Source organism: Alexandromys fortis, unplaced genomic scaffold (assembly GCF_014885135.2).
Source record: "Alexandromys fortis isolate MF-2015 unplaced genomic scaffold, M_Fortis_MF-2015_v1.1 scaffold_31, whole genome shotgun sequence".
Taxonomy (NCBI): Eukaryota; Metazoa; Chordata; class Mammalia; order Rodentia; family Cricetidae; genus Alexandromys; species Alexandromys fortis.
The window spans coordinates 12,101,728-12,170,721 of NW_026067974.1; the positions used below are offsets into that span (position 1 = coordinate 12,101,728).

General features: G+C 51.3%; 4 protein-coding genes and 1 long non-coding RNA gene across 6 annotated transcripts; 1 reads left to right on the top strand and 4 right to left on the bottom strand.

Moving 5' to 3' along the window:
• Nucleotides 1-8,327: 8,327 nt before the first annotated feature.
• Nucleotides 8,328-12,605, bottom strand: LOC126510268 (keratin, type I cytoskeletal 14). The gene is made up of 8 exons (XM_050156770.1): nt 12,003-12,605; nt 10,745-10,827; nt 10,071-10,227; nt 9,753-9,914; nt 9,544-9,669; nt 9,228-9,448; nt 9,069-9,136; nt 8,328-8,575 (listed from the first exon to the last, which is right to left on the bottom strand). Exons 1-8 carry the CDS (start codon nt 12,531-12,533, stop codon nt 8,478-8,480), a joined length of 1,446 nt encoding a protein of 481 aa, XP_050012727.1. The 5' UTR covers nt 12,534-12,605; the 3' UTR covers nt 8,328-8,477.
• A 20,752-nt stretch (nt 12,606-33,357) lies between these two features.
• On the bottom strand, nt 33,358-36,185 carry Krt16 (keratin 16). Its single transcript, XM_050156867.1, has 8 exons — nt 35,507-36,185; nt 34,967-35,049; nt 34,722-34,878; nt 34,474-34,635; nt 34,259-34,384; nt 33,745-33,965; nt 33,591-33,655; nt 33,358-33,449 (listed from the first exon to the last, which is right to left on the bottom strand). The coding sequence occupies exons 1-8, from the start codon at nt 36,035-36,037 to the stop codon at nt 33,358-33,360; spliced, it is 1,437 nt and encodes a 478-aa protein (XP_050012824.1). The 5' UTR covers nt 36,038-36,185.
• A 6,864-nt stretch (nt 36,186-43,049) lies between these two features.
• Krt17 (keratin 17) lies at nt 43,050-48,043 on the bottom strand. 2 transcript variants are annotated; one of them, XM_050156773.1, is made up of 9 exons: nt 47,719-47,791; nt 47,565-47,674; nt 46,523-46,605; nt 46,005-46,161; nt 45,233-45,394; nt 44,551-44,676; nt 44,216-44,436; nt 44,103-44,125; nt 43,050-43,292 (listed from the first exon to the last, which is right to left on the bottom strand). In XM_050156773.1, the coding sequence occupies exons 1-9, from the start codon at nt 47,789-47,791 to the stop codon at nt 43,198-43,200; spliced, it is 1,050 nt and encodes a 349-aa protein (XP_050012730.1). In that variant the 3' UTR covers nt 43,050-43,197. The 2 variants fall into 2 exon arrangements, with proteins under 2 accessions (XP_050012730.1, XP_050012729.1); XM_050156772.1 differs by having other exon boundaries at nt 47,565-48,043.
• A 1,940-nt stretch (nt 48,044-49,983) lies between these two features.
• On the bottom strand, nt 49,984-56,814 carry LOC126510271 (keratin, type I cytoskeletal 42). The gene is made up of 8 exons (XM_050156774.1): nt 56,353-56,814; nt 54,307-54,389; nt 54,042-54,198; nt 52,562-52,723; nt 51,897-52,022; nt 51,456-51,676; nt 50,254-50,303; nt 49,984-50,128 (listed from the first exon to the last, which is right to left on the bottom strand). Exons 1-8 carry the CDS (start codon nt 56,812-56,814, stop codon nt 50,031-50,033), a joined length of 1,359 nt encoding a protein of 452 aa, XP_050012731.1. The 3' UTR covers nt 49,984-50,030.
• A 7,476-nt stretch (nt 56,815-64,290) lies between these two features.
• LOC126510224 (uncharacterized) lies at nt 64,291-68,090 on the top strand. Its single transcript, XR_007594341.1, has 3 exons — nt 64,291-64,330; nt 65,789-65,928; nt 67,742-68,090. It is a non-coding gene; the product is annotated as an uncharacterized lncRNA (long non-coding RNA).
• Nucleotides 68,091-68,994: the final 904 nt, after the last annotated feature.

Consider the following 68,994-nt stretch of genomic DNA (forward strand, 5'->3'; position numbering starts at 1 on the left):
GAGAGAGAGAGAGAGAGAGAGAGAGAGAGAGAGAGACGCATTTGTGTACACATGTGTATCTACAAATATGGAAGCCAGAGTTGTCACTTCCCACCTTATTTTTGGAGGCAGGGTCTCTCACTAACCCTGGAGCTCACTGATTCATCAAAACCACCAAGCCACAGGGATCCTTCTCTCTCTGCCTCCCCAGTACTGGTATTGCAGTGCACTGTGTGGGATTACAGTGCTCTGCCCAGCTTTCTACGTAGATACTGGCAATCAAACTTGGGTCTTGTCCTTGCATGACAAGCACCTTGCCCCTGAACCTTCTCCCTAGCCTCTGAACTGCTGCTTTTGAAGAGCCCTACAGTGAGTGTAGACTTGCCCTTGTCTGGGTGCCTGCCTTACTCTCAGTCCGGGGGTGGCAGGATACCAGGCTGTGACTCTCTCTTACTCCTGATAGAACCTCATGCTTATTCTGGTCACCCGTGCCAAAAGAGATTGCAAAGGGCTATGGGTCCTGCTGCCAGATCACTGGGGCACAGTCCAGACCCTGCTCCCTGGCTTGCTTTCTCATGCTGAGCCTCTGTTCTCTCCTCCAAAACATGATTTGCCCATCCCAGGAGAGGAGGCATGAGAAAGGCTCAAGAAAGACCAGACTGCTTCTGATCATTCAACCCCTTCAGTCCCTACACTGCTGCCCTCCCTCGGCCCTGAGAGGTCATTTCAAACAGCCCTTCTTGCTCCTCTCTTGCCCCTTGACCTTTTTTAAAATCTTTAAATCAATGTGTGTGTTCTGATGGGGGAGGTGCACCTGCCGTAGCACACAAGATGGACGATGACCATGGAGTGGGTTCTCCTTCACACTCACTCCGGTCCTGAGGTTCAAGCTCAGCCCTCCAGGTTTGTGCAACAAGTGCCTTTGACTCCGAGCCATCTTGTCAGACCCCTCGGCCTCTTGAGCTGCCCCTGAGATGACCCTTCTAACATGTGTCTCCTCTGATTTCTCTGCACTCTTAGGACAAGATCCGTGCTCCTGGTATTCAAGGCCAGTCCCCAGTCTTTGAATCATTGTCCTATTTCTCCCCTATGTGATGCTACCTGAATGACCCTCAAACTCCTGCAGTTCCTTTCCCACTGAAATATTCTTTCATAGCTTCTCTAGTCAGCAAACCTGTGTGCCTCCTCTTCAAAGAAGCCTCCCTAAGCAAACTTGTGTGCCTCCTCTTCCAGGAAGTCTCCCTGAACAAATCAGTGTGCCTCCTCTTCCAGGAAGCTTCCTTAAGCAAACCTGTGTGCCTCCTCCTCCTGAGCTCTCCCCCTCTGCCCCTCTGAATTCCCCCTTAGTTCATCCTTTGTCCAGTTCTGGGCTTCCACCTTGCATCTTAGTCCCTCTACCACTAGCTGCACCGCCCCACTGCAGCAAGAATTCCTCCCCTCCCTGACCTCAGCAGGGGCTTCTCTAAGCCTGTACCTGCTCATCTTGCACATTACCCAGTGCCCAGACCCCATGCCTGGTCAAAGTGGATCCCAATAAAAACAGGATGAAAGAGAAAGAACGGTCATTTTAGATGGATGCCCAGGGCTGGAAGAAAACTGAAAACAGGAAGAAAGCTCACGAGGGTCGACAAGGGCCTGAAGCCTTGGAGGTGTGGCTGAGGGGTTCAAGGCTCTTCCCTGCAAGGGTCTGGAAGAGGGTCTCCGGGTGGTAGGAATGTAAAGAGTAGCATTTGAGAGATGCTTCTGGGCAGAGCAGTCCGGGCACTGGGGCAGTAGAATTGCAAGTTGGAGACCCGCCTGGTATACATAGCAAGATCCTGTCACGACAACAGCAAAACGCTGATCACATGATAAGAAGAGCATTTCCTTTTCTATCTGCCATCTCCTGATTCTCAAAGAAAGAAATCGTCATCAGCACTATGGTCCCCTTAGCAGCCTCCACACCTGTCAATCATCCTGGCCAATCAAACCAAAGCCTACCTTGGCTGAGAACCTGAAGGCAGCATCAGCATCAAGTTAAACATGCCTGCCTCCTTGCCTTCTGTGAACTACAACTGATACTCACTTTCCTCTTTTTCTGTAGTAATATAGAATTTCCTCCACAAATATGCTTGTTGAAAGGAAAAGTGAGCTAGTTTACCATGATGAATGAAATAATATTTAAATAAATGGTACAGAATGGGGTTGTTTGTTTGTTTGCTTGCTTGCTTGTTTTTATGTGTTCTGTTTGTTTGGTTTGGTTTTTGTTTTGTTTTTTACTTTATTTATTTTTTTTGAAACAGGGTTTCTCTGTAGCCTTTGGAGCCTCTCCTAGAACTGCTCTTGTAGACCAGGCTGACCTCAAACTCACAGAGATCTACCTGCCTCTGCCTCCTGAGTGCTGGGATTAAAGGTGTGCATCACCACTACCCAGCATAGAATATGTTAACTAAAACAGGCAAGTGGGTAAACTTGAATGTTCATAGCATTTTTTTTTGCAAGTTTAACATACAAGAAACTCTTAGACCGAGGCTAGAGTCTGATCACTATCCCTACTTCTAGATGGTTCTAAACCTCTGCCACACTCCTGCCAGGCTCCCCTGGAAACACCCAAGACCTGTCCTCAATGCCATCCGAGGCCCAGACCCCCTCCTTTCTCCCAGCTTTGCCACAGGCACACTGACATCACCAGTCTCAGAACTTCAGCTGGTGGAAGACAGGTTGGGCCAAGTTGGGGTAGGCAGCTTCAGAGAGAACAGCCCTTCTGTGACTCTAGACTTAGCAATTGCATTCTGTTAGGTTTGGTTTGGCTTGGCTCGGTTTTGTTGTAGGGTCTAATATTGTAGTGACCTTGAGTTCATGATTCTCATGCTTCAGACTCTGAAGTTCTGGGAATACTGGCATCTACTTGCTTTACCCTGATGGTTACATCTATCTGGACCATCCTCTGCCTGAATCCAGGACTCCCCAAGCATCCCCTCCCATCTGAGTTTCCACAGCACCTGGATCATCTCCGTATGTGGTTCCAATGTCTCTACCCCTGAGATGGAGTCCTCCCCACTGAGCCTCCTGGGACAGCAGAGTGAGACAAGTCTGGGCCATCATCAGTCTCATTCTCCCTTGTGGCCTCGACCTCAGTGTCCCCATGCGAAGTCCTTTCTTGCTGAGTTTCCAGGAACACACATACATTGCAAGATGGAGGGATCCCAGTATGAAAACCCAGTTGTCCCTGTGTGTATGCATTCTCTCCCCTTCACCCTCCTCCCCTCATCCTCTCTCCTTCCTATTCTCCCTCCTCCCACTGCCTACCCCCATCTACCTCCTCCCCACATCCTCCTTTCTTCCCATCCTTTCTCCTTCCTGTTTTCCTTCCCCTCACATCTGGATCTGCTTCCAACCCAAAGAGGAGCCAACCATGCTGGGTAACTCCTGTGAACCAGACATACATTGGTACTACAGTTTTGTACCATCTGCCTGGCATGGGAAAGGTTGTCCCAAGGATGAGGAAGTTAACCATCCTGGACCGAGCGAGAGACCTCTTCCTGGCTGTGCAACATGACTTTCTTTTACCCTCTCGGGGCTCAGGGTCTGCCCTCTGGATCCTACTTCCCACTCCTCCTGGCAATGAACAAGGACTAGATCTCATGTAGCTCAGGATACCCTACTCCAGGTGGCCATTAAAAAAAAAGTCTGTCTCTATAATTCATGTCCAAACTGCAGCTAATATTGGAAAATTCAAACACATCTTGGGACATTGTCCTGACAGTTGAATGGCTCTAAGTATGCTTTTTTTTTTCTTGCTCCTAGACCATCTGGATAACCTGCATTCAACCCTCTTGCTTACAATTTGCCCATCCCTTTAGTCAATTGGGCCCCACACCAGGCTCCCAAATACAGTTCCTGCCCTCAGAGCACAGATGGAGCTGAATAAAAGGACTTTGAAGACCAAAGAGACAGAGAAAGGAACCCTAAATGGATTCTACCTGCGGGTCTCAGGGAAGCAGGTCCCTCCTAAGGGTATGGGGACTTAAGAGGAGACAAGGCCACCCTGGCTCTGGCTATAGACGCTTCCTGCTTGCCTGTATCCAGCCACCCAGACCTTCTGGTCCCACTTGCTCCCCACCACCGTGTGTCCCTGAGCTCAGGTGGGGCCAGAAGGACCTGAGTCATCATGAGGCTGGATGCTGGCTGAAGGAACATAAGCGTGACTCATGGCTGCTGTCCTGGCTCACAGGCCCACCCCTCCATGAACCACCTATGCATGTGGGCACTTGGGATGATACACAGCTGGAGGTGCCTGCATGTATCTGTCAACAAAGATTCGTTTTTGCTGAATAGTCACCTGCCATCATCACCCCACCTACTCAGACCCCGCCAGACTGAGGAGTCTAAACCTGGAGTCTTCCACCTATTTAAGGAACATTGCTTCCCCTCACCCCTAAATCAGCTTCCCCGTGGTAAGTTTTGGGTGTGTCTTTCCTTGAGCACCTACCAGGTTCTACACATTGCACTAAGAGCTGAGGATAAAATGATGAAGAAGCCCCCATCAGTAAGGCACCTGCCCCACAAGCACAAGAACCTGAGTTCAAATCCCAGGGAAAAAAAACTACGTTTGGCAGTGTACATCTGTCTCTCCAGTGTTGGGGATGCAAAGGCAAGGGGATTCCTGGCCAAACGGGCTAGACGCGAGAGAGACATTGTCTTTAAAAGTGAGTGGGGGGCCACTGAGGAAGAAGCCCAACCTTGGCCTCTGGCCTACACATCTATACACATGCAGGTGCACCCTCACACACATGTGTACATACATGTGAATACATATACCACACACACACACACACCAGTTATAAGCAAACTTTATCTCCTTGAGCAGCCATAAGACAAAGCAGACTCCCCCAGTAAATATAAAACTCACAGGTGAAGCAAATGTTATTGGTAGCCAACTGGGAAGCATACAGTAAAGCCTGCCGCATGGTCAGAGGAATCAGGGGCAGTCATCCGAGAGTAGCCTGAGTGAGGGGTAAACAGAGACCAAACAAGAAGAAGAGATGAAAGTCACCCTGAGAGAGGGACAAAATGCCCTAGTGTGGTAAAGTGATCGCAACTCAGCGTGGCCAAAGGGCATAAGCTTCGTCAAGGAAAGGATTTTGGAAGAGGAAACTGATCACAACTTCATGTGAGGCTTAGATGAGCTACTGGGATGGGCCCAACACACCTAAGATGTTATCCTGACTCCCAGTGACAATGGGCATACTTCTGGACCATCTGGATGACTTGGGTCTCGATCATCAGGTCATCCTTTTGGTCTACCGGGTCACCACTTCAGATCAAGAGCCTGCGTCAAGTAGGTGTTACTGAGGACAGATAGTCCCTCTCTCAAGGAACCAGGAGGCTGGATGTAGACGGGTTCAAACTATATGGCTTGGAGCCGGGTGATCTCCCTTAGAAGAGAGGATAGGAGAGATGATCTCCATCTACCTAGCAAAGCCCCATTCTGTGTTCAGAGTAGGCGGAGAAAGTAGCTCCTCCCAAATTACGTTAAAGGGGCGTGGCACTACAGCCCATATCCGGCTAGCCTGGACTCTGAGAAGCAACTTTCTTGCTTCCACTAGGCGGTGCTATCGAGTCACTTTTCTGGTCGGCTTCACTGGTGGCAACAGAGCCCAGGTCTCCAGTGGGTGCTGGAGCCTTTTAGCCCTGTGAGTAAGAGCTAGTCACCAGTAGAAATCAGTTGTCAGCTCTACTGAATGTGGTGGTGGAAATCGGGAGAGGAGGGTGTCCTTGTGAGACCCCGGAACTGCTGTGATGCCTGCCCACTGCTTAACCATCCCCCAATTCCCAATCTGAGCTTGTATTGCTTATAGCCAAGTGGCCTCAAGCAAGTCTGCCTTTTCCCTGTGTTCCTTCCGAACATCAGTGGCTGCGATCCAAACAAGGACAAAGGCTTTCACACCACACGGTAGAACCTAAAGAACTCATACATCCATATTCCTGTAAAGCGGGTTCCTTCGGAGGATAAACTCAAATATCACAGGGAGGGTAATGACTAGAGACCCACAAGCCATCCATAGCATTCTGGGCTTCCATCTCCATTAGTGAATGTGTGTGTGTGTGTGTGTGTGTGTGTGTGTGTGTGTTTTGTTCTCTGCCCAGCCCACATGACCCTTCAAGGGTGAACCACCCCCTCTATTCTGTGTCACACTTGACAGGAAACTCATTATCCTGACGGGCGTCCTGATATCTGGGGCTCAACATCCATTTAGATCTCATGAAGCCCCTTTCCACGTGGTTCCCACCATCCAAGGGCCTGAGAACAGTCCTTTCCCCATCTCTGAAACAGCTCTCTCACCTTTCCTCCTCCCTAAGGTACCAATCCTGTAGCTCCAGGAAGCACACTTTCAGATGAGACACAACCCAGCTCAGCCCTTGCAGGGATCCAAGACAGACCAAAAGTTATCAGAAGCTTCAGTCACAGGCCAATCGCGACTTGCCTGGTATTGTAGGTAAGGACAACAGACGCCAACAACACTTCATTCCTTTTTTTAATAGTGCCTCCTCTTGAACTACCACGGGCAGAACACTATACACCATGCTCAGCTCATTGGCTCCATGAAAACATTTAATTCATTAGCACTGTGTAGTGAAGGTTTTTGTTCTCCATCTTATGGAAAAGGAACGCAGATTCAGTATCCTGACCTGATTCTCCCAGGCTGGTGAAGATGGGAACCCAGGATTCAAGCATAGGATTATCAAGTCTAAGGTTTTCCCTCCCTCATCCATGATGTCTTTTGTCACCCCCACCCCCGCGTTCAACTCTAACCAGCCAGATGAACAAGCTATTGAAATGGATGTAGAGCTGGTGACTCTTTCCCTAGCCAGGAGCAGTGAGCGCTCCCCACCCCTGGCATCTCTGTCACGTACCCAGATGATGCTCCTCCCTCTCCTACTCCTCAGTCTGCCATAAAATAAAGCAAAAGTTGCTCATCCACCAAGGGGAGGCGCCTCACCATGAAGCCGTGTCTGGTCTTACACTCACAGTGGTCCTTTTGGATGCCCCTTCCTGTGCCGGGTTACATGTGTGACCCATCAGATTCAAGTCAGCTGGAGCTTAAAGTGTACCTTACTCCTTAGATTTGTATATCAACCACAAGATACAGGGTCCATCATTCTTATTGTACAGTGAGGAAACTGAGAGCCAGGCTCCCCAAAGTCACTAATCCAGAGCAGGGCTAAGGTTAGAAGCCAGCTGGCCTATTCTGGAAGCCTCTGGAAATGCCCTTGTCATGAGTAGTACCCAGCACACTAACACAGCTGTGTCTTGAGCCCACGCACTCTAGGCACTGTGCTGAACAATGTTTTACCGGTTGTGGTATCATCATCCCCATTTTACAGACATAGAAACTGAGGCTTGGAGAGGGTCATCAATTTCCTCTAAATCAGTAGTTCTCAACCTGTGAGTCAAGACTTCTATGGGGGTTAACTGACCCTTCCACAAGAGTCACATATCAGATATCTGCAATTCATAACAGTAGCAAAATTTTAATTATGAGAATAACTTTATGGTTGGGGGGTCACCTTCACCATAAGGAACTACCTGAAAGAGTCACAGCATTAGGAAGGCTGAGAAGCACTTCTCTAAATTAAATAAGAATAGACTCAATTCTAGACAGTCTCAGATCAGGGAGCTAAGACCACCAACAAAGCATGAGTCCTTATCTTGGATTCGGAGTTTTAGGGGACTAGCGAACATCTTAGTATTGCACACAAAAATGTCTACTTATTTGGAGATAGGATATACAAAGAAAAGTTGTAGGTTACAATACAGAGTTATTTTAAAGGGTCACAAAATCATTAAGAATCCTTAACCTAAGGCCAGTAAGATGACTCGGCAAGGGAGAAGTACTATACAAGCCTGAGTTCAATCCCCGAACCCACCATGGAAGGAGAGAGTCAGCTCCACAAAGTTGTCCTCCAGCCTCCTCAAACACGTACTACACTGTGCACCTGCCCTCGCACACATACCGTGACCACACAGTGATGATGGTGACAATAATAAGCTTATCGTTTTATTGTAAAGACCCTTCACCTAGTACTCTGCCTGGCATCTAAAAGGCACTCCACGTCTGGTAAATGCATGGACAACTGAATGAATGGGGAAATACGCCTCTGCCCTAAGAGATCCCATGACCTGGCACACACAGCCATCTAGAGCTTCTGATGGTGAGAGCCAACCTGGGACCTGAGCCAAGCCCGCCCCCAGGGCCCTTTCTCCCAGTCCCAGAGGCCAGAGCCAGGTGCTCGCCTGAGCTCCAAGGCAACGCTTCCCACATTTCGCCCACCCCCACTTCTGACAATGACCAGGGAGACAGTGATTGTGCAACTCAGAGAAAGCAACTTTATTGATTGCCAGCAGGGACGCGGGTCAAGTAAAGGGTGAAGTGCGTGGGGACAGTAGAGAGGCTCTTTCAGCAGTATCTGCGTCCACACAGGGGCCTCCTACGCCTGAGCTGTGCCTAGCAGCCTTAGTTCTTGGTGCGCAGGACCTGCTCGTGGCTGGAGACCACCTTGCCATCATGCACATCCATGACCTTGGTGCGGATCTGGCGGTTGGTGGAGGTCACTGGGGGATGCGAGAGAGAAGGCGTTAGTGGAGGTGGGCAGGAGTGTTCTGAAATGAAGCCAAGAAGCTGAGGAGTGAACTGTCTCCTGATGCCCTCTGTCCTGATTGCCACCTCACACACTGCTGCTAGGGCACCTTGTTGTCATGGGCAGTCTGTGTCCTCAGACTGGAGCACTCAACTGGTGCTGTTCAACTAAACCCAAACGCATTAGAAGGTCCAACTAAACCCAAATGCATGAGATGGGCTATGTAGGGCGCTGTCCATGGTGCTGATTTCCATTTCTGCCGTCTACCCAGACACCCATTCGAGGAACAAGTTGAAGGTCACCAGTCCTCGCCCTGAAATAGCTGTTTCTATCTGAAGAGACTCCTAGGAGATACTGAGTAAGAACACTTAGCTTAACCCCCAAGAAGGTCTTAATCTAGGTCCTAGATCTGCTGGAAGATCTGAAGGTATTTGAGAGCTCAGGCATGACGGGAAGGAGAGTCTTACCGTCTCTGGAGGACTGAGAACCAGAGGAGAACTGGGAGGATGAGGAGAACTGGGTGGATGAGGAGAGGCTGCAAAGACAGAATAGGGCAGGGCATTAGACATACGGGGGACATTTGTGAAGAGAAGGGGCATGGACTAGAGGGTTTACCAGAGACTCACTGGGCATCCTCGCCCTCCAGCAGGCGACGGTAAGTGGCGATCTCCTGCTCCAGGCGTGTCTTCACATCCAGCAGGATCTTGTACTCCTGATTCTGCTGCTCCATCTCACAGCGCAGCTGGGCCAGCTGCTCCTCCACGCTGCCGATCATTTCCTGAATCTGGGACAGTTGCATGCAGTAGCGGCCTTTGGTCTCCTCCAGGTTATTCTCCAGGGATGCTTTCTGTGAAAGAGAGAAATAGGGTGGTCGATCATTGAGAATGGCCATTCCCCTTCAGGAAGTCCAAGGCCAACCCATGCATGCAGCTGCATCCCTACCATGCTGAGCTGGGACTGCAGCTCGATTTCCAGGTTCTGCATGGTGCGTCGGAGCTCAGAGATCTCGCTCTTGCCACTCTGCACCAGCTCGCTGTTGGTGGCCACCTCACGGTTCAGCTCCTCTGTCTGTGAAAAAGAGAACACCGTTCACACCAGAAAATCCTGGAAGGCATATGGTCTATACACCTTCCTCTCCAAATGGCACCCACCTTGGTGAAGAACCATTCCTCGGCATCCTTTCGGTTCTTCTCCGCCATCTTCTCGTACTGGTCACGCATCTCATTCAGGATGCGGCTCAGGTCCACACCGGGTGCTGCGTCCATCTCCACGTTGACGTCTCCACCCACCTGGCCTCTCATGGAGGCCATCTCCTGCAGAGGCAGAAAAGATCCCATAGTCAGAAGCCTCACAACTGACAGGGCTTTCTAACGAGAGGTGGTCCTGGCCTGAACACTGCTTCCCCATCTGCCATTCTATTGCTTCTCTCCATTCACCCTTTTAAGCTGGCTTTTCTGTTTGGCTCTCACCTCCTCATGGTTCTTCTTCAGGTAGGCCAGCTCCTCCTTGAGGCTCTCAATCTGCATCTCCAGGTCAGCTCTGGCCAGGGTCAGCTCATCCAGCACCCGGCGCAGGCCGTTGATGTCGGCCTCCACACTCATGCGCAGGTTCAGCTCTGTCTCATACCTAGAATGATCCGAGAGAAAAGGAATGAGCTATCCATCCCAGCCACACTGAAAGCTTTGTTCTCTTCCTGTGGGTATTATTCCCAGGGTTGGCACCCAGGGCTGTTGTGGAGAGCCAGTATTAGACACAGTGCCCATTGATTGCTTAGTTCTGAACATTCCTAGGGTCCAGGGAATAAAAATCGCCAGGAGGCATTCATCTGAAAGAGGCACTTCCAGCTGCAGTCAATAAAATCCAAGGCCTCCAAATATGACAGCCTACTGCATTTTAAGGGCAGGTGAAGGGGGTGTGGATCTCCTCTCCCTAAAATGATAGTTCTTACACCTGGCTGTGGATCAGAATCACCTAGGTTACAAATAACTGAACTCCCAGGGTGGAGCCCAACAGTCTTGTATTTTTACAAGCACCCCAAGGGGTTCTTTCTCCTGGCACAATTCAACGCTGGAAGAAAGCACGGCTCCAAAATGCCCCACCCTACAGACACTGGAAGCTCTGAGCCACCACACTAAAAACTCACTTGGTGCGGAAGTCATCAGCGGCCAGCCGGGCATTGTCGATCTGCAGGAGGACATTGGCATTGTCCACAGTGGCTGCAAGGATCTGTAGAATGGAAAGGCCATGGGTCAATTGTTAAACAGATGTAGGCAGATGTCACTGCAGCCTGTGCTGGTCCTCTCTCTTGCTCTTGCTTGAGTTCTGTTCTTCTCACCCCATGAGTTTTTCTTCACCACAGCAGCCTGAGAGACAGCCCCGCATAGTCATTTTCAACCCAGGACTTCAACTCCTGGTCAACAGACTCAAAAGCTGGAAAGTTCAGGTCTTATTGCTATCACTCGCCTGTAAAACCTAAGATGGGTCTTGGCGTTCCAAAGCCCCCCTAGGGCTGACTACACACCCTCCATCTTCCAAAGCCTCCTCTCCATACAGAGCAGCCCTATCAGCCTTCTGCACACACACACACACACACACACACACACACACACATTTCTTTCTAAGCCCAAGGAGCATGAACCTCAGGTGGGACTTTCCCAAGAGACAAAACCCAACTTGCCCAGGGGATTAGAAAAAAAAGGAAACCAGAGAAGAAAAGAAGACAGATGGATCCATAAGCCTGGCCGGGGTTCCTGCCAGAGACTTGTCTAATTTCCGGAATTTAAGTGAGACACTAGAGCCAAGTTTAACAGGAAGGGGAAGAAGGGTTCTGAAGCACAACCCCACCAGGATCTCTCTGCTTCCAGGGTAAATATATGGGTCACGATTAGCTGTGGCTGTGGGTTTTCTATGTCTGCCTGGCTATAGAGAAAGACCGACCAGCTGGTGTTCATGGGTGGCGGCAACCTCAGCCCAGACTAACGAGCTAATGAGTGGTTTGGGTGTCTAGCTTGGTGGGACCCTTTACAGCCTCCCTCCTCCCCTCTGCTGGAGAGATAACTGCCTTCTACTATAGAAGGCGGGTCCCTGGCGCTCTAGTCTCTGCTCTGCCCCTCCTCTGTGTGATCTTTAGCAAGTCACAGCCCTCTCAATGTTCCAACTTCTTCCTCTGCAAAATGTTAAGGGCTAGAACCATTGGTCTCATGGGAGCTAAAAATGGGAGCTTAGAAAAATGTGGGAAAAGGCAGGAAGGGACACCATCTTCTCACTGACCACACTAATGGGGATGTTCAGGACCTCAGAGCGGGATCTGGGACTGGAAGCTGTCCTGTCTAGGAGTCTAAAGATGATCTGAAGCATTGGAGGAAACTTGAATGGCAAGTGCTACTGCCCAGTTGACCCACCTTGCTCTTCAGGTCCTCGATGGTCTTGAAGAAGGGGCTGTAGTCTTTGATCTCAGCAGGCCGCTGCCTCTGGTACCAGTCACGGATCTTCACCTCCAGGTCAGTGTTGGCCTCCTCCAGGGCACGCACCTTGTCCAGGTAGCTGGCCAGACGGTCATTGAGGTTCTGCATGGTCACTTTCTCACTGCCCACCAGGAGACCATCACCACCGCCAAAACCACCACCAAGGCCACCACCAAAGCCACCACCGAAGCCACCACCAAAGCCACCACCCAAGCCACCACCAAAGCCACTACCAAGGCCTCCCCCAAAGCTGCTGCTGCTGCTGAAGCCCCCACCATAGCTGCTTCCCATGCCACAGGCTCCCCCAGAGGAGAAGCGAGAGGAGCTGACTGTCAGGCCACCATAGGTGCTGGGAGCCCGGCAGGATCCTCCAGTTAGGACAGAGGAGATGCGGCTAGAGCCACCACCAATGCCACAGGAGCCCTTCATGGAGCTGGAGGAGGTGAACTGGCGGCTGCAGGTGGTCATGTTGTCGAGGAAGGTGAGAGAGTGAGCAAGTCAGCGAGTAGAGAGAGGAGAATGCTGCTCAGGTACGTTAGAAAAGGATGACAGGGCTTTATAGTCATGAGTAGGGGGCGGGCCTGGCGTTTTCCATTCCCCTTGGCTTTCATCACTCACGGGCCAGCGCCAACTCCCCATCAGATTCCCTCCTCTCCTCCGCCTCATCATGTCTGTCATATTTTACTGGAAACTCATTGTTTGAAGTGTTTTGGGCTTTCTCGTCCCGCCAGGCATGATTCATCAGGGGAGGGGTGGGCCTGCAGGCTATACTTTCCCATGAGGCCCTGGGAGTCACAGCACTCAGGAACCCACACTCTGGGCTCAGCTAGGATGACAGAGTAGGACCTTACCACACGATAAACCTGCTGACCTGTCAGTTCCCATTAAATGGGGTGGGGTCCTTTACTACACGTGGAGGAAGCCCACCACAGCAGGAAGTGGGGATTTAGCTGCAGGTACTCCAGCATGGCCACCCTCAGCACTGCCTGCTAAGGACAAGTCATCCTTAAGAGGTTCTCACAGCCTCAGCCATCCAGGTGGCTCAGACTCAAGACAGTTCCCCTCAGTCCCGGGTACAGACCCTAATATCCACCGCACACCTGCACAAAGAACTGTGACATTAGCTATTCAGTCACCAAAGGTCTCACAGACACAGCAAAGACATTGAGAAAGAGCCCGGACACGATGCTTCTCGGAGCCTCAGTTTACTCTTCTGAAAAATGGAAGCAAAAGACACCCACCCACTGCTTCTACTACAGACAGCTCTAGAAGTCCAACGGGACAATGATGTTGAAGACTTTTGTCACCTTTGTGTGGCATGGAGTCTGGCCGGAGGGTTAGAGCGTATTTTGGTCTCAAAGTATGTGAGGCTACATACATGCCTGGGAGAAGCCAAACTTTTTTTTTTGTTTCCAGCCCCAGATATCCCCTCAGATGCCAGGATAGCTGAGGTGGGAGACAGACAAGCGACTCAGTCGCCCGCACTTGCTCCCCCATGGAGTTCACCCAAGATGTGTATCAAGGAGGAATTCAGGCACCTGGAAATGAGGCCGGACTGAGCCAAAGGCATGGCCAAAGTGGACATGAGGGTTCCCTGACTCCTGAGTTGCTGAGGGCCAGCAGACAACAGCTAGTTCTGCTTCAGAGGTTTGTATATCCAGCTTCAGTTATCCCATATTGAACATGCTTGAGAAACTCCCAGAACACCCACTTCCTGCCCCCACACCCTCCTGCCAGCCCCTCAGTCCCATGGACCCCAGCAGGCATGTTGGGAGGAATGTGGTCGTGTCTGGGACTGCCTGGCATGTCCTATCTTCCCAGACAGGCCCCAACAGCCCCTGCTGAGGCTCTTAGACTCGTGTTAGTATCATCTACTCCCAGTAGGGAAGCAGCGCCTCAGACAGCCAACCCCACCTGACCCTGCCCGCCACCAAAGCAGAAGTCAACACCCTCCCCACCACAGGGCTTAAGAGCTCAGGAGACAATGCTAAGGTAGGCTATTGAGGCTGAGGGCTCCCCCAAATCTGCCTCTCTAAGGACTAGCGAGGATATGAGTAACCTGCGGCCCCACCCGGCTCCACCTACCCCTGACAGACACTTCTAATCTCCTTCCAGAGAATATTCTCCACAAGCCTGACCCAGCCCTTCCATTTCCCCAGCATGAGGCAGAGGGGATTTGGACTGAGGAACAGATACTTCTACTAGAATCTGTTGCTGTCGAGTGGGGTAAGAGGTAGAGGGTCTCCTTCCTAGAGAAAAAGGCAGAATTAAGGGAGATCCATGAAGAAGAGCTGGGTGCGGAGTCCAACCCCAGCTTCTTTAGTGACCTAACACCCTCGACCAAGAAAAGCCCTGTGTCCCCTGTCAGTTGGTGGGACCCCAAGGAGCCTCCCTCCCAGTGCTCCTCTGCCCCCACCCTACCTCTCCCCCTCCTCTTCTCCCTCTGCCCCTCTACTCCTCCAGTTCCTCCTCCTCTGATCTTCATCTTTACCCTGCACTTCCTCCCCTCCCACCCTGCTCCTCCATCTTCTACAAGGGGAACGCAAACATAAAGATGCATGGGAATAAATGTCGGATAAACACACACAGTCTAAGGGAAGACCCTTGCTAGGCCTCCCCCCACCCCTGCACCGACTCTGGTCCCCCAGGCAAAATGCACCAAGGTCCACAGACACAGACCCCACAGCCAAGGAGCTGACTAAGGCCCAGCCAGCTGGGGAATAGGAAGGTGACAGCACTCTCCTATCCCCATGGTGCTGATGGTACCATTTTCAGGACATGCATTCTCTGAGGCATCAGAGGTTATGAGTCGGAAGGGGTATCAGATAGGCGGCACCTCTGCCTCCTGAGACCTGGCGGACCCCTACCTCCTAGAAGCATGTTCTGTGTGAGCACCATATCTGCCCCTCCCTCCAGTCTGCCCCGGGGAACAGGGAAGAAAGGAGGGGCCTGGACAGTCAGCACTATGTGGTTAGTGAGTCTCCTATACTTCCCTGAGGTGGGGAGACCCATGCCAATCTAAACAGGTGAAAGGACTGGGCCAGGCAACCCCCACACTGCCTCATTGTGTGCTGAGGCCAGGGTGGAGCTAAGGGGTTGCATCTTCAGGGAGGAGGAGTCGGGGCTGAGGAGAGAGGCATAAGCCTTGCCCCAGGAGCCCACAGTATAGTGAGAGAGATACGGGAAGGGACTGTCCCTGACCTTGGAAGTCTTTGGCCTGTGAGAAAGAGAAAAGGCCTTTCAAGGTGCAAGCCTGAAAGAACTAAGGACTGCCTGCCTCTCACGAGTGCCTGTCCCAAGTCCTCACAGATTCAGCAGCTTCAACAATGCAAGCCTATTCCCCCAGGTCTGGAAGCCAAGGAACCCCAGAGAAGATGGAGAGGCCACACTACCACTATGATCTAGGGAAGGATCCTTCCAGTCAGCCCTCCACCAGCTTCTGGCTTCTCCGGGAGTCCCTGGGTTTGTGGCAAACAAAACTCCAGTCTCTCCTTTTTTCTCCCCACAGCCTTACTGCACACCTGATGATCTTGATCTGTCTCTTACAGTGTGCTTATTGGATCCAGCGCCCCCCCGTCCAGTGTGACGTCATCTCAGTCCTTACCTCATCTGTCCCTCAGAGATCCTACTTTGGAAGTAGCCTTGACTTTGGAAGGACACTACGTAAACCCTCTCCACCGTGTTAGCAGACTGGGTGCTGGGAGCCAGCTGAGGAGGAGGCAGGGGAAACTTGGGGAGATAATTATGATAAGAGGTGGGTGGAGCCAGTCTGGAGGTTTCTGGAGAAAGCAGCTTTGTTAGTGTTCGTTAGAGTGCTGGGGCCAGGCCAGCAGGGAGACCAGGCTTCTCAGCACTCCTAGAGGCTTCCACTACCCGCCCCCCACCCTTCAGCCCTCAGAGCAGTTTTTATTTTGGTTTTGGTTTTGCTTTTATTTTTAACTTTGTTTTTGAGTTGGCTTTTTTTTGTTGTTTATTCACCGTTGTTTTTCTTTTGTTTTTGCTTTGTTTGAGACACTCGCTACGTAGTCCAGGTTGACTCCAAATTTGTCGTTTCTGTCTCTGCTTCTTACCTGCCAGTACTGGGATTATAATCCTTTGTCACCATGCCTGGCTATTTTTAATTTTTCATGGTAAAATAATTTTAGATTCTTAAGAAGTTTTCAAAAAGAAGAAAAATTGGTCAGGCTTGGTGGTGCATTGCCTGTAGTTCTAATTCCTGGGAGGTGGAGGCAAGGGATTCATCCTCAAGGTCAGCCACACGGCAAGTTTGAGGCCAGCCTGGGTTACATAAGACTCTGTCTCTTTAACAACAACAATAATAATAAATTTTAAAATTGCAAAAAAAAAAAAAAAAAAAAAAAGAATCCAGAGAATGCCTTCGTGCCCTTCAGCCAGTTTCCCTGAGTGTGAACACACATCACATGAGCACGGTACAGTTTTCACAAACGATGTGATTAGTCAACCGCAGATGTTCCTGGAATTCTGCTGGACTTTCCGACAGCGCTCCCGCTCTGCTCCAGACCATAGTGGTGGATTTCATGCTACACTCACTCGTGCGGTCCCCTGAGCTTCCTTGGGTCCAGGGCAGCTCTTCTACCTCCCCTGTCTTCTGTGACCTTGACACCTTTGAGCGGTATTGAATGGCTCTCTAGTAAAATAGCTCTGTTCCAGTTTCCCTGCTTTCTCACGAACTAGACAGTTGCATTTGCCAAGAAACCCTCACAAATGATGCTACATCCTTTCAAGCATCGTATTAGGTCAGAGGACAATAGGTAGACACATTGTTGGGTCTTGTTGCCACCGAGTTGATGGTATACACGGGCTAAGACAGCCCTGGGTTAGAATTCTCCACCTGGAAAAAATCTCTATTTTGCCCTAATATACACTGGGAAGGAAAGACCTGGAGGCTACACATAGGTCTGATTTCCCCTTCATCTTTGGCCCGATAGCGTGTGGTTCCGTCACTGGAGGGAAAGAACTACTATCACCCGTCTGACTTGCTCTGGACTCCCTAAAGAGCTGTAGCTCCAGGAGAGGCCTGGGGGAGGACAAGGGTCCACACTTAGAGAAAAGATTCTTTGGCTCCCTGGTCTACTTCACGTCAGACTGAGTGTCCTGGACCCATCTCACTGCCCAGTCTAGAACATTCCCATTCTGGCTTCCTTTAGAGAAATGCTACATGTTTCTCTTTAGTCGTGTGGAAGGTGGGGCAGGGAGGGGCGGTACAGAGGCATCGGCATTGGTCAGTATTGGGGATTTTGTTTGACTGCTTGATTGCTTGCTTGTGACAGGTCCTAACTATGTAACCAGGCTGGCTTAGAAGTCACAGTGATCCTCCAGTCTCAATTTTTCCTTTGCTCTGGGATTATAGATATGCCCTCATGCTAGTCCAAACATTTCCCTCACTCTGTTTTCTTGAGTCTTTTCTTGGCCCCTTCCAGCCCTATGGGAAAGAAATAGACAGTAAGGTCCTCCCCAGGCACGGGTGGGAAACGCAATCCCAGTCCCAAGGCTGGACTTCCCTAATTTTCCTCATAAAAGGATCTTTCTTCTCTTCCAAACCCCTAAGCCCCACCATCTCCCTCCCTGCCAAGCCTCAGAGAGAGGTCTCCTAGTACTCGGGCTATGATATGCAGGGCAGCTGGGACCCAAACAGCCTCTACTGCAGAAGACGGGGATGACTAAAACGTGTGGTCCTGAGCAGGGATGTAGGCAGGGAGCCAATCAGAAGGCAAGGATGTAGACAGGGAGCCAAACAGAAGCCTAGCGTACTCCACAAAGCCTAGAATTCACTTTTTCTCTAGAGAGCTCTGCCATGTGACTTGTTGCTGGTCCCCCAGGCCAGCCTGGCCATCTGAGTCATGTGTCCTTGTAAGAGTTTGGCCTGACTCAGTAAATGGGTTAAGCCAAGTAAGTTAGCACCTGAAGTCTGACCAGGTTGCCTAACTATGCTGCAAAGCCTATGAGACAGAGAATGAGTCCCACACTACGAATGAAGATTGAAGAGTAGGGAACTTCTCAACTTCTGCAGCAAGGGAGCTGCTTCATAAGGTCCAACCGCTGCTTAGCCTGGATTCAAGCCTCATTTGTCAGGGACAGGTTTCCTTCTGCTAGGAGGTCCCCAAGAGACACAAGCTCAACCTAGGCTCTAGACCAACCTCTTAAGTTTACAGATAGGAATGTAAGGCTGAGGGCTAAAGGGACATGTCCAAAGACACACAGAAGATCCCACTTCAAACGTGAAGACATTTAACAACACCACCAGGGTCTGGGAGAGGTAGGGTAAGAATAAAAACAGGGTGCCCTGTCTGCGCCGCCGGATCATATCCTGGTTAAGAACATGGGTGGTCAGTTACTAGGTCTGGTTACCAACCAGCCCCTGGGTCCCAACCCAGGGAACATACAGCTTTCGCTCTCCAGCCCAACACCCCTGATGTTCCACGGTGAGCCAAGCCTCCAACAGGCCAGGCTCATCACAAGCACCTACATCCCCGTCCACCTCACAGCCTCTGCCTTAATTTCTACACCTCCTCTCTCCTTTTCCAAATCCCTCACACTCCTTAGGACCGAACCTTTGCTCCACATGGCTTTAAGATATGTGTTCTACTAGACACTGAAGCATTGAGCAGATGACCAATAAAGGGCAGAAGGAGAGAGGCATGGAGGGTGGGGTACCAAGGAGGAAGAGAGAAAACACAGTGTAGAAAGGTGGATAGATAAGACAGATGATAACTAAGTGGATGGATGGATGGATGGATGGATGGATGGATGGATGGATGGATGGATGGAGGTGGGCAGATGGTTGCATAAATGGAAGGAAGCAAAAATGGAAGGGTGAGATGGGGGATCCAGGTGATTGGCTCGGTGTTATAATGCTTACGTAGTATGTGTAAGGCTCTGGATTTGAACAGGTGAGGAAGAGAGCACAAGAATGTGTAAACAAATAAAGCTAGGATGGAGGAACGCGGGGGGGGGGNGAGGTAGGGGTGGACGGACGGACAGACAGGCTGGCAGGAGATACATGAATGGCGGATTAGCAGGTGAGTGAAGGAAGGGCAGCTGCCCAGCCCAGGGCAGAGGAAGTGAAGGTCTTCACTGATGCTTGAGGACCAGTGGGATACCAAACCAGCAGAGGACATGAAGAACGACATCCCATTTGCTCAGGGAAGCACCTGGGCAGAGAAGAAGAAACAAGAAACCCATCCAGAGGGCAGGAAACCCTGATTGCTCTTTGGGCTGATGAGGGAGGGGGACTTGATTGGGAGAGGGGGAGGGAAATGGGAGACGGCGGTGGGGAAGAGACAGAAATCTTAAATAAATAAATAAATAAATAAATAAATAAATAAATAAGAAACCCATCCAATGGAAACTACAAGCAGCTAAGCCTGGCTGCATCTCTCAGCTCAGAGCTGGACCCGCCTGATGACACCGACAGCAGAGACTGGGGATGAAGGAGGCCATGAGGCTCTCAGACTCCATCCTGACAGCACTGGGACTCTTTGGGGGCTCTCAGAAGTGGTGCATTGGGCTGTTGACAAAGGCCGCCATGTTTCTCATGGAACATACGTGGAGGGACAGACAGAAAGGAAAGTGTAAAGAAGGCTTGCTGTAATCCAGACAAGGAATGGTGTTGGCTCAGATCTCTCCACTCCGAGAGGGCTCACCCTGTCAGTTCAGGTCACCTGGCATTTCGCCAGCCTCGGCCTTGCCATTGTCTCTGTGACCTAAGTCCTCCTAAGGTTCACTCCCATGCCCCAGAGAGCTGCAAAGTGCTTCACTGGGTAGATACTCGGCAAGCTAATTCACTGTGCTTACTCTGGTCTGATGGGGGAGCCCCATTCTTTGCCATTGATGCTGACTCTCGGTGGAGAATGAACGAGCTTTATTCCCCAGGCTGAAGGGAGGCCAGAGTCGAGAGGCTGCCAGGCGGGGTAGGTGGCACACAGAAGGCTTCTTGAAAAGAGAACTTTGACTCAGGATCGAAAAGCAGGAAGAACTCAGGAGGGTGGAACAGGGAGGGCATTTCCAGCCAGGGGTGGGGCTGTGGGAAATTCAGCAGCACAAGCTGAATTGCTAGAGAGTCAGCACCAGGGTTAGAATGGCTGTGTCAGGAGTCCTGAGCCACCAGGACTGAGAGGCAGAAACCATCCCAGTAGGTTCTACCTCAAGGGAGGGAAGAAAAAGAGTCTTTTCCACCAAGCGGGGATTTGAGAGCAGATCCAACATCTTGCGATCTATCTGCTCCCCAAGACTGAGGGAGGTTGCTTGTGATTGTGGGAGGAGTAGAGTTTCTACAGTCAGAAAGACTGGGGTTCAAGGCTGGGTACTGATGGTCAGTTTCAGGGAGGCCCAAAGCAAGGTATCTGAATCCTTGAATTTTAATAAAGTCGGTTGTGTGTCAGAAAAATATTTAACAGTCAGTTACCCAGGAAAGACAGGGGTCTAAACTTTGATCATACGTTTATTGTAAATTATGTGAACAGAAGAGGTGGGTGGATGCTATTGCTGTTTTTCCACCAGCTCATGTGTCATGCCTTCCGCAACTCCTGCAGCTTAGGATTGTGGTTACCAAACGTAATTCTGACCTGAGTGCCGGTTGACGTCTATTGACAAGAATCTGAGTGAGCAGAGGTGGCTCAGAGCTTGAGAGCCCTGGCTGCTCTCCTAAAAGACACAGGTTCGATTCCCAGCATTCATGTGGCAGATCACAAGCAGACGGAACTCCGGTCCCAGGGAGTCCGATGCCCTTCCTGACCTCTGCAGGCAGCAAGCGTATATGTGGTACACAGACCTACGTGCAGAAAAACACACATGCACATATAAAGAAAAAGACCCTAAATGACTTCTGAAAAGTTTGAATACAAAAAAAAAAAGTTTCTGGTGTTTTATTGTTTCCAATTTAGTGGCAACAGACACGGCAAACTTCTAAGATCAGTTTTCAATAAGCCAGGCATGATGGCTCATGACCATACCCCTAGCACTTGGGAGGTAGAAGCATAGCGATTAGGAATTAAAAGTTATCCTCAGCTATATAGTGAGTTCCAATTCAGTCTGGGCTGCATGAGACCTCTAAAACAACAAAATGGGGCCGGGTGGTGGTAGAACACACCTTTAATCCCAGCACTTGGGAGGCAGAGGCAGACTGATCTCTGTGAATTCGAGGTCAACCTGGTCTATGAGAGCTAGTTCCAGGACAGCTAGGGCTGCTCACAGAGAAACCCTGTCTCGGGGTGGGGGGTGGGGGGAAACAGAACAATAACTAGAGCCCCAATGTGTACTATTTGTTGTTTTCGCCGTGTAAATATGTCCACTATGGATAATTTGAAGTAACCTAGGTAAAGTTGGCAGAGATGTACAGTAGCATGCTATTATATAACATGCCTGCTATACAGATAAAATAGTTCTAAGTACTCTTTGGAGCACAGATATTAGTCAAATAAGAAGTTAAATGTTTCAAGAGTTTTCTACCTTTGTTTTAGTATATTTTACTTAAATTACGTTTACCTAATTTAATTGTTAGTACTGACCACATTTAACAATCGGTTCCCAAAATTCCTCAAGACTTAACCCTGGCTCTGAAGAGTAGGTATAAGCAGGCTCCAGTATGCCAAGGAGCTATAAACAGACTAGGAGGGAAACAAATCACAAACAAAACAACTCTGGCCCTGAGGAAGGATGGGAAGGTACAGGTGAAGGCAGGGAGAAGAGCTGGTGGCCTTAGTAATAAGATAAGATAATGTAGGTGAAAGGAAATAGCTGTCACCCAGCCTTCACCAGATGCACCAAGCACCGTCGGCCCCCAGGGAGACCCGTGGGAGATGGGGGCTCCTCCCTTACACTTCTGTATTAGCTGGTCTTTCTCAAAGGGCTCTGACCCTTGTGTTCTATTAGCTGTTGTCTCTGCCATTGTGCACTGATGATTCCTCTGCTGTCACACCCATGGTGCATCTGTCCTTCAGCTGTCCTAGTGTGGGTGACAGCTTGGTGTCCTAAGACTTTGTTTACATCTTTACTTAACCCATAAAGAAAATGAGATAGTGGTACTGATCATATCGATAGGGCTAGAGGTGGAGGTGAGGGTGGAGAGGGTAGTGGTGATGGTAGTGATGGTGGTGATGGTGGTGATGGTGGTGATGGTAGTGATGGTGAGGTGATGGTGTGGGGTGATGGTGGTGGGGTGATGGTGGTGGGGTGATAGTGTGGGGGTGATGATGGTGATGATGGTGATGGTGGTGATGGCAGTGATGGTGGTGATGGTAGTGAAGGTAGTGATGGTGAGGTGATGGTGGTGGGGTGATGGTGGTGGGGTGATGGTGGTGATGATGGTGATGGTGATGATGGTGGGGTGATGGTGTGGGTTGATGGTGGTGATGATAGTGGTAGCGGGGTGATGGTGGTGGTGCTGGTGATGGTGGGAATGGTGGTGATGGTGGTATTAGTGATGATGGTAATGACAGTGGGGGTAGGAACAGTGTTGTTGGTGGGGGTGGGAATGGTAGTGATGGTAATGATGGTGGTGGTGGTAATGATCATGGTGGCAGACGGTGGTGATGCTGACCAGGTAATAGAGTCAGACAAGTATTGATGGGGATGGTGGTGATGGCAGAGGTGGTGGGCAAGGGAAGTATAAAACTAACAACTATTTATCAATTTTTGATGGGCAAAGCAAACCCAATTTAAACAAGTCTCCTTCAGGCTAGCTTAGAGATAAAACTACTCTCTTGGGGTCTCTCTCCAAAAACCTAGCACTCACAAGGCTTTACCACACCACATTTCAACTTCCTCACCCTTCCCTTCCTCGGAGTCACAACAGAAGGCAGGTAGGAGGAACCCAGCCCAGTAAGATCAGTTTATAGGAGGCTTTTATTCCCAGCACCTTGAACCAACTAAGTTTGCAAGGCTTCCTGGGACCATCCGAGCAGACAAGGCGAACAGTAGCCATCAGTTAGTCTTTTGTGTGTTTCAGGGCCAGGCCCCCACCACTCTGCCTAGAGGAAGAGTGGGTAAGAGACGATCAACCAAGGCCAGACAGTTGAGAAAGAGTTCAGCCACCTCGGGCACTGCCCACCCCCACACACGGAGCCACCTAAAGCAGGAGGACAAAGAGCACCTTACCTGTGTGATGCTGTCAGGAAATAGCTCCTTCAGGCCAGGGTGACACCTGATTTATCACTACAACCCCGCTCTAGACCTGTCCTAGCCCGGCACACCACCTGCCGGGAGCAATCTGAAGAGAACTCGGGCCTGATCCACGGGTCTGCTTCTACAAACAGAACTTCTCTACAAACCTAGTCAAATCAAACAAGGCCAGAGGTTACTTTGCCTGCCAATCATGGATTCTAGGGTGAGCTTCTCAGCCTCTTGGAGCCTCAGTTTCCACACCTGTAAAAAGGGATGAATCAGGCTGGTGAGTCGGCAAGAAGGCATGACAGTGGCAGCAAGGAGGAGGTGCTTGATCTGATTTGACGTTAGATGGCAGGACACAGATGTCTATCTACAGCTTTGCTGCAAGAATCATATGAGGCAATAAACGGGTTGGGCCATCTGAGAAACCGTCAAAAAGGAGAGGGGAAGGGGTTAGTAAAGTGTGTGCTTTGCCCACCTCCTGCAGCCTTGACTCCTCACGTGAACCCTTTTAAGTTATAATACCTAAATGCACATGGGAGAAGACAAACTCAGACAGGTGCAGGGCCTACCATTCATCCTTGTCTCAGACACACACACACACACACCACACAACCCCCCCTCCCCAGCTCCAACCAGCTCCTGCAAGGTCTGCATTCACGACTCAGCTTTATTTTCTTCTTTGGGTTGTCATTTTTAAGTTGAATAGTCATACTGAGCACAACACAAATTGCAAATCTACTCTCTTGACAAGGAAGGGGCTAGAGAGGTGGCTCAGCAGTTATGAGCCCTTGTGGCCCTTGTGAAGACCCAAGATCAGTTCCCAGCACCCACTCAACAGCTCCCGACTGCCTGTGACTAGAGTCCCGAGGGATTTGACACCCTCCTCTGTCCTCTCCTGGCACACGCACACACTCAGGGACACGCACGAGCATAAGCATAGACTAAAAAAAATGAAAAGTTTTAAACTGGCAAGCCAGAACGATAGTTCAGGCAAACATTTTTTTGGTCTGGGTTTTGGTAGGGTTTTTGTTTGGTTGGATAATTGGTTTGGTTTGGTGTTTTGTTTTGCTTGTTCTGGGGAGCTAGGGATAGAACCAAGAGCCTTGGTATGTGAAGCAAGCAAGCTCTTCAGTGCTTGATTGGTTTTTAGAGCCAAAGTCTCACTGGATAGCCCAAACTGGCTAAGCCTCACTAATAAACACACACACTAATAAACACACAAACACATATTTAGTATGAAGTATTAGGCAGCCAGATAGCCCTGAATGGATGTCAGATGGCAAAGAGAGATCCCCCCTGAGTGCTGTGGAGAGAGATACACTCTGTGAAAAGCACCTGCAGTGAGTTGCCTTTACCTGTGTGAAATGAACAATAACTGACCCCTCATTTATATAGCTGCATATCGTATGTTTGTGATATATGAACAACTGAAGAACGAAAGGACACACAGAGACGATCAGTGCAGATTAACATGGGAACGGGATCGGAGGTTGATGTGAGTGGAGAGGGCCGGGAGAGAGGAGAAGTGGTCCAAATGAAACAGGAAAGCAAACACATTTTCTACATCTGCATAAAATCGTGTGTGCGTGTGAATACAGGGTACAGAAACGTAACAGGGCCTGGAATGGAGCTCAGTATATAATCCAGCATGGTCAAGGCTGTAGCTAGGTTCTATATCACACACACACACACACACACACACACACACACCATAAAAAAAAAAGAAATTAAACGAAAAGAATTGAAAACTAAAGAATCAACTGATTGCGGAGGCCCAAAAATGTGAGCCTATTTCCACCTTGTCTGATGGTCAGAGAGTTTGGAGTTTGCTCAAATTTGATGACAACAACCAGGGCTACACATCCTGACCCAGGATGTGGTTACTGGGTTCTTTTGACATTAAGATGGCCCATACAGGTAGATCCACTCCTTCCTGACAAAAGGTCAGGATATGCCAGCATACGTCTGCTCCTTCTTTTGTAATAGGAGGTTAGCTGGGGAGTGGCTGCCTTCAGGATACTTGGTCTAGAGTGGCTTCACTGCCTAAACAACAAAATCTTAATGGTTTGATGTCTTAAAGTGTTAAAGCAATTAGCTGTTCCAGTTGTCCTTTGTATCATGTTAAAGAAGTCTTCTGTTGATTCTTCCTCCTTTTGTACTGGGGTACAAAAGTGTGTGGAAAAATTAAATGCGGGTGATTTCAGGACTCACTGGAGCTCCCTCCTGGTACTAGCCTCTGTTTTCTGTTTTATTCTTTTATTCGTGTCTTCATACTCTTTACTATTTTTTTCTGATCCCCATGCCCTTACCCTGGCTAGAGGTATTTTTGTCGAGGCTGGTCCCCGACAGCTGATGAAGCAGGATGATGCGTTCTAGAACCTCAACACTTAAGAGGTGGAGGCCGGAGCATCAGTTCAAGGTCATCCTCAACTGAGTGGAGTGTGAGGCTAGCCTCAGCTGCATGACATCTTGTCTCCGAAAAGACTAAAAAAAAAAAGAAAAATGGCACTAATTTCTTGAATAACTCATCAATTTCCTACTTTAGATAAGACTGCAAGGCGAGCTGTGGTGGCTCATACCTGTGATTCCAGCATTTGGGAGGCAGAAGTAGGAGACTCTTGAGTTTATGACCAGTTCAAAAAAACCAAAGACTGGATATAATGCTTGCTTAGTGTGCACGAGGCTCTCACTTCAATCCCCAGGAACTACAGAAAAATAAATAAATAAATAACTTTGGGCTCTAGTGATCCTCCTGTCTCAGCCTCCTGAGCAGCTGCCGCGGCAGGTGTGCCCTGGCTCCAGGCTGGTCAGTCCTTTCTCGCTGATTCTTGTTTCTATTAATGTGACATCAAATGAAGCCCTTGAGAAACCTGGAGATCATCTTCTGTGCATATTCGTAGATAATGCGACTGGAAAATAGCCTGGGGGATTTAAAACTCTGGGCATCAAATGATGGATACGTGATTTTCTTTCTTATATTTTCTGTTTTGTCATAGAGAAAAGCGGGAAAGGGAAGGGGATTTCACTCTGTGTGTGATAATGTTATAGTTGGAGGAAGAAGACGGACTCTTGAGACCAGGTGTGATAACAACCGGTAGAATCAGAAAGGAAGGAAGTCTCCGGAACAGCTGTTATATTTGCCTACCTCCTTCTGCACAAAATCCCCATCAGGGACCTTCTACTATTGGGGGAAGGGACACAGGCCTACATCTGTCTCCATAGCAGCCCAGATATACATTAGAGGAAAGGCCAGGTCAAGAACTCCTCCCCCCACCCCGCCCCAGACTCAAAAAGAGTACTGGTCTTCTACAACATGAGTATCTCCCCACGGAGGCTGCCCTGTGTCCACGTGATAAGTGTGCCCTCCAGAAACTCCCCTGAGAAGATTCCCTGAAAGCCTGGGAGAAAAGACTTCTGAACCACAGCCCCATGGCTTCACCCGACCCGTAGTCACTGAGCCATTCTTACTTGCTAGACACAGTCTAAGACAGCTGTTGACTAGCAAAACACCAAGCTTCGTCTGTTTGTCTTTAGAGAGCGTCAGAGGCCTTAAGCCACGGCAGTGGGCGGTTTAAGCATAAGAAATCGCTTCTCTCAGACACTGGGAAGAAACACCGGGCTTTTTATAGCTCTTGGAAACAAAAGGCCCAAAGAAAGTAAACCTCACAGGCTCACAACTCGTTAATTTGCACCAGTAGAGGCAAGGCGCGGGCTATCATTAACTCGTACTCCAGTCATTGTCTTAGCAATTATCTAAAAGGGTGTTTCACAAACTTTGACACTAACTCAGGCGTGAGGAATCTGAGGGTGTGTTCAGACAGAAAAGCAACAGTGCACATCGTGAGTACTCCGTCTCCTCCTCCTGGCCCAGGAGCTCAAGAAGCAACTAGGGTTGGTTTGGGACTTGGATCAGCAGGCATTTCCAGGTGGAAAAGCAGGTTCCCGTGTCTAAGGGAAGCTTCGAGAATCAAGGCCCCATTCCAGTCTTAAAATTGCGGGGTACGTGTGTCTGTGGTTTGCTCATTGAGGCAGGGTCTCGTGAATTACAGGCTGGCCTCAAATCACATAACAAAAATAACCTTGAACTTCTGATCCTCTTGCCTCCACCTCTTGAGTGCTGAGATTACAGGGGTGAGCCCTGATTTATGTCATACTGTGGGATCGAACCCAGAGTTCTGTGCATGCTAAGCAAGCCCCCTACCAACTAGGCTGCACCCTAGCCCAATATTGGCCTTTAAAAGGCAACTGTTTCATGTCTGCGAAATTCAGCAACGGACCGGAAAAATTGCCGTTCCAGCTCTTCAAGGGGTTTTATTAACTGCCAAGCCCCAAGAGGAGTACTTCTTGATTATTTTAGGCCTTGTTGTCATTTGAATTCTGTCCAAGCCACCTCTCTCCCAGAGGAACTCGACTCCTGCAGTTTTATGTCAATGTTATTAGGAAACCAGACACTTAAACTCAACTACAGTATTTGCAGGGGGTGGTCTTTGCACAACATTCAGGTTTAAATAAGGTCATTATTGAGTCTTGGCGGCTATAGAAGAAAAATGTGATCCACAGCCAGTGTTCTGACATCTCATCCTGAGCGATCCCTGAGCGTGAGCACCAATGTCTCTGCATAAGGGTCCCCGAATGACATCAGCTCTAACAAATCACTTGATCAAGGAAGTGCTCGGAAGGCGCTGCTCAAAGTTGGCGCAGGCATGCCTTGAAATGCACACCCCACCCGGTTCCCTGCCGGCAAACAGGCAGACTGGCATGATGCCTCTTGAAATCCATCTGACAATTCAAATCAAGCACCTTGAAACATTTCTATCTGCTCATTTGGTAATTACATTTCCCAGAACTAGCCTAAGGGAACAGTCCAAAAATATTTACTTATGAAAGTGTTATGTAGAAGGATGTTCTCTGCTGTGCTCTCTCCAGGGTAAGAGCAGGCACACATGGTGGGAAGAACACCAAAAACGGATAAAGCTTTTAGTAATGCAGGAACATGTTTCGTTTCTAATATTCATACAAATTGACAGTGGATGTCACTGTGTTGTAGACCGCTTGCTTAGCATCCTTGAGGCTCTCGGAGTAGATACACAGCATCATGGGAAAAGAGCTGAAAGCAAAATGAATTCAATGTATTGTAGCTGTAATTATAATATATGTAAGTGTTTTCATATGCGTGTGAAAATAAGAAACTTGTTACCAGTATTTGCTTTGGGGTATTGGGGCTTAGGTTTGAGCATGACTCATAGGTTCACCCTATAATCTGAAAGACAGGGTTGGTGACCATAAAGAGGGAGATATGTTTGCTGAACAATTAACAAAAATTATTTATTGTAAAGCAATGAATCGAGCTCAGCAACTTTGAATGACGAATATAGTTTCACTTCGCAAAGCAGGGGTTTCAGATTAAAATGACAAGCTGAATGCATGGTTTAGTGTCGCCTTCTAAGCCCCACTAGACTGACTACAATTGGATACAATCCATGAGGACAAAGAGCAAGAGTCCAATCCAAAGGACAAAGGGGCTCACAGCAGTGACGCGTCAGAACCTGGACAAAGAAAACGGAGGGCTTGCCCAGGCAGAGGGCAAGGATGAAGCAGACCCACATCAGGACCCCAAAATGTCACTGCCAGAAAAGACCCGAGACACCCCTGAGAATAAGGTAAGGCTGAGCTGGAATCAGGAGCCGGGTAGCCAGCAGCACTTCAAACCAGCCTAGGCTACATGGTGAGACCCTATGTCAAGAAAACAGGAAGATGGGTGAAAAGTCTTTTTTTTTAATTTATTTAAATTTATCTTATGTGCGCTGGTGTGAAGCTGTTAGATCCCCTGAAACTGGAGTTCAGACAGTTATGAGCTGCCTTGTGGGTGTTAGTAATTGAACCCGGGTCCTCTGGAAGAGCAGCCAGTACTCCTAACCACTGAGCCATCTCTTCAGCCCTGGGTTAGAGATCTCCATAGTTCCTCTTTCCCTCAGTGCTCCTGATAACTACTGACCACTCTCGCTTTGGACCAGAAGAATCTGGACATTAACTCTAAAAAAAATACTCCACAGTGGATCAGAACTGAAAACAACAACCAGGGCCAAGAACCCAGGTAACACACCGAAATGGTCAGTTAAAATTTTACAAATTAACAGACTGGGACCTTCTCATCACCTGCTCCCAGAAAGCTGGTAGGTAGTGTTTACAACACACACAAAAAGTTAGAGACATCCGGGGCACTTCAGTGAAGTGGCTTATTCTTCACCAAATCAATCCATAGTAAAAAGGCCTAGAAGACCAGCCCTGTACTGAACACACACTCCAAACAGATCCTTTGTACCTTCCTCTTAAATGTGATTGTCTACCAAGGACCAGAAGGAATCTGAGAAGAGTTTCTGGTATGAAAGACGGAGAAGAAAGAAAGAAAGAAAGAAAGAAAGAAAGAAAGAAAGAAAGAAAGAAAGAAAGAAAGAAAGAAAGAAAGAAAGAAAGGAGGCACCTAGAAGAAGATAAATAAAAGAAATGGAATTGTCTCAGCCACAACTAACAGGCCAAAGGGACAAAGTATCTTAAGTCAAGAACTAAAGGCTACAAACTTTATGCAAATGGTCCAGTCTCTATGGAAATCACTATGGAGAGTGATTTAATAAAAATTCAAAATAAGTAAATCAGCTAACACAGATATTTCATTCCTTTGTGAACAGTCAAAAGAGTCATGTACTTGAGAGAAGCTTGCACATCTGTGTTTATTGTAACACTATTCATAATAGTCAAGATATGGGGTCAGCATAGACATCCATTAACAGATGACTGGATAAAGAAAGTATGAAATATATATATATATACATATATATATATATATACAATGTAGTTTAATTTGGCTATAAAGATGAATGAAATTATGCCCTTTCCTTGATAATGGATACAATTTAAGATCATTAAATTAAGTGAAATCAGCCAGACTCTAAAGCAAAATATTATACTTTTTTCCCATTTGTGTGTCTTAAATTTTAGATAGATACAAAACTGTTGGGACCATTTGGACTCCTGGCCTTCAGCTGATCTTCCCTGCTAGAGATCTTTACTTTCCTTCCAATTTGAGTTACTGAAAGCTGTGTCAAAGTTGTTTACCAGATCTGCTTCACGAGCACGTGTTGCCTTGGCCTTTAGGATCAGAGGATAAGGTTTTCACCTGTTGACCCACACTTGACTGTTGGGCATATAAGCCTCCATGGTGCTATTGAATAAAGGGCTTCTTGCCAGTGACTACAGGTCTGTGTCTCTGTCTCTCTGTCTGTGTGTGTGTGTGTGTGTGTGTGTGTGTGTGTGTGTTTCAACCTCCAGCCCCTTGGCGGAAGCTCCCGAACTGTATGGTAGTGTATAGAGCGTAGACAGGCGATGTGCGCTGCACAAAACATCATTTCTACATATGACAGAAAAGCAGAAGGGAGGATGAAAGAAGCAAGGAGCTGTCAGGAGGGAAAAGGAGGAATGAGGAGACAGGAGAGTGTGTGGCCATGACTGTGATCAAAGTAGTTGATCTATTTGAATGTAATTTTGTACATGCCATCTTATGCTTTACACAATGAAAATAAAGAAGCTCATCTAGGTGGTAGTGGCACACGCCTTTAATTCCAGCACTCAGGAGGCAGAGGCAGGTTGATCACCGANTACAGAGAGCCCTTGTCTTGAAAAGACCAAAAATTTAAAAATAATAATGAACCTACTGACAAAATATCCAGAGCTAGGGAATATCAAAATCATCGCAGATTTTTTTAAACTTTAAATAACACATTTTGTTGACAAAATTAAGAATTTTTTTTCAAAAAATAACAGGGAAAAGACAAATAAAATTGAAAATCGTATGAGATACACATGAAAAGAGTTACAGAAAGAGAGGAAGTAGAGAAAGGAAACTATAAAAGTAAGAGAATTTTCCAGAACTTAAGTTTCTATGCTAGAAGTATGAACTCATGCCCAATCCAACAGTAGAAGACATGGCTGCATCAAGGCACATGCGAGAGCCCATTCCACTAGGAAGAAAAGAACTATAAAGTTCCAGTAGAGAGACTGGGAACAGAACAGGGCAAAGGATCCACAGCCAAAGCGGAACGAGACTTTTTAGTAGCAACACCAAGAGCCTCAGACACTGAGGACAAACAGTGTCCAACCTAGAATTCTACACCCAACCAAACCATCTGTCAAGAGTGAGAGTAGACAAAAGATCTCTCCGGACGTGAGAAGTTCAACAACAACAAAGAAGCTAACCCATATGAATCGCTTCTTAGAAAATAGCCAGAATATGTGATTCCCTAAAATAGTTGAGGAAGAGAGAGAGAGAGAGAGAGAGAGAGAGAGAGAGAGAGAGGAACAGGAGGATAAAAGACCACCCCTGGAAAGATATCTTCAATATGACATTGATAGAAATCCCACAGTGTTAACTCATTAAGAGGATAGGTATATTCAACAGTAAATCAGGGGAAAAGTGAATGATATGTACATAGAAAATCTAAACAAATTGGGTTAAAAAATGTTTAATCCAAGGAAATTAATATACTATAAAAACGGGGTTTGACCATGAATAACATATAGTCCCAATAATGTAAACATTTCTCTAACTGAAACTTTGATTCTGTTCAGAAAATGGAGAAGGTCCATGCCACATAAGAAATACATCTTCGTCCTTCAGACAGACGAGGAAGCATCTGGTTAAAAGATGAAGCTGAGTATCCAGAAATGAAGTAGGAGATTGGCATTTTAAAATAAGGAAGAAAATACCAAAAAGAAAGAGGCCGAAGTTGAAAGTGGGAGGTCAGAAAGGTGTTAGGAGCCAGCTGGGGACTGGTTCCTCTACACACAAGTGGAACACACACACACACACACACTCATATACGCACACATAGGCACACATGCTTGAATACATACACACATACACATTATGCTACTATACATACTTAACTTTTTTCCTTCTAGTTCTGGAAGACAGCCAGGCAAAAGGAACAGTGCCTGAGAGGTGTGGACCATGCAATTAGTCAGGAAGACTTGACTCATGGGAGTGGCAAGGGAAGGGCTGAGTACAAGAAAGAACCATCACGGGCCCTTGAGTAAGGGAGTGCTGAGCTCCGTTTTCCTGACTTTGAGCAGGTTCTTGTACAAAGGGATCCCTGGTAGAAACTGGGAGTGGAAGGATGGAAAGAGACACCTACACCCAGTTCCTGGGAGAGAGGGGAAAAGCTATGGAAATGGTGTTAGCTGTGGAGATGAGAGAGGATGTGGAGGAAGGGATGGGGAGGAAGGCATGGGCAGCAGATGTTTCCCGGGAATTCAACGACATTCAGATGAAGGAAAGAAAAAGGTGAGGAGAGAGGACAGGCTAGGAGAAGAGAGATTTTGTTCCTGGCTGTGACGCCATCCCAAGGCTCTGCCTTCCCTTCAATACCAAAATCACTGTGTGTGTGTGTGTGTGTGTGTGTGTGTGTGTGTGTGTGTATGCTCACATGAGCATGAGCTCAGAAGCACACTTGTAGTATTCATTTATGTGTCGAAGAGTTATTCTGAAGCACAACCCTGGAGTTCAGGGCTCAAATTTAGGAATCTTTGGGGAGAACTACCTGAACAGGTGGGATGGGGCTGATAGAAAGACATGAGCTGTAGCCAGACCGAAGACCTGGAGTGGACCTCCAGATGCCATGTGCTGTTATCTTTAATGCACACACACAAACTTCCCCAAATCCCAGGAGTATTTAACCCTAAAATGTCCCTAACTAGACCTGTCTGACAGGGGCCCTAGAAGAAGATAGTTAAAGATCCTCTGTAGAAGGTCTCACACTGTGGCCATCCACACTCGTGAATATCTTCCCACCTTGTATGCCCCCTCATCCACCCCCCAACGGCACGGAGAACTTCTGGAAGCCTCCTGGAAGATCTTCTGAAACACAATCTCTGCATCTCTTTAAGTGTGTGGACCCCAGAGGAGTTCCTGGGAACCCCCTTCAACCCCTCTCCCATCGGCTTAAACAAGGAGATCACACAAGTTTGCATCAACCAGAAAGTCAGCTTTATTAGCCCATTACCAGCAGAGGGGAGGGGAGACAGCTGGGGACCGCGCTAAGAAAACAGGGTCCTGGCTCAGGCCTCTAGGATGTGAGGCTGGCATGGGCCAGGAGGCTCTGAGTGAAGCAGGCTAGTTCCTGGAACTCTGGCTTTGGCTCTGGCTGAAGCTGGATGACCCTTGCTCCTTAAGGATGGACCGGGGCTGGTGAGACGAGGAGAAGCCTGCAAAAGAGAACCAGAAAGTGAGGTGGGCTCTGGGAGCTAAGCAAGCTGCTGGGTAGGGAAAGGGGAGGCCCAGGGCTCTGGGATGAGCGGCTTGGCCCTTATACCACAGAGTTGGGCTGTGGACTCCAGGAGCCTTACCTTCTCGGGAAGAATAAGACTGGGAAGAATAGGACTGTCCAGAGGAGTGCTGGGAGGAGGAGCTGCTGGGATGGGGAGAAGAAACGAGAGCGTTAGATATGCTGGGAGTCGCAGGGGCAGAGGTGCTGCGAACAGGGACGAAGAGCCAACTCACTGGACACCCTCGCCATCCAGCAGACGGCGGTAAGTGGCGATCTCCTGCTCCAGTCTTGTCTTCACATCCAACAAAATATTGTACTCCTGGCTCTGTTGCTCCATCTCGCAGCGCAGCTGAGCCAGCTGCTCCTCTACGCCGCTGATCAGACCCTGGATCTGGGACAGCTGCATGCAGTATCTGCCCTTGGTCTCTTCTAGGCTGTTCTCCAAGGATGCTTTCTGTGAGTGAAGGAAAACGGAAAGGTCGGTGGCGATGGTCACTGTGTCTCTGCCCTACTGTCTGGGCACATTTTTTTTTTTGACAGGCACATGGATCTTGACCCCAGCCAGGGTAATTGGAAGAGACAAATTGGAGAGATGCTTTCCCAACATCCTGGCTTCAATTTCTCCATCTCTGTCATGGGTACCACGACTGTCCCAGTCTCATTCCCATGAAAAGGAAAGGGGAGGTGGATGGTGACCCTCTTGGGGGATGGTGACTAGGGGATCGCCTGCGGTGGGATCCCTCATACCATGCTGAGCTGGGACTGCAGTTCGATCTCCAGGCCCTGGAACACTCTGCGGAGCTCAGACACCTCACTGCGGCCGCTCTGTATCAGCTCACTGTTAGAGGCCACTTCTCTGTTCAGTTCCTCAGTCTGAGACAGAAGAAAGGAGGAGGTGTGAGGCTCTCTCCCAAGTCTCCCTGTCCAGGAGTCCTGGAGGCTATGGGGAAGGTAAGTCCCACCTTGCTCAGGAACCAGGCCTCAGCATCTCTGCGGTTCTTCTCTGCCATCTGCTCATACTGGTCTCGCATCTCATTCAGGATGCGGCTCAGGTCCACACCGGGTGCTGCGTCCATCTCCACGTTGACGTCCCCACCGGTCTGACCCCTCAAGGCAAGCATCTCCTAGGAAAGATCACAAGGGGGTGGTCAGCTCTCCTAGGAACCTCACCAAACAAGCCTTTTATCCCCAAACCCAGAAGCAGCCCCACCTCCTCGTGGTTCTTCTTCAGGTAGGCCAGCTCCTCCTTGAGGCTCTCAATCTGCATCTCTAGGTCGGTTCTGGCCAGGGTCAGCTCATCCAGCACCCGGCGCAGGCCATTGATGTCGGCCTCCACAGTCTGGCGCAGGGCCAGCTCATGCTCATACCTGGGAGGACAGAGATCAGAGTTGCAGATGGACAGCCCAACTCTTTTCCCCTGCCCTCTGCCCTCTGGCCAGCATGATGGCTGCTCACTTGGTCCTGAAGTCATCAGCTGCCAGCCTGGCATTGTCGATCTGCAAAATGGGCTGTGCATTCGCCAGAGTGGCCGCAACGATCTAGAGCAGGAATGCAAGGATAGGAGGTCTGAGCAGCCAGCCAGGCACTCTCTGCTCAAGGGAGATGGGCAGAGGGGGGTAAAGGAGTTTCCCCAAACCCAGTGATCACCCGCCTGGCAGGTCAGCTCCTACATCTTCCTCAAACAACTGGTTACTTCACCCAACTCTGGACATGCAGGGTGCACTAAGATCTATCACCACCTCCATCCGGGGCCCAAAGTTAAAGAGCTGAGCATTCAACACAAAGTAGCTTCAAGAGCACTAAGAGTCAGGGTCTTAGTTCCAGCTGAAGCTGGAATGTTCAAGAGAGACCCTCCGCCACTTCTCTGGCTAACTCTGCCCATTAGCCTCCAAAGTCTTTAGTCTTCTTGCTTATGTATCAGATTCTCTAGAAGTGGCTTCCTAAAGACCACAGCAATTCTAGTCTCTCAACGCTTCATCCGCTAGAGCCACCCACCTTGCTCCTCAGGTCCTCGATGGTGTGGAAGTAGGAGCTGTAGTCTTTGATCTCGCTGGGCCGCTGCCTCTGGTACCAGTCACGGATCTTCACCTCCAGGTCAGTGTTGGCCTCCTCCAGGGCACGCACCTTGTCCAGGTAGCTGGCCAGACGGTCATTGAGGTTCTGCATGGTCACTTTCTCACTGCCCACCAGGAGACCATCACCACCGCCAAAACCACCACCAAGGCCACCACCAAAGCCACCACCGAAGCCACCACCAAAGCCACCACCCAAGCCACCACCAAAGCCACTACCAAGGCCTCCCCCAAAGCTGCTGCTGCTGCTGAAGCCCCCACCATAGCTGCTTCCCATGCCACAGGCTCCCCCAGAGGAGAAGCGAGAGGAGCTGACTGTCAGGCCCCCATAGGTGCTGGGAGCCCGGCAGGATCCTCCAGTCAGGACAGAGGAGATGCGGCTAGAGCCACCACCGATGCCACAGGAGCCCTTCATGGAGCTGGAGGAGGTGAACTGGCGGCTGCAGGTGGTCATGTTGAGGAAGGTGAGCGCGTGTGCAAGTCAGTGAGCAGGAAGAGAGAAGAGCTCAGGAAGGGATGTGGATGCTGTGTGAGCCTCAGACACCAGGATCCTTTATATGCGCCTGGGGAAGGCGGGGCCCCGCGACTGCTGACTCTGGGTTCCCCTCTGGATTTCGTCACTCAGTCCCGTCCGACTCCCCACTCTGGATTATTCAGCCCAGGGTGGACTCTCCCTCCCCTCCATGTGCTGGCTCAGAGTTCCCACCCAGTTCTGGGGGTGTGGGGCCGGGAGAAAAAACACACAATTCAGAGTTAGTCCTGACTCAGGCTGTGTGGCCAGGAATCGGCTTCTGTTCCTGGAGCCCGAGGGGACAGCAACAGTGAGGCCTTGATGCAGGCAGTCGGCAGCAGCTGGGTCCTCGGGCAGTGAGTCAACGCTCAAGCCTCCCAGCCCTACAGTGAGAACCTCGGGTGGCAGGAGCCCCATTGATGCTATCCCAGACTGTCCTGGGGTGCTGTCGTGGGGTTCCTACCAGCCATGCTGTAGAGCTCAGTTCCTCACTGTGGAGCCCGAAGCCTTCACCTCCCCTCTCTCTGCCGGCTTTCCCCCACAAGGACAAGTCTGGGCTGGGTAGCACAGTTCTTCCTAGTTCTAAAAATCAAAGGGTTCCCTTCCCCATGGGGTCTAATTTAGTTTTGAAGGCTGTCTTTTAGACACCAGAATGTCCACAGCGGCGTACACCATGGCAACCATGACCTATGCAGCCACACACCCATCCTGCCTCTCACTCACTGCCCAGTACGGGAAGATCTTGTCAAGAGGAGCTACAGGACACATAACAATCACAAAGAAGCGTGCCTGGAGGACCCTATCTCAGTGTCCCAGTCTCTTCACGCTTCTTTTGATCCTAGCTGCCTTCCACACCCACCTCCATACCCTGGTCCATAACGTAAGACCCTGCACCTAGAGAACATTCATTCCCAGCACACAGCGCCTCCACGCCACCTCCTGCCCTCAGACTCAGGGTCTGCACTGTGATCTGTAGGGGCTATGGTAGGAGGAAATCCCATCCTGCTCCTAATACTGTTTGTGTGTCCCCATCCCTACCTCCACTCCACCCCACCCCACCATGGACCTCAGAGTCCCCGTGCGGAAACCAAACCATCTTGCCCAGGAGCTAGCTGCCCAGCATCTTTCTGGTAGCTACAGTTCCAGGCTGGGTTGGTGGCTTTGTTCACCTAGTGGGCACCACTATCTTGTTCCTTGCACTGCTCAGGGATACTGTCACACTTGCCACACAGTTCTGAGAAGCAGGTCCGAGGAGGGTGTCATCCCCACCATCGATTGACACATGAAGGCGTGAAAACACAGGAAGCTCAGGGGGGACCCAGAACATCAGCCCCTGAAGACTCCACTATCCCAAACCTCTCTCTTGGCACCTCTCAATTCACATCTTTTTGTTGATCCTTAAGTTGACCTTGTAGGACTATGGAAGAACAAGAAAGAGGTGGAAGCCAACCATTGCCACTAGGTTTATGGTCACAAAGTCAGAACTCTGAAGGGTCCCATGAGTTTTTCAGGCAAGGGGCAAGTGAGTCTAATTGTCACCTACCTCCCTATAGTGTTTAGTAGGAGCTTTGGCCATGGTGGGCACAGTCTTGGCCTGAGAAGAAGAATGGAGTCTTGACCCAAAGACAGTCTTTTGGATACCATGAGGCAAGGCCCATGGCACTGAACTCTGTCCTCGCCCCGTCATTTCTCTCTTGAAAGGACAATAACCCAGAGAAGCTTGACTGAGGCTGAGCTCTGCTAAGGCAGGAAATTTTGGGTTTTGTTACCATAACTCATTGTGATCTATTGACCACTCAACCAGAGGCTAAAATATTCTGCGGGTCTCCCTCTTCTTTGGTCTTGACCCCAGAAATAGTCTCCAGTCTTGGGCTTCAGGAAGAGAAGAATCCAAATGGGACACGTTGGTAGATCAAGCAGTAACGAGTTTGGTCAGAACAAGTAAGGAAGAAAGTAGACAAGAAGGGACTGGACTGAGTAGCAACGGCCCCCACCCTGGAAGGCACGGGGCTCAAGTTTTCTCCTCCACTCTGTCATGTGCTAAATGCTAGCTCCCAGGGTGCACACTTCTAGGAAAGGGATGTGCTTTTCTCAGAAGCCCACTTTGTCCAGAATTTAGTGTAAGTCTATGTATAATATGCAAAAATACACTTAAGGGTTTAAGGACCTCTAAAGAGAAAAGTTTACTAGGGTAAAGAGGAACAAACCTCAGCACAGGCTCCCCTGGCAACCAACTCTCGAAGTTGCTTTAACATAATCTGACTGGCAGGGCCCACTATCACCCATAATCTCCTTTATTTTTTTTTAATTGGTTTTTCGAGACAAGGTTTCTCTGTGTAACCCTGACTGTCCTGGAACTAGCTCTTATAGACCAGGTTGATCTCAAACTCACAGAGATCTGCCTGCCTCTGCCTCCCACCACCGCCCGGCCACCCATTATCTCTTATACCTGTTTCGGGGGCCGTGCACTAGCCCATCTGGAGTCAGACACCACCGTTATCTTTACACTCTGTTTCAGGGCCTTGATCTGGCCCACCCATGTTTCCTCTGTTCTGTCTTTGGGGAGCCGGTTTAGTCAGACCCTTCTGAAGCAAACTTCTTGCCTGATAAGAGCAAAGCTGAAATATCTGCTTAGGGGAGAAGACTTGGTAGGGGGAACCGAATACTACTCCAGCCCCAAATACAATTGGCAAAAAGATCTCAAAATCTTGGGGGAACCAGTCTGTTGATGTCTGGATAGGCCTGGATTTCATGTCCAACCACAGACTCATCTCCCTTGAGATTGGAACTGGGTGTCACGGTCACCGAGGGTCACTGAGCCCCAACTACAGAGGTAAAATGTTTGAACATTTATGTTAACAGTATGAAAAGAGACAGGGCCTCAAACCCAGTATCAACTGCCAAGCTAAGGTTCATACCAACTCTCTCTCTCTCTCTCTCTCTCTCTCTCTCTCTCTCTCTCTGTGTGTGTGTGTGTGTGTGTGTGTGTCTCACACACACACAGAGAGACAGGAAGAGCACTCTGTGGTATAAAGTCCTACAATGCTTGTCTCCCAGAACATACCCACCACAGGAGACATCTGGAGAGGTGTGACCCCCTCTCCGCACTGGGACTCAACTTAGAGTGATATTTTATTTATGTATTAATAAATAAAGCTTGCCTGAAGATCGGAGGGTAAAACTAAGTCACTGGAGTTCAGGCCATGGTGTCACAGACCTTTAATCCCAGAATTTGGGAGACAGGGGCAGATGGATATCTGTAAATTTAAGGCCACCATGGGCTACACAAGATCAGTGCAGAAGCAGATCCAGGAGGTAGCAGCTCACACATTTAATCCCAGTACTAGGGAGTCAGACTCCTTTAATCCCAGCACTAAAGGGGAATAAAACAGGAGGAGACAGAGGCTCAGGGCTCAGTCTGCAGTCTCCCAGCCTTGGTAGAGGTAAGACTTCTCTGGTGGCTTGGCTGTTTTGCTTTTCTGATCTTCAGGCAAGCTTTATTTATTAATGCATGAATAAAATATCACTATATAACTATAAAGAACGAGGCTGCCCTGTTTCTCCTGAACCTCTGAAGGGCTGGTCTTGGCAGGGCAAGACTGTGACTGGGTCTCAGGCGGTAAGAGATAGCAGAGGAGCAGGCAGGACACTTCCTCTGTGAAAGTGACCCATATTCATCCCAAATTTGTCAGAACCAGGACCACTAAGCTACAGGTGGCAGGCACCGAGTCCAGTCAAGCTGGCACCCTTCCAAGGCAATGAACTCCTCCCCCATCCCTGCCCTTCGCCCCACCCCTTCTCAGGTATGAAGTCATGTCCCGCTTGAATAAGCCAGGAAACACCATTGGCCAATGCCACACCTCAATGCACAGCGGTTCCCAAACCCAACAGAGCCTTACACAGACTCCTTCTCTGCCCCAACCCCTGCTTCAGCATCGCCCAGGACAAGCCTGGTCTTGGGACTCTTTTACAAGCTCCCCAAGGGATTCCCAGGCTGGAGAAGGAAGAGGCAGCTCTGGGAGCTGCAAGGTGAGGGGGTCCAGGGAGCCTGACAAGACAGAGGGTCTGTTGCAGAGCCCCCAGCAAGTGATGGACACATAGTTAGCCACAAGAGAACAGCCTGGAGTCAGGGCAAGCTGCTCCACCTTGGGGAGCCTTGGCTTTCTTCTCTGACATGTGGGAATAACATTGCTGTCTCTCAGGCATGTTCGAGTAGAGACGAAATAAAGCAAGTGCCTGCTAGACTGCTAAGCACCGCCACAGCAATTCACTAGGGTCTCAGAGCACCCACTATATGCTAGGCACTGACTCGAAGAACAAGACAGAGGAAGCCCTTCAAATGTACAAGCTGGTGAAAAATTTTGATAAGGACAGTTCTATTGCTGTGAGTTTGTGTCTTGGCAGGAGACAGAGCAAGGTCCTCGAGGACAAACAGATGTCCCTCAGACCCCGGTTCTGTGACTAGTCCAGCGTCAGAAGGAATTTACAGGGATCAGGCTATTTCTATACACCTCTCCCTCCTGTGTGACCGATATCTGCTGCAGATAGCAAGGCTGCCAAAGGCCCTCACACCAGTCACACACAAGGAGCCCTTGAGGGAGCCCAAGACTCTAGGATGTGTGGCCTAGCAGCCGAACCACCCTGGTTCTGGTACCTCTGTTTCCTCAGCTCCTCATGAGACCCAGACTACATGGGGTGGAGAGTATTGTCAGGCCCACCCCATTCCCTGTTCAGCAGTCCACAGGAAAGAGTGCCTTTAAAATGTCTTGAGTCCCCGCAGGCCAAATGCTGCCCCTGCATCTCCTAGACCGAGTGCAGAACTAGGCACCTGCCGCTCTGTGAACAGTGCCACATCCATCTCTCTGCAGAAGCCTAGCAGGCGTTCGTGTGACTACCAGTGACATGGGACTGTGTCTATCACAGGAAAGGGGAACCAGGGCAGTCACGTGCCTGTAGCCTCCACCAGAATGGTGGGATCTGGAGGGTGGGCAGACAGTGAACCCTCTCACCACTCGGACCCCAATCCAGGCTCCGGCACTCATCCCCAGTAGCCTGCAGCTGTCTGAGATGCCCTGGGACAGAGCCACTACCGTTCTCTACACAGTCCCCTAGCAAGCCACTCAGTATGGTCATCTGACCTAGACACAGCTATTCCATGGGGATCCCCATGGAACACATTGCTTGCTCTCCCTGGGGAGGACCACGGCCCAGGACTGTCTTCTGTCCTCCCCACACTGACTCCTCCTCATACCAGCGAGAGCAAATCCCCAGAGTCTCCAGAAGGGGAAAACCCTTTGTGCTTCACAGCTGAGGGAAGGTAGGAGGTGGAGCCATGCTCTCTTCCTGGAACAGAGTGGGATCCGCTCCGCCCTCCCTGTGTCCTCTCCTGGTAAGTCAGTCACCAGGAAAAGAGCTGAGTCACGACTTGTCAGAGCCTCGGAGTCCCTATCCACACAGTGGGGCACCTCTCCCCAAATTCTCCCTGCTTTCTGGGACTCCTCCAGAGTGAGCCATCCTGGCTCAGGCTGGTTCTCCTGGTTATGGACGGATGTACAGCAGGGACTGGGGCAACATGCTCCTCTCCTGCCCTCCATCCAAACTGTCCCTGCTGGCAGGCAGCTGAGAAGTGCCAGCTTGAGGGCACAGAGCCTGGGCAGCGTTGAGTCTCCCGGATGCTGGTGCAGCATCCCCTCGTCATTCCCACATCATCAGCATCAGCACCACTCCCTGACCTCGCACGTCACCCTAGGAAGGGCCTGTGACCTCCCCAAAGTCCTCACACGCCAGCAGCTGGCGCTCTTGCCACTGCCTCCAGCTGTTCCACGCCAGCCTCCTCTGGCCTCAAGCTCCCACCACATCAGGCCTCTGGCACTGTGACCCCTCCAGTGCCTTTGCCCTTAGGTTCCACTCTCACCGCCTGCCTCTGGGAAGGAGAAGGTATCTCTGGTTCTGGTTCAAGATTCCCCACTCCCAAATCCCTGTATTGAATTTAGACAGGGTCCCCCTTCTTCTGCCACCCCCAGTCCTTGAAGACAACCAGGAAAGCAGCTGCCTTGCTCAATGGCTTCCAGATTTTATTCCAAAGAAGACATCTAGGGACCAAAGATGTGCCTGAGTCTGTTGCTCACAACTGCCACCAGAATGAATCTGGTCTGACACTCAGGGGGTCCAAAGCACAGGTGTGGCAGAGAAACCATCCTTCCTCTATATCCCAGGACTCAGATTCCCTCCCTCACCTTCACTCCAGGTGAGGAATCAAGGCTACCGACCCCCAGGGAGAGAGTTAATGCTCTCTGTCGTAGCCCTACACAAGGCCCCAGCTCACCCTGTCCTTGACTGACTGCTCACGTGAGGAGACACTGAAAGAAAGAGCCCGTTCTTCCTTCCATCCCTGCAGGAACCTGCCTTTTCCAAGAAGCAGAGGCCTCCTACTCATCCCCAAAGTAAGGCCGTGAAAGCTCCTCTTGTGGGTTCATGAGACTCTCACAGGACCCTAGCCCTCAACCCACCTACCCTACCCACATGGGTAGGTGTGCCTCTCCCCATCCTGGCCCACCTCCTCTCTCAGGGAGGAGCCAGATTGGATGAGTCATCCCTGGGGAATCAGGCTTTTGTACCTGAGATCTTCTGGTCCATTTATGGGTGAGAAACGAGACTGCTCGGAAGGTCGGAACTGTGTGAGTGCCCGAGGTCATGAGACTGCTTACGGAACAAAAGACTACCTGGAGCCACCGGTGATGCACTGCCTCTACTCCAGGGCTGACTTGACCTGAACTATCCATCCCACCAGGGGGAGATGACCTCGTGGGGTGCAAAACAGGCTAAGCATTCCTTTGCCAGTCTAAGCTGACCCATGACCTTCATCTGCAAGAATAATGATGACTTTTTATTACATATACACACACCAGTGTCATCATGGTCATTTCAGTGCTCAGAACAAAGGACACAGTTCACATCAGATCAACAAGCTTTAATGGCATCAAGCAGGGGCGTGAGGCTGAAGCAGGAGACTGAGGCTGGAGGAGGCTACGGGCTACCAAGCAGAGAGGGAAGCTGCCTCTCTCTGGCTGGCCTCGAGGAGCTGTCCAGACGGAGCTGAGTCTTTAGCGGGTGGTCTGGTGGACCTGCTCCCGGGATGAGATGACCTTGCCATCCTGGACCTCTTCCACAATGGTACGCACCTGGCGGGTGGTCACGGCTACAAGAGAAACAGACATTCGGGCCGTGGGCAGGGAGGAAAGCCACTCTTGGCCCTTGGTCCCCTGAATGGAAGCCAGCATCCTATCCCAGTCCTCTCCCAGATACTGCAAAGTCTCCGTTCACCTCTCAGCCCCACACTGCATGCACCCCCTCCTGCCCTCACTTGCTTCCTTTGCACCCTGCACTCTGCCGGGGTCCCTGTGTGAGCTGCGCTTGCCTGGACAGGCTATTTGGTTCTGAACCACTTTGTCCTTTAAGGGAGCAGCTAGGTAGACTGGGCGCTGCGTGAAATGAGTCCTCTATCCACTCCTTCGTAGTCTCCAGTGCTTGGACTATGTTCCCGTCTCCTCCGCCACATGGAGATGCCCAAGAAAAAAATCCAGGGGCTCATCATCTCTGTCAGACTAGAAGCCCCCAGAATTAAGACGCTATTCCTTCCAGGAGACTGAGATCTACAGGTCATGGAACATAGCTCTACCTCCCATCACAGAGACAAAACTGCTCTGGCCCATCTATAGGGTACCAGGAACAAAGAGGTCCTCTCCATCCATCAGATGAGGTCTACTGGTCACTGTCATCTCCAGGGTAACCGGTCCTCTCTCCATGCTCTCATCTGACCAGCCTTTCTCCCTCATCTCTTTCCCCTGAGCATCAATTCTGAGCCCCAGAAGGTTCATTCCTCCTGTGCCTACTGGGGATTAGCCATCATTCCCTGAAACCCCTTAGGGACCCTGGCTCAGCGATGTGTAAGCAGCTTTCCTGCCCAGTGCATCCCCCCACCCCAGCTTTCAGTCACCAAGATCCTTACGTTCTTTCGGCTTGTACGAAAGGCTGAAAAGAGAAAACACGAGAGAGAGATCAGATGAAGTCTGAGAGTCCCTTCCTCATCCCTAAGACCCCAATCCTGTGGCCTCTACTCACTGGGCATCCTCTCCCTCCAGCAGGCGACGGTAAGTGGCGATCTCCTGCTCCAGGCGCGTCTTCACGTCCAGCAGGATCTTGTACTCCTGATTCTGCTGCTCCATCTCGCAGCGCAGCTGACCCAGCTGCTCCTCCACGCTGCTGATCAGCCCCTGGATCTGGGACAGCTGCACGCAGTAGCGGTTCTCTGTCTCAGCCAGGCTGCCCTCCAGGGATGCTTTCTGCAGGAGAGCCGGTGATGGTCAGTGAGATCGGCAGAACTGCCTCCCAGGGGCTGGACCCATCCCTGTCCCAGGGGCTGGACCCATCCCGGTGTATAGCAGCCGCAACCCTACCATGCTGAGCTGGGACTGCAGCTCGATCTCCAGGGCCTGCATGGTGCGTCGGAGCTCAGAGATCTCGCTCTTGCCGCTCTGTACCAGCTCGCTGTTGGTGGCCACCTCGCGGTTCAGCTCCTCGGTCTGAAAACGGGACACAGGACTAGAAGGATGAGGCTGGACCCTTCCCCTAGGCAGATGTCCCCTGCGCCCCCCCCCCCAATATGCTCAGCCCAGAGCCCAGACAAGCACTCTGGATCTATTCACATCCCACATCTTAGCTGTGAACACCTTCCTGACCTCCCCTGGGTCTATATCGGTCTTGTTACCAAGCTCCTCACATCCCAAGCCCTGAAACATGTCATTGAAACATTATGCTTAATCTCTACAAGCAGGAGGCAATAGAATAGGACATTTAAGAACCAGCCAGGACATGTAGCCCAGCCTCTGGTGCTGATTCCGGGCTTCTTAAGTGAAGGTGGAAATTCCCAAGGCCTTTACCCTTATCCCTTGATTCCACGAGGCACCTCCCACTCATCCCCCAGGTGACTGACTAGATTAAACCAGCTCTGCTGATGCAATGAGCGTTCCTGACTCTGTAGAGTTCATACAGTCTGACCATGGTAGGGAACCCCTAAGATGTCATGCTACTGTTGGGGCACAGGCCCCTGTGACCTGTCTGGTCTGCAACAGCTCTCACCTTGCTGAAGAACCAGTCTTCAGCATCTTTACGGTTCTTCTCTGCCATCTTCTCGTACTGATCACGCATCTCTGACAGGATGCGGCTCAGGTCCACACCAGGAGCTGCGTCCATCTCCACATTGATTTCACCGCCCACCTGGCCTCTCAGAGCGTTCATCTCCTAGTAGAAGAGGGGGTGAAGGTGTTGGTCCTACGTTCCCAAGCCTTCCTAGCCCACACCTAGGTCTGGGTCCCTTCTCCAAGACCTTTTGATCTGCCCAGCTTCTTCCCTCTGACTTTCCTATGGATATGCGTGTGTGTGTGTGTGTGTGTGTGTGTGTGTGTGCATGTGTGTGTGTGTGTGTGTGTGTATTCTGCATGGACGCTACCCCTACCATCAGACTATGCCTCCCTCGTTAAACTAGGGCTCTCCAGGGACATCTGATTCGAGGTCTTTGTCCCCCCAAAACTTTCCTTCCGATCTCCAAACGCCTGTGTGGAGCCCAGGTTTAACAGTTGGAACTATAACAAGCATCTGCGCATCTCCCTCCTCTAACGTCATTGAGAGCGAGACAAGGACAGGCAAGGAGGCCTCTATGAGGCCCAAGAGGTCCCTAAGATGCAAGGATACATGGAAGCTCTGGACCACAGAAACCAGGGCTCCACAGGGCAACCCTATAGGATGACTAAACCTGACAAGACCTCTCTCCCACACCCTCAACCGCAGCCGAGCCCCAGGGCTCTGCCACCTACTCCTCATCTTCTCTGACCTGCTGACCCTGCCCCCTCACCTCCTCGTGGTTCTTCTTCAGGTAGGCCAGCTCCTCCTTGAGAGTCTCGACCTGCATCTCCAGGTCGGCTCTGGCCAGCGTCAGCTCATCCAGCACCCGGCGCAGGCCATTGGTGTCGGCCTCCACACTCATGCGCAGGGCCTGCTCCGTCTCAAACCTGCAGTGAGAACCAGAGACTTCAGGCCAGGCTACTCTAACACACAGGTATGACACCTGGTGTCATCCCCTGCCTTCCCTGTGCCAGAGCTGGAAGGCCATATAAGGGAGAATCCAAGACTGGAACGAACTTGCAAGCAAGTTGCAACCCTGAGCCAGGGACCACCACAAGGCAAGACCTCTACTGGCTTCCTAACTCTCCTCCCCATCCTCTCCCAACCCAAGTTGCTGTCTCTGCTCATCCAACTATGGGGTCAGCTCCCAGATCCCAGGACCTCTCACCCCTGTCTTCTGGGAAGTCAGGATGAGGAAAGGTACCCCAGATTCCCCCATCAGCTCGTAACCCTCTGGTTGGGACTCACTTGGTGCGGAAGTCATCAGCTGCCAGACGGGCATTGTCAATCTGCAGCAGGGTGCTGGCATTGTCCACAGTGGCCACAAGGATCTGAGGAGATGGCAAACCATTAGGTCATTGAGTTTAGAGTGGCTCAACCCAGGCCCATGTTCTGAGCCAGGCTTCCTGACTGGAGGCTGGGATTCACTGCCTTCAGAGAAAACCCGTCTCTCTGCCACCCACTCCCTACGCAGGCTTGCCCTTGTTGGCAGGAAGTCCAGTGAGCTAAAACATGAAACCTGACCCTAGCGCTTGCCCACTCATACAGACCCTCCTCTATGCCAGCCTGACTGAGACCTGAAGGGGCCTCCGGCTGGGGGTGAACAGAGCTGAAGAGTGTTGGAACAGCCTCAGGGCAAAAGCTGTCCCTGAACTCCAGAAAGCATGGTGTGACTGTAAGGAACCCCCTATTTTTCTGCACCCCAGAAAGCATCACTGGGAGCGTCCCTAAAAAGGTGGCTAGAGGAGCTAGCCCTCCCTAGCCAGCAGGAACCCCCACCAGAAATCACTAACCCTGGTAAATCTGGGCTCAGGTTCTCAGCCCCACTTTGGAAATTGCTGAGCCATCATCTTGAGGGACAAAAGGACAAAGGAAAACCAAGGACGCCAGCAAAGAAAAATCCCCTGAAACATTTCCCATGAGAGTCTCGTGCCCCACCCCCTCCTGCTTCCTCCCTTGGGATTGCTGTGGAGCACATTCTCAGACCGCCCCCACATCACAAATCCAGCTCCACTCTATGGAACCAGCCCTCCCCCTATGCCCTCGTGGCCTAGACATCACTGACACGAGGCCTCAGGACTGCCCGAGAAGGAAACAGACACCCCAAAAGAGACCCATGATGCCAGCTTGCTCCTGGCCCAGTCAACTGCCCCACAAGGGAGGACGTTGGTCACACAAGCTCCTAGATGCCAAACCAGAGTCTAGCAGCCCTATGGCAGCCCCTGTGAACTCCAGGCCTTGATGAGGGCAGGAGACGGGTGGTTTATGGCCCTCCTGCCTGCAACCCTACCTTGTTCTTCAGATCCTCGATAGTGTCGAAATAGGAGCTGTAGTCGCGGGCTGGCCCTGGGGCCTGCTTCTGGTACCAGTCGCGGATCTTCACCTCCAGCTCCGTGTTGGCCTCCTCCAGGGCACGCACCTTGTCCAGGTAAGAGGCCAGCCTGTCGTTGAGGTTCTGCATGGTGGCCTTCTCCCCTCCAGCCAGCAGCCCGTCGATACCCCCAAAGCTGCCCCCATAGCCACTGCCAGTGCCGAAGCTGTAGCAGCTGGAGTAACTGTTGCTCCCAAGGGCACTGGCCAGGCCACTAGCTGACCCCAGCCTGCAGGAGCCTGCACCCAGGCTGCCGGACAGTCGGCAGGAGGCGCGGGATGAGCCGCCACCCAGGCCAGAGGAGCCCTTGATGGAGCTGGAGGAGGTGAACTGGCGGATGGTGGTGGTCATGGTGGCAGCAGGCAACGGATGTGGAGCTGGAGGGCTTGGGAGGAAGAGAGGCGCCAAGGTGCGTGCTGCGCTGGGGCTCGCCCGCTTCCTTTATAGGGCAGCCAGTGGGCGTAGCGATTACAACAGGCTCTCTGCTGTTTCCATTCCCCTGGGCTTTCATCACCACTGGCCACCCGCCAGCTCCCAGGTGGCTACGGGCCCCCTCCCCTCCCACCACTGGGGCTCTGCCTCATTTCATCAAACCCTGTGCTAGGTGTCGTGATCGCATGCGTGTGTCTCTGGTCTCGGGCCTGTCACCTGTGATTCAGGCAGGCCCTCCAGCTACGCTTTCCCATGACCTAATACGGACAAGAGGAGCTGACGACGTCACCTCCCCTCAGCCCTCCCAGGCAGCTGCCACCCCAGCTTGATGGGAAAATGAGGTGGGGAGTTGGCACCCCCACAAACACACCGAAGGTGGCTTCCCTTCTCAACGTGCCACCCCACATATGTGAAAAGCCTGGGTCCGGGAACTGGGGAGTCAGAAAGACCGGTTACCCATCCTGACTCGAGATCTAAGCCCACCAGGCCGACCACACAACACAGAAACAACCTCAAGACTCCAGTAGCCAAGCCAGGCAGGAAACTGGAGCTTAGCAAGGAATGCGGTGTCCAAACAGGCCCAGCTCATTCAAGCAGTGGGCTGGCTTCCTTGCTCTTCATTCAGCTCCAGCACCCCCAACCCAAGCCACTCTTCTAAGCAGCCCCAACACCTAGGGACACATCCTGGGATGAGGCCTCCCCTGACTAGTTTTCTGAAATGGTCCCCATCCCTGGGTCCCCTAGGAAGCCTAGACCTCTCTTCTAGACGTTTCCCCACTTCCTTCCTACAGGACAACTTCCAGGACTAGGTGGGGAGAAGAGAGCTCAGCTAAAGGTTCAGGAGAAAACAGCTATGTGTGGGGATGGGGCATTAGTAAAGGGAGTCTGTGGAACCATGAAGGGGTTGTGTCCTTCCATATTCCTTACCCTCCTGTCTCCTGAGAGATCTAGGAGGATGGGACAACTGAGGTCCCAGACAGGAGAAAAACTAAACGATATCCCTACTCGATGCTCTTATCCCACCCCACCCTAGGCAGGTCCCCAACAATAAAGACCATAACATGATTCCCCAGAGTGGGCCACAGGACCCACCCCAAGGCTCCACCTAGCCCCACCTACCATCCTAAGCCCAGCCCTAGGTCCCAGGGTCCTGGGAGGCCTGCTGGGTGGAACATGGTCTTGTTTCAGGCTGCTAATGGGTCCCTCCTCCCAGACAGGTCTAGACAGCCCCCATCAGCAGCTGGGAGGGATTTCCCCAATAGCCCAGAAGCTGCCAAGCCACCAAAGCAAACAAGATGCCCCCCACACTCACACAACTAGACTGCCCCACCCCACACACACCCCCAGGGAGCCAGGTAGAGCCGGTCTGGCTTCTTGGGCTGGCTTTGAGACTGCCAGACTGGCCACCCCCTCATCCATCAAGGCCCTCGACCACTCTGGGAAAGTCACCTTTCCCACCCAGACCCTGTCCCTTTGTTTTGATGCAGGTGTCCTCTAACAGGTGTGGTACCCAGAAAGTCTGTAGGCCCTCCAAGGGACCGGCAGCAGGAAACAAGCCTAGAGGCAGATTCTTAGAAACAGGATGTTCCATACCTCCACCCTCAATCCTCCCACCTCCTCCCTTCTTGACTTCCAAGGCTCCCCAGGCCTGGATGAAGTGGGCATAGCAAAGTAGGCAGAGGATAAGCAATACCAGACGCTTAGTGAACCTGCCTCAGCCCCTCAGCCCACACTGCCTGAGCCGGTGACGAGACAAGTGACGAGTTCAAGGATCAGGCTTCTTCAAAGCTTTATTAGCGGTTCCTGGGGTTAACCCCAGGGGCCCTCTGTAAGGGGAGCACAAAGCAAACACAGAGGGCAACAGCTAGCTCATGGGAGCTCAGGCACGGCAATAGATGCAGGGAGCTGCAGCCTCCGCCCCCGAGGCTGGGCTGTCACATGCAGAAAGGCTCCTCAGTGGGTCGAGCGGTGCACCTGCTCACGGGAGGAGACCACCTTGCCATCCTGGACTTCTTCCACAATAGTGCGTACCTGGCGGCTGGTCACCATGCCTACAGATGGCAGAGGAGGGGGCATAGGGAGCCTCAGGCAAGACCCACTACCAAACCTGCCTCCTGGTCTGTAACACCCTTAATCTCCCCGAATGTCCCGTACACAAGACAGAGTAGAGTTTTACCTTCCCGGGAGGGCTGCGAGGCCATGGATGAAGAGTACTGAGTAGCCAGGCTGCAAGGAGAAAGGACTTGTGAGTCTGGAGGTGCCACAAGCCAGAAGGGCCCTTGGGAGCCCTGCTGAGAGGGAGCAGCAGTTGGGGAGGCCCAAGGAGAGTGAGCGGTATCCCACAAATTGAGAAATCATAGCTAGGAGTTCACAGAGAGCAACACAAGCCAAGGACCAAATGCCACAAGTTCTTCAAAACAGGAAGGAGAAAAGAAGTAGCCAAGGGCACTTTGTGGCTATATTGTGGCCACTAGACCAGGATTTACAAGGAGACGCTGAACCACTGGATTTTCCATATCCTGAAGGGCCCAATAAGACTCCATTTAAACCTGGGCCATGGTGGCTCATGTCTTTAATCCCAGCACTCGGGAAGCAGAGGCAGGAGGATCTCTGTGAGTTCGAGGCCAGCCTGGTCTATAAGAGCTAGTTCCAGGACAGGTTCCAAAGCCTCCATTTACGGCAAGAGAGACTGATTAGACAGTAGACAAAAATTCACCATCATTGGGAAAGAAAAGCTAGGATGTGTACTAAGCCCGGAGACCCCAGGACGTGCTTGGCTTCCCACGGAGACTTTGATCAGCATTCCCAACTCTAAATCAAAGTGTCACTTGCCCTGCACCTCACCTTGACTTGGCTAATGACATCACCAACCACACCAGACCAGTCATCCAAACCAGAAACCCAGGGCCAAAGCTTCCCACTCTTCCACACACTCTCTTAGCGTTTACTGAATAAAAACTGTGAGCCATACTCACACACACTTGGGCATCCCATAATGCTGTTTTTAAGGAGACCTCTCTTCCATCTGTACAACCCCCACCCCTAGCTCTCAAGACTGTCAGCTGGCCAGACCCCCTGCCCCGGCCTCCTGACGTCGCTCCTCCTCCACTCTGGCCCATGTCTCCCTCTACAGCCAAAGCAAATATTCCCAAAGATCTAGGTGGCCATTGTTCTGCTCAGCGTCACTCCGTGGCTCCCCGTGGCCCACAAGACCTAGCCTACACGTTGACTGTAGGCATCTGATGACAGCCCTCCTGGTCAGGACCACACCCCTCCCGTTTCACCCCTGCACACCTCCACATTCGCATCTAACTGTTGACATCCCTTGGACAAAGCCGTGTCCAGCCCAGCCTGGTAGGCTCCTAGAGCCCCACTCACTGGGTGTCCTCTCCTTCCAGTAGGCGGCGGTAAGTGGCGATCTCCTGCTCCAGCCGGGTCTTCACGTCCAGCAGCTGCTGGTACTCATGGTTCTGCCGCTCCATGTCACAGCGCAGCTCACACAGCTGCTGCTCCACGCTGCTGATGAGGCCCTGCAGCTGCGCCAGCTGAGCTCCATAGCGTGCCTCTGTCTCTGCCAGGCTGTTCTCCAGTGATGCTTTCTGCGGCCCCCAATGAGACAAGAGCTGAACCCTTCCCCTCAGAAGACACCCAGAGAGGGGTCCCACCCGGGGTGTTTCCAGGACAGTTAGGCGGTAACTAGGGCAGAGGGTCCCATGGGATGGACTGAACAGGTTGTTTCTGGTTCTCCCAGTGGGCGTTCTATGTGGCAAGGCTCAACAGAAGTGACAAGGACCAGGCAGGACAGGGATGGTGGCCCACCATGCTGAGCTGGGACTGCAGCTCAATCTCCAGGTTCTGCACAGAGCGGCGGAGCTCCGTGATCTCCGTCCGGCTGCTCTGCAGGGCCTCCGTGTTAGTGGCCACCTCACGGTTCAGCTCCTCCGTCTGGAAAGCAGGGTGAGCATAGGGACTGAAGAAGGTTTTCAGAGGGGACAGAGGATAGGAATTGTTCCTAAATCTTATCCTCCCAGAACTACCCCTCCCTGGCCTCATGCCAGAGCCCCTTTGTGCCCACAAGGGACACGTGCTGTGGACCTAGCACCTGCCAGGGACCCTGCTGAACCACAACACCCCAAAGCAGGCACTGGAGATTATTGGTGTGCTAGTGACTGTCCCCAGAACCCACAGATGTTCATTCAGTATTTAGCCAAGGCATGACCTACATATCCAAGAACACCCATGCAGCAAACACCTGTGGTGGGTGGAGCCTGAGCCAGGTTGGGTGGCCTGGATCAGTTCCCCAGGCAACAGCCGGAGCCACAGGGGAGCACCTTGTGGGTCTGAGCTTCTCCAGGACTCACGTTTACCTGGAAACCTGAACATTGGTCCAAGTGGTTTCCAAAGAGTCTGAAGTGACCCAGCCCATTTCAGCAGGTCGTGTGTGCAGCCACACATGAGCACACCTGCCCCACACAGCCACCCACCTTGGTGAAGAACCAGTCCTCGGCATCCTTGCGGTTCTTCTCCGCCATCTTCTCGTACTGGTCACGCATCTCATTCAGGATGCGGCTCAGGTCCACACCGGGTGCCGCGTCCATCTCCACGCTGACGTCCCCGCCCACCTGGCCACGAAGGGCGTTCATTTCCTGGGCAGAGAGGACAGCAGGGGGTCACCCAAGGCCATTCTGGGAAGAGACCCTGGTCCTCAGGGAAACAAGCAGATAGCCAGGCCAGCAGCTCCCATGTAAAGATACAGACAGACAACTTGCCTCGTACTCAGGGGGCTGTGGCTTCCATCAGTCTCCCACCACACACAATGACACAAGGATGCCTAGCACCTGCTTTCCAATTTGTGTGAAATAAGAGAAATGTATTTCGGGGCAGGAGAGATGGCTCAGTGGTTAAGAGCACTGGCTGCTCTTCCAGAGGTCCTGAGTTCAATTCCCAGCAACCACATCGTGGCTCACAGCCATATGTAATGAGATCTGGTACCCTTTTCTGGCGTATGGGCATACATGGAGGCAGAATGTTGTATACATAATAAATAAATAAATCTTTAAAAGAGAAAGAGAGAGAGAGGGGAATGTATTTTTCCAGTGAAGGGTAAGGGAAGAGAAGGCAACCTAGTCCTATTCCCTGGCCCCTGGCCTTGTCCCTTAGCTATCAAACCTATGACATAAGCAAGGGGTTAGCCACCCTATAGTGGCATCAGTCCAAGTAAGACCCTGCTAAGCGATGTTGGTCTGGTGAAAAGAAACACTTTTGCACTTGGCCCCAAAGTTAAGGGTGTCCTTTCTGGGTGTCCTGCCCTTGGGAATCAGGCACTCCCCATCCAGAACCTGCAGTGTGGAACTGGGAAGAAAACCACAAAGGCAGGACCAGTCGGTTGCCTGAGCCCAAGTGGGGTCTTTGGTTTCCTTTCTTGAACTGCACTCTGGGGACATAAAGCTCAGAAGTCTCGAGAAAAAGGAATCAGGGTGTGGGGAGTAGCGGAGATGTGGGGGTCGAACCTACAGGTGGATGGATACAAATCAGACAGACACACAATCTGGACACTGTGCAGAGCTGGGCACGTCTCTAACCCTCTCTGGGCCTCCACTTCCGTGCTGCCAAAAGAGGAGGGCAAAGCGCCTCTGTCTCCCAGCCATGTTGTCAGTCACTGCAGTGGCTCAGTTTTTAATGCTGGGTAAATGTACCTTGTTATAATTAATTATAATAATTAGCACAATGTGTTAGCCTGATTCACTCATTAGTGAATTAACTGTCCCCCACAGTCAGACAAGCCTGCAGGGATGAGTGGAAGGCTCTTGGGAGGGAGACTCATTGAGCCAGCACCAGGCTAGGAACCCTCTGGTGAGGACACTGATGATGAGGACTGGACCCAGTACACAGACCCAGCCATCAGCAGTTCTGTGGCCCCAGCTCCACAGCGGGCTTCTCTAATGTCTCCAAAGCCGACCTCACCTCCTCATGGTTCTTCCTCAGGTAGGCCAGCTCCTCCTTGAGGCTCTCAATCTGCATCTCCAGGTCGGCTCTGGCCAGGGTCAGCTCATCCAGCACCCGGCGCAGGCCGTTGATGTCGGCCTCCACACTCATGCGCAGGTTCAGCTCTGTCTCGTACCTGCAGGGTTGAAAGTAGGGGGCATGGTCCACACACCCTGTTTGTGCTCTGTGCAGAGCAGGAACCCAGCACCAGCTCCCTGGGGACAGCCAGTGGGCACAGACTCACTTGGTGCGGAAGTCATCGGCCGCCAGGCGAGCATTGTCGATCTGCAGCACGATGCTGGCGTTGTCAATGGTGGCTGCCAGGATCTGGAAGTGATGGTGAGCCCCATGAGCAAGCACCTACCACAGAGCCCCAGAAGGCTCTGCTCTACCCCACCCGCATGCAGCCTTGCATAGGACGGACATAAGGGTCCCTGTGGCCTCCTTCTCTGAACACCCAAATGATGGGACATGACACCATGACACAGAGAAACAGGCATCCATCTGCCATCATGGGGTCTAAGATGCCTTCACCTCCAGGCTCGGCCCGGCCATCTCCCCTCCCCCATCTCTCTCCCAGCACTTCTCCATCTCTGAGACAACCTTATCCGAGTTTCCACTAATATTTTTTGATTAGATTCTCCCGACCGGACTCAGATCAGCCTGGGAACAAGGCCATACCTGTCTGGTTCTCTTTGGACTCCCCAGGCCCAGGCACGGTGCCTGGCCCAGAGTAAGCCCCCAGGGTATATTTGTCTAATTAATTATGTGACTAATTAATTGACTGATGAGGTTATGACCAGCCCCTCCTCAAAGCCAGGGCAGAGCCTGAGAAGATACAGGAAGTTCGTTTCTTGTTATTACTGCTGCCGTGGGTATTGCTGGAAATGCCCAAGGCTGGTCCCCAGTAAGGGTCATGGAGTTGAAGGAAGAGAGGAGGGCAAAGGAAAACTCACCTGGTGGCAGGAGCTAGGGGGAAATTGTCGTGGTTTAAGGCTGACCCAGGAGGAAGACGTCCCACCAGAACCATCCTATGTCTAGGGCCACCCTCAGCCTCCTCCAAGACCCACTCCAGGCTCAAAGTTCCATGCAGAGACCTGGGCTGAGTCTAAAGGTCAGGTCTCTTCCATCCTCCTGCCTCACCACCTGTCACCTGCGGAGGCCTGGTCCCACCACCTGTGTACCCAGGAGCCTAACCACAACACTGAGAGTGTGGTATGGAAACCCAAGGGAGGGGGCCTTCTGTTATGAGGATAGTGATGAAATGCCAGCTAGCCCCAAAGTGCAGAGCACTGACTCACCAGGACTCCCCTGGGTTCCCCGCTGCCCCAACATAGCCTGGTATCTGATCTGGCACAGCCAGGAGCTCTGCTTCCAAGGAAGATTACAAGAATCCCCTGCCAGGTGGAGGACCCGGGCAGGAGCAGACAAAGCCCCTCAGTGGGCTGCTGTAGGGCTGGTTTTCTACCCCAGAGCCTGGCTTGGCCTCACAGCTGCCTGGGACCAGACTGGGGCCAGCCTGACTCTCGGTAACCCTCAGTTCCCTGCCTTCCACTAGGATCCGGTACCCAGACCCTCCCAGAACGTGTTTGTATTCAGACCTGAGCAGCCACATTTGCAGAACGCCAAAGTTATTTTCTTAGAGATCAAGAAAAAAAAGAATGTAAGGGGAAGAGAGGAGGTCTTCTTCAGTCAGGTTAGCTTCCAGTCTGAGTGGAAAAATAGAACCCAAAGTAGCCAGCAGAGAGAGGGAGGGAGACCCACAACTAACGCAGCCTTGAGAACACCCAGACTCTGAAGTCAGCCTAAGAATCAGGGCATAGACTGAGCACCAAGATTCTGGGAACGAAGAAAGTCGTTCGTCGGGGAGGGCTACCTGGAGAAGGGTGAGGCGGCAGGAAAGGAGCTCCAGAGGATAGATAATACCTAGCCTCGTGTCTCAGCATCCATGTCAGATGCCACCCACCTCCCAGACCCTTTATCAGGCTATTCTCTCTAGCTGTAATGCCCTCAGCTGCCTTCAGTGTCCAGATGCTGCCCCATCCTTCCTCCATCACCCACTCCAGACAAAATCCCTGGGAAGAGAAGAGTTCTCCTCCATCCCCTTGGAGAGTTCCCAAAGGATACACAGTCCAGGACATCCCACAGGCTCAGGGTTAGTACCAGAGATGTGAGAAAGGGAGAGACGAATGATGGAAGTCTGTGACGGAGAGGGTGTCTTCTGCTATGGGGATGGAGTGAGTCTGGTCAGGACTTTGGGTAGAGAGCAGAAGGTAAGTAGGGGTCCCACCTTGTTCCGCAGGTCCTCTATGGTCTTGAAGTAGGAGCTGTAGTCACGAGCGGGTCCAGGGCCCTGCTTCTTGTACCAGTCACGGATCTTCACCTCCAGGTCAGTGTTGGCCTCCTCCAGGGCATGCACCCGGTCCAAGTAGGTGGCCAGGCGGTCGTTGAGATTCTGCATGGTCTCCTTCTCACCGCCCCCTAGAAGGGCATCTGACACACCAAAGCTGGAGCCAAAGCCCCCACCCAAGCTGCATGTGTAGCCGCCACCATAGCTGCTTCCCAAGCCTGCTGAGAAGCGGGAGGATGTGATTGACATATTGCCGCAGCTACCACCTCCCAAGAGGCTGGGAGCCCGGCAAGCACCCCCAACACGGACAGAGGACATCCGGGAGAATCCCCCGCCGGGAGCACAAAGGCCCTTAACGGAGCTGGAGGTTGAAAACTGGCGGATGCTGGTAGCGGTAGCCATGGTATCTGCAGGTCAGGTAACAGGGTTCTGGAGTGGATGGAGACCGTGGGCTACTCTTTATAGCCAGGATGAAGGAAGACTGAGCCCCTGGCCCTTGAAGTCCAAGCCAAAACCCCAGCCTTGTAATTTGTCTCTGTCCTAGTCAGCCACCCAGGGCCTGAGGCTTGGTCTTGACCCGTGTAACACAACCCCGTATCCTGAGGCTCCCTCCTGTGTCTGTCCAGCCTGGGCATCAGTGACCTCTTAGTGGTCCATTGTTCTGTTTCAGAACAAAGATGGTATTCGAGCTGCAGCCCCGGGGCAGGGTGATCCTCCATCCTCAACCTCAATTAGGCAGCTGAGCTCATTCTTAGGGGCGGGGGGAGTCCAAAGAATCTAGCCCAGGAGCAGGGAAGGGCCTCAAACAAGGCTCCACAGGCCCAGGAGCCAGGAAGCTGATCTGGCCCCCCACCTGGCATTCCAGGATCTTAGGGAGAAAGACGTGGATATTCACTCCAGGTACCTGATAGTCTTAGTGGGGCCCCTCAGTCTAAGTGGAGGGAGCCCCCAGCTTTCTTGAAACTGTTCCAAGCTTTCAAAGTAAGATACAACCTCAAACTTAGGGACCCCCTTGACTAAGAAAGAAGAGACATGGCCACTGGCCAAGGGGAGCTTTAGAACCCAGATTTCCTGGACACAAATAAAAGCATCTGCTTTTATTTCTATATCTCTGCTTCTTCATCTATAGAAGGGAATCAGGGTCAATGAGATGGCTCCATGGATACAGGCTCTTGCTGTACTTGATGACCTGAGTTCAATCCCCAGGACCCACATCAAGGCAGGAAGAACCGACTCCACAAAGTTGCCCTCTGACCTCTACAAGCCCACCATGGCATGTGCGCACACACAGTAATAATTCTTCATCATCATCATCACTATCTCCCGAGGCCTTTTGGCAATGGCAAAGCTGTGGCAAAATAGAAAATAGGTATCGTGGATGGAGACAGCCTGAAACCGGAGAGAAGGTGTCACCCCCACCCATTTGTCCCCACAACTAAGGAATGCCGACCCAGAGGGTTCCCAGAGATAGCACCAGGGGAGGGTAAGCCACAGAAAAGCAGGCCTGTTGCCAGGGTGACCCTGAGTGGGAGTCATGCCCCAAGGAAGAGCCACATCCCAGTCCTGGGAGTCAGCAGCCACCCCTGTAGGGGAGTGGTACAGTCCCACAGCCTGGCACCCACTCCACCCAACAGGGAGATTAGCGGCCTAATCTCACCGGCGCTAATGATTTAGGCGCTGCCAGGACACTGGCGTCTGTGCAGAGCCTGTCTGAATGTGGAGCCTCCAGGGGTGGCCAAGGCCCCGGGCTCAGAGGCAGAGATGGGAGGCCCACGGGTGGCCTGGGCTCCTTGCCCACACTCAGGGACAGGGAGGGGGCTGAGTTTCCCATATGGCCCAGAACCCCTGGGAAGAGGCTAGCTTGCTTTGAAGTGGTGGGCTCTCACGGGAAGATGCCCCCCCCCCCAGACACCAGGAGAAGAGCTGTAAAAGCTCCCTGGGAGGGAGGGCCAGGGCACTGGCTTCATCCTGTCGCTGCCTGGCCTGTGAAGCTATTGGTAGGGGAGGCACAGAACCAAGACTAGAGCGGAATGTCAGGTGGCCATGAGGTTAGACATCAAGAAGGACTTCCTGGCAATCTAGACTGTCTTGGAGTTGGAAAGGAACCCCACAAAACCCACATTCACCTGAGTGGGCCAGAAACAGGTTCTGCTTCCACCACCCTCCCAGGGAAAGGCCTGCAGTAGGGGCCCGCCCTCATCCCTGCCAGAGCCACTCTCCCAAGAACCCCCTCTCCTCTATGGGCTGTCTGACTCCCCTGTTCTGGCCACTCTCTGGGTTACTCTGGGGAGTGGCCTGCCAAGTTGCGGATGACCTTGCCCGTCAGACCTCTCCCTGCAGCCCCTCCCCAGGCTTCCTGCTCCTCTGCTTTCTCTCAGCTGCCGGGCAGTGGGTGGGAGGTCACCCTGTCCCTCCAACCTGGACTCCAGCCCCAAGCCCACCCAGCCTTCAGCTTTCTCAAATCCTGGCTAAAACCATCTCTCCACATTCCTTCAAAGATCTTAGGAGGAAAGAAGGATCCCCAGTTTCTACCTCGGGTGACCCCAGAACTCAGGTTCAAGGGTCTAGTTGGAGAAACATGGTCGGCTAGACCTCTGTTTCTCTTCAGAAGCCCCAACTTAAACCCACCACCACCACCACCACCACACCAACTGGGCCCGTGGCATTGTTTGTCCCTGATGGCGGGTTTCAGGCCACTCTTTTCTAGGCCACATCTGTTTCTTGGTTTTTGTTCTAATTTCACAGTGCAGAGAGGCCTCACGCACTGAAGGACAGGCTAGCTAGCCAGTCCTACCCAGCTAATGGGCAAAATCAAGACAGCACCAGCCAGGTGTGGAGCACGGGCCAGGTGTGGAGCACGGGCCAGATGTGGAGCACCGGCCAGATGTGGAGCACCGGCCAGATGTGGAGCACCGGCCTGTTGTTTGAGCTGTTTGAGAAGCAGGGGCAAGAGAACAGCGAATGCATGGTCTCCCCTAGGTTACAGAGTGAGCATGGCCAGTCTGGGCAACTCAGTGAGACTGTCTAACAATAAAAAATAAAAACTGGGAAGCTAGAAAGATGACTCATTGGGTCAAAGCCTTTATCACCAAGCAAGACGGCCTGAGTTCAGTTCCAAGAACCTACAAGGTAGAAGAAGAACGCCAACTCCTGCAGGCCTTCCTCTGACCTCCAAGCACTGGGGTAGGCTTGAACCACTCACACACACACTTACATACACTCACATACACACACACACTCACATACACATACATACACACCCACACACTCACACACACACAAAGTAAATGAATTATTTGGTTTATTTTGGGTTTTTGGTGTTGATTGTTTATTTTTAGATTTTTATTTTGAGTTGTTTGTTTATTTGTTTTGTTTTTTGAGGCAGGGTCTCTCTATATAGTCCTGGCTGTCCTGGAACTCATTCTGTAGACCAGACTGGCCTCAAACTCACAGAGATCCACATGTCTCTGCCTCTCAAGTTCTCGAATGTAAAGGAATGTGCCACCACACATGGCCTAGATTAAGTTTTAAGAAATAAAATAAGGGGATGGAGAGATGACTCAGCAGTTTAGAGAACTTGTTACTTTTGCAGAGGGCCTGAGTTCAACTCCCAGGACCTACATAGTGGTCCACAGCTATCTGCAACTCTAGTTCCAGAGATCCGATCCCTCTTCTAACCTCCGAAGGACCAGCCACATACGTGGCACACAAACATATAGGCAGGGAAGGCATTCATGTATATAAAATTTTTTTAAAAATCTAAAGCTTAAAAATAAATGCCAAAGGGGCTTGGGATGTGGCTCAGAAGAATATTTCTCTGCCATGTATAAGGCCCTAGGTCCAATCCACAGAAGGAAAAATAAACACAGCAGAAGATGGCTGTGGGTCCCAGGGAGTTCTCTACAACCCACTGCAAGGCAAGGCCATCCCTGGCCAGAGGTGAGAAGACCCGAAACTTCTTCCTCAGATCCTCACAAAAACACCTGAGAGAACACGGAGGTAGCAGAGAGGCAGCGGTTGGGTCAACCTAGCCATAACATCTGCATCTCCCACCCTCCCTGCCAGAGGAGGAGGCCCATCCAGGCATCTAAAGGCCGTAGAAGTCCCGTGGCCCAGCAAGTCTCCTGCCTGGGCCTGCCTTCCGCCCCAGCAGGGAGAGGCCCCTGCTGCCCCCGCAGCTGTCAACAGCTGGGCCCACACTGAAGCTGAACAAGAATGAGGATGAGATCCAAGGGGTTCCTTCACACCAGACTGGGGTAGCTGAAGCCAAGTTCAGGTGGAGACAGAGGCAAGAGGAAGTCCCTGGGGAAAATGGGAGACCACTGGACGTTCCCCAGAACCCTGCGAGTCGACCCCAAGCTGGACTGGAATCACCCAAGACTCCCAGCCTTGTTCCAAAGATTGCTGAAAAGGCCAGCAGGCTCCAGAGAGAACTGTGGCAGGCCCTGCCTCGGTCTTCAGCGCAGGAGTCAGGGCAAGGCTGACTCCTTCCACTGGCCTGCTCACCTTCATTCCACCAATGGCAGGCTCTGGATGCAGTGGACATTTAACAAAGGCTATCGATGTCGGCAGAGCTCATGCCACATCTGCCCAGCTGACCTTGGCTCCTGTAGCCCCCCCGCCCCCAAGATCAACCCCTAGGATGAGGCCCATCTTATATTAGATCAAGATTTGTCTGTAATAAAAGCTTGGAGAATTGTTGGCGTGGCTGGGGTGGAAGGAACCTCCCCTGACCAAGGATAAAGGTTCAGATCGGTAGTTGGGAGTGAGAAAGGTTCCGTCTAGTTTGTCTCCTACTGGAACCATGGCTTGGAAGATGAGAAAATGACCCAAAAGTCACCACTTCACTAGGGTCCACCTGCCCCTTCCAACGCAGACACTGAGACCCTGGTCTCACCTGGAGACACCTTGCCAGGTGTTGGATGGGCTGGGCCATCCAGGCACTCACAGGTTCCCCACCCTCGCCCACCCCTGGCCAGGCACCCCTCAGAATACATCCTTCCAGCCAGCAGCCGCACCTGCCAGCCCCGCCCTCCAGTGGAATCCTCTTCTTCCTCCCTTCTGTTTCCAGGCTCGGGACTGAGGCCCAGCCCCACCCAGATCCACCTACTAATGATTTGTCTCCTACTCCAGAGGCAACCACACCCTCCTCCCCTCCTTAGGGCCCACAACACGCCATGCGCCATGTGGCTCCTCCCAGTTTGGAGAGGCAGGGATAGTGGGTCCCCTAGTGCCTCTGAACACTCCAGAGTCCCTGGGAGATCCCTGGTTGGTGGGCGGGGAGAGGGGGGGCAATGCCACCTCTTCCCCACTGCCCCACCCCGCCACCACCTCCCTCCAGGAATTATGATGGGTGACCCAAAACGACACAGACGCCAGGGGCACCCCATGGGACTTTTATTTTTGGAGGTTATCATTACGTCATCAGTTTCCCCGTCCCCTTTCTTCCCTCCAAATCCTCCCATTTATCTCCTGTTTCTCTCTTTCAAATTTATAGCCTCTACTTTTTACTAACTGTTGCTACGTGCATATATGTTTATGTGTATTTACGGATACTCCTCAATATCTAAATACTACCTGCTCGGTCTGTGTATGGTACTTGTATGTATGTTTTCAGGGCTGACCATTAGGTATTGGATAGCCACTTGGTGTGCTCTTCCCAGGAGAAGACTATTTCACTCACTCTCAACCTTCATTAGTTGCCCGTAACTAGTTCTTCATGTAGGACTGAGGTTTCATGGGCCCCACTCCCTGACCGAGGTTTCATGGGCCCCACTTCCCTGACCATGGCCCCCCTCCCTGGTCTCCCCAGGCCCCCAGAAGTATTAGCGTGTCTATTGTTATCCTTTTCCAGTTCATGTTTAAGCCGCAATGTTAGTGAGACTTTCTGGGTGTAGCTTCTGACATTCCTAGGAAACACAGTCGCAGGCAAACTCCCTGTTCCTCTGGCTCCTACGGGTTTTTCTGCCCCCTCTTCCCCAATGTTCCCTGAGTCGTAGGCGCGGGACTTACGTGACAGATGTATTTATTGGGACTGAACTCCATAGCTCTGCACTTTACTTGGCTATGGTTTCTGTAACAACCTTCATTTGTTGCAAAGAGAAGTTTCCTTGCTGATGGATGAGTTTCTTCGCAATTGCCGGCTCCTGGGATCTCATGATTTGGTTATGTCCAGAGCTGGTGTGTCAGGTGCTTCTACCCCCAGGTGGAGGCTAGCTCAGGGTAGCAGCCATCAACCCATTGCTGACTCCCCAACTTTCTTGACAGGGAAAGCAGGCAGGGAAGGCTGGAATGACCCCCAGGACCTAAGGAGGACTCTGAGGGACAGGAGACAGAGGACGAGAACGAGGGAAGATGAGTCAGGAAGACGAGGGACAGGCAAGACGTAAATCCTGGCCGTGCTGGGATGAGGGGTACGGAGATGAGGAGGGGAGAAAGCCATCCTGTTTGACTTCCGTTACTGTATTCAACAACGGAGGTAAGCAGGAAGTCATCTGCCAAAAGCAGGGTCACTTCTGAGAAACAACGAGAGAACGCAAAGTGCCAGAAAAATAAATACACTTGGGCTTTGGCCAGTATCTCTCCAAAAGAGAGCGATAGAAAAAGAGGAAAAGGGGAAGTTATACTTTTCCAGGCTAGCGCTCAGAGTTGCCCGGCCCTGGCGCTCCAGGCCACTGTCTCAACCAGTCTTTTAAGACTTTGGTGAGGACAAGACAGCCTTCTGCAGTGTCCGAGGCTCATGTAACACGCTGTCTCCGTCTCCCCCAACTCCTACCCCTCAAACCCTGAAGCTCAGCTGCCTCCCCCAGTTCTTCCGTTCAAAGCTCCGGGTCTTGTCATCAGTACCACAGGCGTGTGCTTTCTCTAGCAAGGCTCCGAGGAACAGCCAGCCGTTCCCTCACCGTCCTCACGTGCCCCAGACCAGACATGGCCTGATCTATAATCCTGACTGCATTGTGTATGAAATGAGCTCTGAAAGCCAAGTCTGAGAACCTGATGTCCAAGCTGGATTCGGCGTGGCCTCAGGCAAGTCACACTTCGCCTCAGACCCCTTCCTGTGCAGAACAAGAAGGCTAGGCTGGTCTGACCTTTACCCACAGGCCGTGAGAGGCATGCAAGGGGTAGTAGGCACATTGCAGGGATGAGGTTTCTGTGGCTCAGGAGCTGTGGAAGGAAAGCCTCCTTGTCTGTGAACCCCAAACAGAACCTGGGGGGTCTATACATTATTCAGCAAAAGGAACTCTGCAAATGGGATTCCCCTGTCATCACTAGGGTCCTGGAGGATCCGGGAGGCAGAGTCAGGCAGCACAAATCTAGAAGCAGACATCAGTGATTCGGGGACTTGAGTGGAGGACCCCAGCAGCCCACTAAAGCTGGAAAAGACAAGGACCAGAGTCTTCCAGGGCCCCTAGAGAAAGACCGCCATGGTGACACATTGATTTGGGCTTCTATCTTCCAGTTCTGAAAGGGAGTAATTGCGTGTCTCTAAGTCCTTGAAGTGATCCCTTCTCTTGGCAGCAAAAGGAGACTAATACACTCCTCAAACCCATTCTAGTCCTTGGGGGCTAACCGTTCTCACTGGCGCTAGATTTGTTAAGGAGGTCTGTTCCTCTGCTACGCTGGAAATTCTTTACAGCCAAAACACGGCTTCTAGTCCCACCACCTAACTCGGCACTCTGCACGTGGTTAAATGCCCAGTTGGTGCTGACCTGGGAGCTGAACGGATACAGGCAGTGAGAGCCCAAAGTTAGGCTTCAGTCAGCACCCATTCATCACACTCATTGTGCGGCAGACAAAGGGCTGGGTGCTCAGAAAGCGATCCTGAGTCAACCCAGCCCTGCCCTGCGCAAGAGCCAGCAGAGAGAGAGAAACAGACGCGCGTTTCATCTGAGCACAATAGCACTGTGCCCTGACAAAGGTATGTGTGAACAAGCACCTTGGCGGGATGAGGAAGAAGCCAGTCACTCATGCTGAGGCACTGAGCAGTTTCTGAGGGAGGGAGGGCCTGAGAGGCTAGGTTTCAAAGCCCGGGCAGAAACGATGATCCAGGCAGAAGTGGGGACATGCCCGTTGTGTTTGGGGAATACCTGAAGGCCGGAAGCTGGATCAACATCTCAGAATGATGCAACCAGAGAGCTGGGGGACTGGGCTTTGTTAGGAGATGCAGCTTGTCTTCTATTGGCTGAGCACATGCTCTGTGCTGCGTTCTCTCCCTGATGCTGGGAAAACAGTCATGAAGTAAAAGACGGCATCTCTGCCCTAATGGAGCAATCAGTCTGGTGGAAAGGTTGGGCAATCTACAAACCAGAAATTATGTTCTCCAAGGCCGAGGAAGCTCTCTTCCACGGCTAAGGGGGCCTGAGGAAGAAGCCAGTTATGCACAGGGGAGAACATTCCAGATGCAAAGACCCTTGGGCTGGACACCTCTTCAGAGAGGAAGAAGTAGGGGAAAGCCCAAGTAGGGGAAAGACAGGTTGAGCCACCAGCCAGAGGCTGGAGTCCCTGGTGCCCTAGAGCAGTGCTTCTCAGCCTTCCTAATGCTGCATCCCTCTAACACAGTTCCTCACGTTGTGGTGACCCCCAGCCACAAAATTATTTTTGTTGCTATGTCCTAACTGTAAATTGCTACTGTTGTGAATCGTCATGTAAATATCTGATATGCAAAATATCTGGTATGCAGGCCCTAAAGGGGTCAGGACCCACAGGTTGAGAGCCACTGGCCTAGGCTTTGCAAGGTGGTGTCTGTGCAGGGGTCAGGCCCGAGAACCAGGATCCACAGTCTGCTAGGGCAAGCAAAGCAGACTCTCCCGACAACTTCAGCTCCTTTTCCCACAGATGTGAAGGTATACGAGACTCTACGACAAAAAGAGCTTCCCAGGCTCACTTGGACACAGGCTTTGTGGAGGGAGAGCTTCCTGGAGTCCTTTGGGGAATCTCTGGGCCCACAGAGCATGTGCGAAGCGGCTGGAACAAGGGCTGAGAAGGAGCCCACAAGGAAGGGATGCTTAGATTTTACTTTAAGGCATTGCCATGTTTGGGTTTGTTCATTCGTTTGCATGCTTGCTTGCTCACTGTTCCTTACTTGCAATGTTGGGAACCAAACCCAGGGCCTGGTACATACTAAGTCTGTGTTCCCCTACTTAGCCATGTTCCCAGTCTTTTCTTGTTTTTAATATGTCTATTGCATTGACAGTTTATTAAAGGCAGGTAAACCTAGAACCCAGACGGGCTTCAAGCTTCCTATGTATAGAACAGCCTTGAACTTCTCATCCTCCTGCCTCCCCTGTGCTGGGATTACAAGCGCTGGTTTATATGGTGCTGGGAATCAAAGCCAGAGTTTCATCTGTGCTAAACAAGCACTCTACTACATCCGCAGGTCTTACAGGTTTTAATTCCACGGAAGGAAACACCGTCCATCTCTCAGGCCTGTCTCTCAGGCAGCACTACCTCGGAAGGAGTGGATTCTTTCCAGCCAGTCTGTCCCTGGACTCCAAGGCTTTTTGTTTGCACAAAATGGTATGATCTACATCCCTGAACATATTGATTATGAACTTTTGCAAATACAGTCTTAGGGGAGATTTTAGCAGTAGGATTACTGGGTTAAAGGGAAATATTTTTTTTTTTTGGTTGAGTCAGCATCCTGCCAAGGGTAGCCTTGAATGCCTGACGTGATCCACCTGCCTCTAAGAAGTACAGACATTTACATGACTGGCAAATCCATTTTGTCTTTTTTCTTTCATTTTTTATTTATTGTTATTTTACTTATGCATTTGTGTGAGTGTATTTATGTGAGTGTATGTGTGTGTGCACATGTGCCCACAGAAACCAGAGGGTGTCAGACGCTCTTGAGCTGGAGTTACAGGTGGTTGTAAGTCATCCAGTGTGAGTGTTGGGAGCAAGCCCAGGTCCTCCCGAGGCGCAACGAGTGCTCTTAACTGCTGAGCCGTCTCTCCAGCCCACTAGACTTTTTCTTTTATTTTTTTTTTAAGACAGAGTCTCACTGTACTCTCCTGGAACTCACTTTGTATACCAGGATGTCCTGGAACTCACAGAGATCCTCCTGCCTCTGCCTGGAGTGCTGGAATTTAAGGCACCTGCGAACATACCCAGTGACTTATTTTATTCTTTAAGACAGAAGCCCAGGTGGTGGTGGCACACACCTTTAATACCAGCACTCAGGAGGCAGAGGCAGACGGATCTCTACAAGTTCGAGGCCAGCCTAGTCTACAGAGTGAGTTCCAGGACAGTCAAGGCTACACAGGGAAACCCTGTCTTGAAAAAAAGGAAAGAAGAAAGGAGGGAGGGAGGGAAGGAGGGAGGGAAGGAGGGAGGGAAGGAGGGAGGGAGGGAGGGAGAGAAGGAAGGAGGGAGGGAAGGAAGGAAGGAAGGAAGGAAGGAAGGAAGGAAGGAAGGAAGGAAGGAAGGAAGGAAGGAAGGAAGGAAGGAAGGAAGGGTCTACTGTAGCCCAGACTAGCCTCAAACTTGCTGTGTACTGGAAGATGACTTTGAACTTCTGATTTCCCTGGCTCTACTCCCCCAACCATAAATGAAAATGAGCGCCCCCACGAACTTCTCCCAGCCCTGGAAACCGGTGAGACCTAGCCATTCCCACAGCTGCAGGCTCTATGGTTACCTTTCCCAATGATTAAAAGAGCTCAGTGGTTACCTCAGCTTTCCCTCCTAACTTATGGGTGACACAGAGCATCTTTCCTGAGCTTGTCAGGGTTTCTACTGCTGTGATGAAACACCATGACCACAACAGCTTGGGAGGAAAGGGTTTATTTGCCTAACATTTCCATATCACTGAAGGAAGTCAGGACAGGAACTCAAACAGGGCAGGAACCTGGAAGCAGGAACTGATGCAGAGGCCGTTGAGGGTGCTGCTTACTGGCTGTTCCTCATGACTTCTCCAACCTGCTTTCTTCTCGAATGCAGGACCACCAGCCCAGGGACGGCCTCACCCACAATGGGCTGTTCCCTCTCTCAGTGATAACTAATTAAGAAAATGCCTTACAGGCTTGCCAACAGCCTGATCTTATGGAGGCATTTTCTCAGCTGAGGGTTCCTCCTTTCAGATAACGCTAGCTTGGGCAAAGCCGACATAAAACAGCCGGCACACTTGCCCTTCGGGATCTCTTTGGATTCCTATTTACCCCTTGGGAGCTGGCCTTCCATGCCCTTTGCAGTTTTCCCCTTGCCAACCTGTGAAGCATTTCACAGACTCCACTCTGCCTCGGCACACACACTGTGTGAGCGGTTTCCCCAGGTTGTCCGTGTGGACAGTCCCTCTGGGTCACATTCATTCATTGTTTCTTCCGTGCCACCCCAGGAGTTTGATGAAGAGGCTTCCCTTGGTGGGAATGGAACACCAGGAAGAGGCCAGAACCCACCCAGGGTGAAGTGACAAGCGAGGAGACAGACATGAAGATGGAAATGGCACTGGGTGGCTAGCGGAGGCACAGGCCAGGACAGGCAGGAAGCAATGGAATGACTTTCTGGGCTGAACAGGTGGACAGCCATGATGGTGGTGGCTCCAGGTTCCAGGCATAAGGGCCATGACACCTCTGACAGCATGTACCGCCTGTGTGTGTTCCCTTGTTCATGGCCTTCACCAGCCCAACAAGGGCACCCTACCACCTCCTTCTTTGTCCCCAGAAATGGTCACACCAAACAATGTTCTGCCAAATAAATGATCGGATGAATAAAAGCATCACCAGAGTTGGAGGAGTCACTTCCTGCAGGAGAGGAAGGAAGCATTCACAACCAAAGAACCCGCGTCCCTAACCATCATCCGCCTGCCAGCAGTTGCTAGACAGCCCCCTAGCCCCAAGCTCAGCTGGCCCAAGCCCCAAGCTCAGCTGGCAAGAGAGCTGTGCCCACCAGCCAGCCCTGTGGAAGTCTAGCCTTTTGTGGCAGAAGGCAAGAGCTGAGTCTGGTGCTGAGAAGTCAGGCTTTAGGGTGAACACACGCGAACAAGGCAGTCCTCCCCCTGCAGGCCGTTCAGGGAAGCAAGAGATGCAGGAGGAGCCCTGGGTATTAGCACCCAGAGCTTCCTGAAAAGACTGACTGACCCTACACAGACCCCGGAGCCCAGAGGAAAGCCTCCAGGGCAGCCAGAGGGGGTCTTCACATTCCCGGGGATTGTTCCAAAGTCACCAGGAGACCAGAGAAGGAAAAGTGAACAGACAGGAGCCTGACCAGGAAACAAAAGGAATTTTATGGGGTCACACCGAACCTCAGTGAGGTCCACTTCTCCGTAAGTCCTCTTGCCCCAAAGGGAAGCCATTTGTCATTCCTGTATGGGTTCTAGGCTCCGACTTCTTCTTTTATTTTTATTTATTTATTTATTTATTTATTTATTTATTTATTCATTTATTCATTTATTTATTTATTTTTAGTTTTTCGAGACAGGGTTTCTCCAACTTCTTTCCAAGAATGCAAAGAACCCACAAGGTTCAATCTCGGCTTTCAATCCTGTGGCTAGAGCACCCTCTGCTGGTCACATTGGGCCCTGCACCTCTGCGCACACGGGAGAGGAGCTGCCTGAAAGAGAAGGAAATTCAGGGGAACGCTGGAACCCCA

Coding starts and splice junctions, on each gene's coding strand:
- LOC126510268 (XM_050156770.1), bottom strand. CDS start 12,533: ATGACCACCTGCAGCCGCCAGTTCACCTCCTCCAGCTCCATGAAGGGC. Junction 9,670..9,752: donor AGGAATGGTTCTTCACCAAG/GTGGGTGCCATT, acceptor TCTTTTTCACAG/ACAGAGGAGCTGAACCGTGA. Junction 9,137..9,227: donor CTGGAGGGCGAGGATGCCCA/GTGAGTCTCTGG, acceptor CTGTCTTTGCAG/CCTCTCCTCATCCACCCAGT.
- Krt16 (XM_050156867.1), bottom strand. CDS start 36,037: ATGACCACCTGCAGCCGCCAGTTCACCTCCTCCAGCTCCATGAAGGGC. Junction 33,966..34,258: donor TGCAGTCCCAGCTCAGCATG/GTATGAGGGATC, acceptor CTTCACTCACAG/AAAGCATCCTTGGAGAACAG. Junction 33,450..33,590: donor GTCTTATTCTTCCCGAGAAG/GTAAGGCTCCTG, acceptor TCTCTTTTGCAG/GCTTCTCCTCGTCTCACCAG.
- Krt17 (XM_050156772.1), bottom strand. CDS start 47,996: ATGACCACCACCATCCGCCAGTTCACCTCCTCCAGCTCCATCAAGGGC. Junction 46,162..46,522: donor GCTGATGACTTCCGCACCAA/GTGAGTCCCAAC, acceptor TTCTCACTGCAG/GTTTGAGACGGAGCAGGCCC. Junction 44,437..44,550: donor TGCAGTCCCAGCTCAGCATG/GTAGGGTTGCGG, acceptor GCTCTCCTGCAG/AAAGCATCCCTGGAGGGCAG.
- LOC126510271 (XM_050156774.1), bottom strand. CDS start 56,814: ATGGCTACCGCTACCAGCATCCGCCAGTTTTCAACCTCCAGCTCCGTT. Junction 54,199..54,306: donor GCCGATGACTTCCGCACCAA/GTGAGTCTGTGC, acceptor TCAACCCTGCAG/GTACGAGACAGAGCTGAACC. Junction 51,677..51,896: donor TGCAGTCCCAGCTCAGCATG/GTGGGCCACCAT, acceptor TGGGGGCCGCAG/AAAGCATCACTGGAGAACAG.